Source organism: Cygnus olor, chromosome 10 (genome assembly GCF_009769625.2).
Source record: "Cygnus olor isolate bCygOlo1 chromosome 10, bCygOlo1.pri.v2, whole genome shotgun sequence".
Classification (NCBI taxonomy): domain Eukaryota; kingdom Metazoa; phylum Chordata; class Aves; order Anseriformes; family Anatidae; genus Cygnus; species Cygnus olor.
Window position 1 is genome coordinate 4619148 of NC_049178.1, and position 60948 is coordinate 4680095.

At 37.8% G+C, this 60948-nt stretch overlaps 1 protein-coding gene across 6 annotated transcripts; it reads left to right on the top strand.

Annotated features, from left to right (window-relative positions):
- The first annotated feature begins 33855 nt into the window (after positions 1 to 33855).
- Positions 33856 to 57988, top strand: TAMM41 (TAM41 mitochondrial translocator assembly and maintenance homolog). Of its 6 annotated transcripts, XR_005823057.1 has the most exons (10): positions 33856 to 34099; positions 35243 to 35422; positions 36466 to 36528; positions 37627 to 37719; positions 43082 to 43232; positions 45270 to 45415; positions 47630 to 47795; positions 48172 to 48280; positions 49730 to 49792; positions 57864 to 57988. XR_005823057.1 is itself a non-coding variant. In XM_040569046.1 (9 exons), the coding sequence occupies exons 1-9, from the start codon at positions 33962 to 33964 to the stop codon at positions 52005 to 52007; spliced, it is 1020 nt and encodes a 339-aa protein (XP_040424980.1). In that variant the 5' UTR covers positions 33856 to 33961; the 3' UTR covers positions 52008 to 57909. The 6 variants fall into 6 exon arrangements, 5 of the variants coding, with proteins under 5 accessions (XP_040424980.1, XP_040424979.1, XP_040424977.1 ...); XM_040569046.1 differs by lacking the exon at positions 48172 to 48280 and having other exon boundaries at positions 51988 to 57909; XM_040569045.1 differs by lacking the exon at positions 48172 to 48280 and having other exon boundaries at positions 52043 to 57909.
- The last annotated feature ends 2960 nt before the right edge of the window (positions 57989 to 60948 follow it).

Here is a 60948-nt window from a genome sequence, read left to right on the forward strand (position 1 = left end):
ATTAATGAATGAACTCAAGAAATCTGTATTAAAGTAACACTGAAAAATTTTCATCCTCCACAGTTGATAAAAACCCTTTCACCATTCACATCCCCTAACATGCCTGTAATTCAAAATCCAACCACCAAACGCTTGCTTGTGTTTCAATGACCATGGTGGTGCCACTGCTCTTGGGTGCTGGGGAGCTGCAGAAAGCCTGCAAGTCTGCCTGGCTGGTGGCGCCATCCATATATTTCTAAAATATGTCCTCTCATGTTAATTTCATCAACATAGGTAGAAACCCCACTTCACATTGTTCTTAATGTCATTTCAGCTCTGTGGAGTTTGCAATCCATCTCCACAAATACAGGTGCCTATTTTTACTCTTTCTCAGGAAGCCATATTCCAGACTTTGCTTCCTGCTACTTGGGGGGAGGAACCAAAAAAAAAACAAAAACCACAGCAGGCTGAGGTAATTGAATCTCAGACATTTTATATGGCCCCTTGAACACACAAAATAAATTAGTATCTTACCTAACAAGCACTGACTTGACCATGGCTGTGGATATGTCTCTTTCTTAATTCATTGAATTGAGATTCTCAGATAACACATGGATCCCTGAAAAAAAAAACAGTGCACTGGAGGTTCTGTTGAGTTTGATACAGACTAAAACATTCCCAAGCCCAGATGTTTCAAAACCCAATAACATATGTTCTTATACAAAATGTTGCTCAAAAAAGTGACATTCACCAAGAATATTCTTGTACTGAATTCTCAGAACAAAATAAGGTGATTTGGTGACTTGAAAACTTCAGACTATGAACTCAGACATGAGTATTCTTGCCTGCAAAGATACTTCTCCAAGTTTGTGTGATCTAATTGTATTACTAATATTTGTGTTTATAAATTATAAGATGCACAATTATTTCTATTGCATTAGGACCTAATGGCCTCAACCAAAAATGAAGGTCACATTGTGTTGGGTACAACACTGTGTACAAAGAGAGAGTGGGGATAAGCAGTAGCTTAAACATCTAATTTAGTTGAGCAAGTGTTAAAATGCTGTGTTAAAACTTCACATTAAGTTCTTAAATGCTAGCACTTCTATGTTATAGTAAAATCCGAATTAATGAAAAAAAATCTACTGAATCAGAGAATAAAGTGCCTTGATCCTGTATTCCAATCTACGCATGCAAATAAGCATACCAAGGCAGGATCCTGATGAAGAAAACTGCATTTTACTGAAGTCACGTGGGTTTGAGTACAGCACTGCACCATAGCTTCTCTCTACAAATAGGGGGTTTCAAAACATTTTGAGCATTACTAAAAAACATGTAAGAAGAATGAGAAGGCTAAAAGGCACTTATTCACACTGAAGCTTTCACTGTTCAATTCTTAAAAGCATTGGTGTTAGTATCCTAACCATGGGAAAGCAATTTCATTAAGGGCAAGAATGATTTTTGTTGCTTGGTTACCTTACTTTTTCCTCCAACAGAGAAACTTATTGCATTGTTATATAAGCAGCAGTATCACATCCATCCTGGGGGGGGAACACATTAAAAACTTGCCTTAGTGATAGGAGGGGCTCAGTGAATAAATTTACATAAAGAATATGAATTTTGTTATGACTTTCTTTTGCACACATCTTTGCTCCAGATGGTCTGAAAACGCTCTAGATGTAAATGGTACAACAAAACATGCTAGCAATAGAAAAGACTATGAAACCTCAGAAAATTCTTTGGTCCCTTCAGTAAACATAAAATAAATTAAAATGCAAAGTTAGGTGTATCTGATCCCAAAGGAACCAGGAGCAATTTCCTCTCAGAAACTTTGTTGGCTATTAAGAAAATAAAACAAGAAAAGCAAAACAAAAACACTGAGGTGTGTCATTAACAATCAAGTCTCCCACTTTGTCTTTCCTGGTAACCCAAGCCAATCATACTGAAAAATAAATGGCTGCTTAATTATAAATGTAGAAGTTCTGTACACAAACCAGATATCTCTGTTTTATATCTTTATCATTAAATGCAAGGAATCACATGAGTATTGAGGGAAGATAATGGCAAGGACCAATGAACTGATTTAGAACTTTGGTATTCTTCGTGCTAGATACCAATATAATTCCAGACCAACATAAAACCTGTTTGGAATACCTTCATAGTGTCATCTCGTTTACTTCTTCTCTTTTACCTTGAGCATTATCTCTGTAAAATTCCTGCCTTTGAAGAAGAAACAAAGGGCTAACAAGGACCAAAAAAGGTTGTTCTGGTATATCTAATATGGCCATGATGGAGTACCATAAAATACTTTTCATCCAAGTAGAATCTGTAGCTTTTAAGAACAAGAAGTGAAGGGGATTTTACTTGCCCACGTGACCTCTTGAGATTCATTACAATCCTAATTTTGGAGATACTGCATATTCCAAGTTGAACGTACCTTCAGCCTGAATAGTGGCATAAAATTACAGAGGGTATCATATTCCAGTTGGTAGCTTTCTTCTGAAGTCTGAGACATTGGTTCCTATATAAAGGAAGATTTACTGTATTTTGCTACAAGTAAAATAAAGTTCAATCAAAATAAAAGTAAAAATCCAGATAATTTTAGGAACTATAACAAATGAAATCTGTAAAACACAAACACCATATTTTTCTATTTGTTATAGTTATTTTAAATTGACAGCTTCTTCAGCTCATTAGTGAAATTTTCAGAAATTAGTAGCTTCTCAATGGAATACCATATGAGTGAGTCTTAACATAGACTTAGAGATTTTTATTTTATTTTTGTCTTGAAATGCTATATGACAGCAGATAAAGTGAAAGTTCAGATACAGCAGGGTAAGGAAAGCTCAGAGATGCAGAAATCATTTAAGAATCACTAAGGAAAGACTCTCTGTATCTCTTTATTACACCATTCTCTTTTATTTTTTACCTATGTAGGACATCTCTAAAATTGGATGTGTCATATATATATATGATGAATCTTCTCACTCAAAAGATGTCAAATTATCAGAAGTGAAACTTGCTTACTGGCTTTTGCTAAGATTCAACTTTCTGCCTAGGCATTCGGTTTACTAATCTGTGCACATTGTTTTCCAGATTTCCTTTTTGTTACTTTCCAACCTGCTTTATGTTTTCTATGGGAGCTTTAATTGTTTTTGCTATTGTTGTCATTTGTTGTTGTTTTAAACTTTACTATATTAAATATGTCATTATTAACACAAATGGAATTTGTGAAATCCAAAAGCAGATTAATTTTATTTTTAAAGATGAACTCTCTACCAGTGACTTCTAATTTTAACCTATTCTCGAATGGCAGATGAACCTCTTTAAGAGGCACATATTTACCTAGCTATAAATAAACGCTCCAAGTACTACTAACTAATGCTGCACAGTATCAGTATTATCAAAGGCTAACCACTTAAGAATCGCCCTTCTGGTCGATCTAGATTCTAAGAAGTGAATGCTATTTAGTTTCTAGGAAGAAAAAACAGACATTCTGTCTGATTCTGTGAGCCTTTCGCATATGGCTTCCTAGGATGGAAAAACAAGCACAGCATAGTAAAACAGCCCAAATCCAAGATGGCAAGATGATTACGGTATCTGAATGTTTACTCTTAGTTCTTAATATGCGTGTCAGACAGGAAGCAAATTTCTCAAAAGGAACAGCACACACCGTCCTAGCATTTCTTGAAGTCTAATAGTCATACTTGCATTTTCTGTAAACCAGGCGTAATTTGACTTTAGTAGATGGTGCACTAAGCAAAAAGCTCATTACTACTATTCTGTTTTCCCTTGTAGGCATGATCTGTGCCCACTGCTCATTGCCATTTGCTATGTCTCGTTCAGTTTAGTATTTCACTTTAACAATCACAGATTACGTTTATTAATTTGAATATTTCTCACATTCATTACTAAAAGATGACCAAGCACAATACTGCTTTGTATGGAATTAGAAAGACTGAGTCATAACAGGTTTTACAAAGAAGAAGAAGCCCTGAAGGGTGTAACAGCCATTAAACACTAGTATGAAGCATGTTGTGCAGGTGCACTTCTTTTACTCAGCAGGAAAAAAAAAAAAAAAAAAACAACAAAACTAGAATATCTGGAGTTTAGCCAGTGAAATTAGAGAATCAAAACTATTAACAATGCTGGTACCTTGGTAGCTGGCACCTTGTACTCTGAAGGTGAACCAATAAAATCAGATATGTTCAAAAACTATTCATACATTCGATTGCAGTAGTCATGAAACTGCCTCTGTTGCATGCTATCACCTTCATTTTTGCCCACAGTGCTTACTACCCTGTCATCCTGGGGTTCTCACTTAAGTCAGATTACATTGCAACAATAAGTCTCTAAAAAGATGAAGGTTATGCTAGTGTATCAGTGCTGGGTGAGAAAAAGCACTTTATCATTACAGGAAACTCTAAACAAGTAGGAGTAGGAAACAGAATAATCTTTAAACTTTGTTGTCAATGCTACAAAACTAGAAGATGGGCACTGTTTATATAATACCAGTGAGATTTATTCATCCAAACCCACCTCCTCATTGTTTTGCTTTATTTTCAATAGTTCAGTAAGGAAGGCAGGAAAATATATTTAAACACCCTCAAATGTCTGTATTAAACAGTGCAATTAACCTCTGTCATGCAGTTTGTTTCCTCTCTCATCTTCTATCCACAACCACGTAATATACAGTACAGCAGACTTAAAACTGCTGAATGATAACGCTGCTACGTGCTTATGTGAGGCGCATATACATGGAAGAGTTGTACCTCATACACGAAGCAGAAGGTTATAGTGTTCGTAATAACCTTTTTACAGGAATTCTTTCTGGTCTCCAAGTAGAACACTTAAATAATGGTGGAAAAGATACAATGTTTTGTAGGGAGATTTTCTGTTAAAAAAAAAAAAAAAAAAGTATCACAAATGGCAAATTTAACTTTCTATAGATTGATCCCAGTGGTCATCCAAACAGCCGATATAATCGAACTCATTTCAAAAAACACAAACTAAGAATCTCAGACTGAATATCCTAAATATTTGACCTTTTCTGTTTCAAGAAATTCCTCATAAATATTACTGATAATGTTATAGAGAAATATGTACTTAATTAAGTATATTAAAGTTTTTCTTTTCATTCTCCCCTATAATGTCAGAATAGATCTAAGTTGAATAACTCAGTGAAAAACTCCAGAATCCGATAAGCAAAAGATAAATAGCTTGATCTTAACAAGAGCAATGCTTCCCATGATAAAAACCAGTGAAAGACAAGTGACTTAGCAACACCAGGATTTAAAACAATGTAACACGAGTTATCTCAGAACATCTATTGCCGTGCAGAGTAGTGCTAAACTAGATACACCAAAACCTGAAAGCAAGGCAATAGACAGAGGACTATCACTTCCCATCCCTGGAGGTGATGAAGACCAGGTTAGATGAGGCCCTGAGCAACCTGATCTAGTGGGTGGCATCCCTGCCTATGGCAGGGGGTTGGAACTAAGGGATCTTTGAGGTCCCTTCCAACCCAAGCCGTTCTATGATTCTGCGATCTGTCAGCTGATGCCTCTAAATCAAAGAGCCATACTACACCTCCAGAATGTTTCTGGACATCTGTAATTTTTGTAGTTGAACAAGGAAGAAATTCTTTACTCTGAGGGTGGTGAGGCACTGGCCCAGGCTGCCCAGAGGAGCTGTGGCTGCCCCATCCCTGGCAGTGCACAAGGCCAGGCTGGATGGGGCTGGGGGCAGCCTGGGCTGGGGGCAGGGGTCCCTGCTCATGGCAGGGGGTTGGGACTGGGTGGGCCTTGGGGTCCCTTCCAACCCAAACCATTCTGTGATTCTATGAACAATAATGAAGTCCAACTTTACGCACTATGCTGTCTGCTCTCCCTACCACTGCAAGCCTGACAGCACTTACAACTCTAATCTTCTGCCCAAATTAGCAAAGGAAAGAGTCTCCAGATCCATATCAGTATGTCTGTTCCTAATGACAACTGCAAAAAGACTGTATATCAATTCCTGTCTCAAGAACTGCCAATTGAATAAGCAGGTCTTTTAAAATGGATTGCTTGTACTGTGTGTAGTGGGTTCAGCTGGAGCTGAGTACTAGGCATAGTCCAAAACAGAATTAAAAACAGAATTATGTTCTGACCTGCAATCAGATGGTTAAAAGGTAGAGAAAAAAGTCACTTTCCTTTACAAATAAGAAGGGAAAGAATAAGCAGCAAATGAATTTTGCAGGGGCAGTCATTATTGAACGGACTTTCAGAATTCCAGGTAGTTCGATAACTAGATTTCCCTTCCCCTCTAAGAAACTAGCAATGAAATATGTCCCTTTTTTTTTTTTTTTTCAAACTGATATAGAAAATTCTTTTAGCCTGATTCATGATCAGAAATGCTTTGCTACAGAAAGCATCTCCTACTGACTCGCAATGAATTAGTAGATTATTTAAAAAATCAAATGCTACATAAATAAATAGCTTTCAAAATTTATAGGCTGTCTTGAAAACAATACTTTAGCTCAAATCTATACTGTAAAAATATATTTGCATTTGCTTTTCTCTGAAACCCAAGCATACAAACACCGCTTGGGCATAAGACTGCATGGGTACCATGGTCACCACCAAATAGAAGACGACAGAATGAGGACTGGTTGTCCTCAGCTAGAGTGCTCTATACAGTTTGGGCTACAGGGATAATAACACACACATTGCATAAATATGTTGCAAGGAACTGTCTAAAAGAAAGAGGAACAAAGTTAATCACTTTTGATTTCGTACTCTGCATTACACAGGTTCCAAAAGCACTATAGGGCTACATTTTCAGTAATAATATCCTCAAAATTATGGTTGGAAATGAAATATTCAGTCCAGAGATCACACAGGAAGAACTTTCACAAATAACTAATCTAATTAACAAATTCTACAATAACAAATCTAATGAAATTTTTAAAATCTAGGAAAATATTTTGCATGTTTTCGTAAAAGTTTAGGGGCTACATTTGATAGTTTAACTCAACAGGTTAAGTCCTTAAACCATAGTTTATAGCTCTTGATGTCAGTGAAAACTGGAGAAAGATGACTGAAGTGATGCATTTAGTAACAGACCTTATAGAAGGATTTTATTTTTAATTTATTTTTGAAGAAAAGGGACATATAACATCATTTACTATAAAACATTTTACAAATTTACTTTTATGGCTGTAATTGAATATGAAATGAATTGCATAATTTGTGAAGGGCAGCAAAAGTGGGTGAGAAAAGCTGAAGTCCATGAGAAGTGTCATACATTTTCACTAAGGTTATTTTTAAGTAACTAGCTTACTTGTTTCCCACACCAAGAAAATGAGGCTATAGGATTCACATATCTAATAGTCCCTGAAACTGAGAGCATTTATCAGATTGTGCATTCAAGCCATGTATGACATTCCCTTGTGACCAGACTAAAGAAAAAGAAAGCAAAATAAAATAAAACAAAACAAAACAAAAAATAAAATAAAATTAAATAAAAGAGAAGCCCCATCCGATATTCATATGCTCCACATGCCCAGGGACATTTCACATGTACTTACTTACATGTAAGCCACATAGCAAAGGAGACTGTACCAACCATGCCTACTTGTACCAACCATTCCTCTAATTCTCTTCATGGTCTTCTGCTTACATATCATTAGCTAGATGGCACATTTTCTTGTTTATTTAACCACCATAATTGCAGACTGCCATCTAGATGCCAAACTGCATATTAGCCAAATTAATGTAGCATCTACTCAATGAGATCTTGTAAATTGATGCCAATACCAGGAGTGTGTGTAGAACAGTTTCTTCCCCAGCAAAACCTTAACTGAAAGACAGCTTGATTTGGAAAAGGCCAGACCTACCAATTTCTTTTCCACCTTCTCTGACACAAGATCACTGAAGACACACAAAAAAAAACTTAGTACCTAAAGCATTTTCAAACAAAAACAGTTTTGAACAAAGTAGTTTACTTTTGATGCAAAAGAAAATAGATCACATTAAAAATGAAGAGTGCTTCCTTTTTTTTTTTTTTTTTAAAGGAGAAATATATTCTTTCTTCCCAACTTTTTCCTGATACCACTGTCATCTTACTGAAATTAGGCACACAGCAAGATACAACAAAACTTGGATACTGATTCAGTTCTTATTAAAGCATCATGGAGCTACCGCTACTTATTTTACAGAGTTAGAGCTATTTCAGTACCACATACACAGAAATGCTAGCCAAGAGAAACCCAGTATTTAGCTAAATTCTATGGAAACACTTATTCTTCAATTAGGCTCATTTCAGAGATGGTAAACGTGGAAGAGATCAGCAGGTGTTTCAGCTGCTCTGTGTTTTGTCTGTAACCTGAGGTACAGAAGCCAGATCATGCAAGCAGTGTCTGGGTAATTTTAGACTACTGGGATTTGTTGTCTTTCGCATCCTGCTTCCTCTTTACAATGCACAAACACAGCAACAAAAACATCTGAGCTATTCTACATACGAATCTCAAGATGCAATTTTGTATTTTGGCCTGGATCTGACTTTAAAAAAAAGTATTTTTAACTTTCCCGGCTAGGTAAGGAAAGGCAGCAACCTGTGCTTTTGTTTAAACACTCTATTCAATTCCTCAGACAAAAACATAAAAAATTCACAAGATCTGAAGGACAATATTTATAATATTAAAGAGCCATAACAAGAGACAATTCACGTGGCAAGGGCCAACACATCTCCTTTTGCAATTTGCTGACCAGAAAGGTACAGGGATCTGCAGACCCGATACACCATTACAGCAACAATAAACCCAATACAGCATGGAAAAAAAAAAAAAAAGTGGGACATTTTCTGACAAGATGCACTGCACAGAGAAAAGCCAATATTTCCAGGATGTTGTGACCTGACTGGGCTCACATTATCACCTGTCTGTGTGAAGGACTGTCACTAATAAAACCCGTGAACTACCTCATTTTGCCTGTAAAACAAGGGTTTGCACTAAAAAATTGAGGCCTCAGGTGGGCCCAGTCACAGCACCTCCAACAGGAGGAGGAACCAGTGGAAGAGTTGTGGAACAGAAGGGTGGCAGGAAGACATCAGCAGGAGCATGGGCAAAAAGACAGCTAAAAATATACTTTATGTTCTTTATATTTAGGGGAAACTGCTCAGTCTTTTAAGAGGAGTTTTGGTTTGAAAAAAATGGCATTCAACCAAAATCAATACTCTATTCTATCATTTTCAGATTTATTCCAGTGACAAGTTCTGAATCTTCTATGGCTGTATCTATATCTATGACTCTATTAATTTTGGTTTGGGATATTTTCTCGCTTTTTTTTTTTTTAAAGTCAAACCTAAACTGCTCTTAAACCTTCCTAATAGAAATTGTATACCAACCTGCAAACCAATTTCATAGAATCACGGAATGGCTGAGGTAGGAAGAGACCTCCGGGGGTTACCTGCCCCGACCCCTTGCTCAAACAGGGCCACCCGGAACTGCCTGCCCAGGCCCATGTCCAGGCAGCTTCTGAGCATCTCCAACGAGGGAGACTCCACCACCTCTGGACAACTTGTGCCAGTGCTCTGTTGCCAATGGAGTGAAGAAGTGCTTCCTGACGTTTCAATGGAGCCTCCAGTTTGCGCCCACTGCCTCTTGCCCTGGCACTGGGCACCACTGATGAGAGCCTGGCTCCATCCTCTTTGCCCTCACTTCAGGTACTTATAGACACTGGTGAGACCCCCTAGAGCCTCCTCTTCCCCAGGCTGAACAGTCCCAGCTCTCAGCCTCCCTTCCTTTCCAGAGGAAACATGCTCCAGCCCTTTGATCATCTTCATGGCTGTCCATTGGCCTCTTTCCGGTATGTCCATGCCTTGTACATAACTGCTGTCATGTAGAGCACCTACATAACAGTATTGCATAGTTATTAATGGGAGACAGAGCCAACCTTGTAGACAGTTAAATTTTCATGCTGATTCTACAGGAAAATAACACACTAAAAAGAAAAAGAAAAAAAAAAAAAAAGAATCCACAGAACAAACCTATACTCTCTTGTGACTAAAACCAAACAGGAACAACTACAGTGGAACGGAAGCCATTTTGTTACCTGAGCAAGAGCATGCTAGCGTTCCTTAGGAGAAGTGGGTCCAGCAGATTAAGAGAAATTATTATTGCCAATACTCAGCACTGCTGAGGACACAGTGAGACTACCACGAGCTCTGTACCTTACTTGAGAGTCCTCTCAAGTAAGAGGATGTTGAGAGGTTGCTGCAGGGCAACCAACAGGCTGGGGACCCAGGGTACCTGGACAAGGGCTGGCTGAGAAGCCGAGTTCATTCAGCCTAGCAAAGATGAGACAAAGTCAGATTCTGCAATTCCTCCTAGAACAAGGGCTCTTTTCACATATCTGCCAAATACATACAAATACCCTCCAGGGCAGAGACTGAAAACTGGTACAGCACATCATTTTGCAGAGAGCTTTTCAGGTGTTGGAAGACTGACTTTTTAACCTCTGGTACAGCATCAGCAAGCCCTACATCTTCATGGAACTATAAGCTGGAATTGAATTCTATGGGATTGCTGGTATTCAAAGAAAGGAACAGACCCTGAATTTTAAAACAATTAAGAGATCAATGGCTATACCATGCTAGCAATGTAAATGATGAGTCACTTTGGCTAAGGTATAAATAACTGGGGAGAGGATTTACAGGTAGGGTAAAAGGGACGCTTACTTCAATCTGTGGAAAAAGCAGGTTAGCTAGAGGTTTAGTTATATTTTGAGATTAAAAGCTCCACATGTTCCAGTGTAATGCATCAACTCATTACTTTATACATACTGTCTATTTTTCAAAAAGTAACCTGTTGCCATGAAGACAGCCTTAGTTCCTTAGTTAACAGTGTTTTCATTTCTTTTTTTTTTTTTCTTTTTTTTTTTTTTTTTTAGTAACTTAAAGAATAGCATGTAGCTCTACTGCAAAAGCTGAGAACCATCATGGCAGAAATCCGAAATCTATAGGACTCCACTGATATTAATGTTTTTGGAATATTTTGCCATCAGTCACATTCTGATTCACATTACACTGCTAGCTTCCCTCCCACACTGCATGCCGCTTGAAGAGATGGTGATTTGTAAGAACAAAGCCTAGTAAAAACAATATTTAGGAACCTTTTATTTAGAGAGATTATGCATTAGAAGTGCTACCTATTTATAGGTCAGATTTCTGCTGCCTACATCTGTTAAATCCATCAGGGATTGCTAATTTAGAGACTGTTTATCCAAATCTTTTATTTAAAAATATGTATTTGAAAATAAAATTTAAAAAAAGTGATTATGTCCAGTCACAATTACAGCACCTATGTTTAGTGAAGAGGTTTTTCTTCGGTTTTAAAAACACTACACTGACTGGGATGTACAGTCCTGCATTACTGCTGGAAACAAACATCTGCTGCGCAGAACAACAGCTTGCCTCCCTATGTGCCTGGCTTACCAGCGTGAGTTCTCTCTTGCCCTTCATATCCACCATTTATTACATTTCTCCTTGTAATACACATTTCTACTGCACAGTATTTAATGTTTTTGGAGAAAAAAAAAAACAAAATCAGGGATTTTATATGTGAAATTGGACAGCAATGATATTTTTCTGTATTGGTCAGTGTTTTGAGAATTGTAATTGTTCATAAGTAAAAGTCAATGCTTAGCAGAAATGCCTACCTCCATGGCTGTGGTGATTTAAAATGGTCAGGCAAATGCTGGATTTGTCATGGGAAACCTGGTCCTCATCTCTCTGGTTTTGGGAAAAAACTAGGAGGTTAAAACTTGAAATAATGTCCTTCATTTTGTAGTTTCCACTCTCCTTCATATACAGGTATTTGTGTTTCCCCTCAACTCAGGGGTTCAGGTCTTTCCTCCTGGCAGCCCCTAAAGAGATATATTTTCATTTTCACAGCTCTGGCTGCAAACCTGCAGTCACGATTGTCCCTCCGACAAATGGCAAGGCAATACAGGCAATACCTTTGGGACAGCTGGCTGAGAATGCAATGCACTTGAAACAAGATGGGAACATTCTGCACAGTGACTGCCCTTTCATTGCCTTTGCACAAAAAAACCCATCCTTCCAGTGACAAACTTGATTATGTAACAATGTCTTCCAACAGTTAAAACTCAATCTGAGTAATAGCAAGCAGCTACAAGAGAACAGATGCAACTAGGAAAAATCACTACCACGTATGTAAGATTACATATGTACAGTGTATTGATGCATCCAGAGAACTTACTGATTCTATTCTGTGTTAGACCTAAAACAGACTTTCTGTTCCTTTCACCAGCACTTCACTTTCTGTATTAATTTAAGAACTGTTTGGGGAGCTTAAATTTTTAATTGATTTTTCTTCAAAAACTACAGTTACAGGTCTTACATTTCAACCATTTTGCTCATCCTGTGCATTCCCTATTTTATTCGTATAATCTAAGCCACACCAGTAGGTACACAAGACCCAAAGCAAGCAAAAAACAGGTAAGGACACACACCTAAGGAGAGCACAAAGCTCTCTGGAACACATTACTAAGTTAAAGCAGAATGCTCCTGAGTAATACAGTTGTTCAGGATGCAAAGAAATAGCTGGGGTACTTACACAAGTATTAACACAATTGGTAAATTTAAATATTCTCACACTCCTTTTATTTACTCAGGGAAGATGCAGTCATTGGAGAAAAGCGAAGTAAAATTTTCTAGAGTTCTTTAAAGAAATTGATCATCACCTTTCTTAAAGAAAATTAACAAAGCCTTTATATTACAAAGTGATATGGAGAGAGTTTCTCTTGGGAATATTTTACTTTAAAATATTTTTACTTATATACAGAAATCAATGGGATTTTTCAAACCTGTCATGCCTCACCTAGGTGCATTAAGAAAAAAATCAACAAAAAGAAGTCTTCTAATGAACTAACACAATAAATAAATAAAAAGTTAAGGGTTGGCAGACATTTTTCATAAAGAAGAAATATTAATAATGAGGTCACCAAGTATGCTTTGTGGGACTAGTACTGTTCAATGCTTGCAGAAACATTCTGGGATAGGATTGAAATCACTACAAATTTTTCAGTGTACTAAAGTCTCAAGCAGACCTCAAGAATCTCCTTGTGTGGCTGGAGAAGGAAATGGAAGACAATGTCAACAAGTGCAAAGCAATACATGCCCAGGAAAAAAGACTTTCCTGACCCAATTGCATCTTTAAAATTAGGTGTTACCTCTCAGGTAACACATGGAAGATATTCTGATAGTTCTCTAAGAATGCAAGGTCAACATGAAAAGGCAATGTGAATGTGTGGAAGTATTACAGAAAGAACAGGGAAGAAACTGTGAAGAGATTATAGCACAGCACATCATGAGTACTTTGTGGAACTGCAACTTCCCACTGTCTCACCACAAACTGGACTGGAAATGATAAAGGGAACGGCAAAAAAGGGGAATACAGAAAACTTGTGTGGGTCATACTGAGAAGGCAGAGATTCTTCAACCAGGACCAGCAGTGATGAGGGATGGGAAGTTTTAAAGAGTTTCATAAAGCAAGAAAAAAAGTTATATTCAAAACCAAAAAGGAACTACTTGTTGTGGAAGATAGAGTTTAAAATCTTTTTTTGTTGTTTTCAATTAGATGCCTTAAAAGAAGTTAAGCCACTGGAACACACTGATTTGCCTGGCAAGTGGCAGGCTAAGGTGGCATCTGATACAGGCTTACAACTACCTGTTGAGCCACGAAAACCACAAAGGGCCAAAACATGGAAGGAAATAAAACAAGGGGCAGTACCCACAACTTCAGGCTTGGGACCTCTATGTTGAATGTCAACAGAAATTCTTTCACTAGTGCAGCAGTGGAACAGGCACCCAGAAAGGTGACAGGCTCTCTGGGGTCTCCACCCCTGGTTCAGCTGCACAATATTACCAGCAATGCTCATGCTTTGCACTGATGGGTGATCTTCAGAAAACCCTTCCAACCAACATTTTGGGGAGGACTCACTCTAGAAATATCCTTTTCCTGCTGTAGCGAACGTCTAGGCAAAGACCAGGTCATTTTCTGAAACAGAGCATTTTTGAAAAGATTTGGTGAGTGTTCTCATGTTCTTTTTTAACCGGGGGGGTTGGGGAGGGGTGTAATAATAATGAAATCAAAATCTATCTACCTTTCATCAAATTAAGTTTGGTTTGAAATTCCTCGTGTCAGTCCCCTTCTCTAGGGAGAAGGTTGAGAGCCACCACACTGCTTTTAGTTCTGGTACTATATTTTATTTAACGCTAGTTTAGGGATCTGTACACTCTGCTGTGCCTAAAGTTTTTGTATTTACCCAAAGTTCATAAAAAAAAACACCACTTAGAATGGAGGCTGCAGACATTTAATCTCACAAATTACAGTTACTAGATAGCAAAAGCATTATAATGGAAACACCAAGAGGTCCCTTCCACTCTGAGATGCTGTGACTATGATAAACTGAAGGGATATGTAAAGAAATTCTTTTGGGAGTATTTTGCTTTAAAATATTTTACTTACATATAGAAATCTTTAACAAAACTGGACAGTTAACTTCATTTCAATTAGAATGACTATCCAGGTGTCAAATGAGCCCAATGTGAGAAAAATTCTGGTGTTTGCTCCTCCAAAATGTCTCACCATTCCTAGAGAACGTACAAGATCTGTCATTGTTTGCTCTGCCTTAGGATAAGAAGTAAACTGTGATGTTTTTCTGTCAAGTAATCTCATGTAAAGATTCCTATCCCTACCAGATAGTTATGAAATAGATTCTGTTCTCTGAGGTCTTGTGCAGGGGAAGTGGGAGAAGGCTCCAACTCACACACCATCACAAACTTCATCATCCCTCCTTCTGGAAAACAGTCAGATAAGTGGGTTTCTTCTCCTTTAATTAGAAAGTAAAGGGCAGAATTGAGAAACTGTGGCACATTTATCACTCCATATGCCGCCATAAAGGCATGCCAAAAAGACTCAAGCATTTTAAAGATAAACGTGTCATATACGTGTTTAGATTAAGCTAAACAAATATTTTCATCCCATTTTAAATTGAAACACCTATGATCTTAAAAAGGTGTTTTTCTCCCTGTCACTGTTCACTTCAGTCACTACATTTTAAACTAATTTTAGCCTGACTTTTTTTTCTATCCAAAGACAATTGTGTCTTAGTATTCTCATCTTTCTTACTTTTTTTTTAATTAATTGCCTGTATGACTCACCATTTTACTAATGTTTTTAATCAGGCTCTCCGGGCAGTCATTTTTGTAAGCTCTCAGTATTTTCCAGTAACTGGTCTAATATAACAGGCTAAGATCCTCTTGAAAACCATTTTCACAAATTCCAAAAGATGTCCGCTTGGACATAGGTGCTACCATTTTTATTTTCTTTCTTTACCTACCTTTTTTTTTTTTTTTTAAGCATAGGAAGGGGGAATTGAATAGTCTCTGTTTGTTTACTGAACAGCTCTGACTCATCCTGCCCAAGCTGTCTGTGCTGCCAGTGAGGTGGAGGCATCCTGGTGAAAGCAGGAGGAGGAGGAAAGGGGAAGAGCGTGAGCGCAAGGGAAAGCAAACGTGATCACTGCAGACTGCATTCCCGCGTATACACAACAGGGAGCTGAATTAAGATCTTAAATCCCCAGTGTTAAGTGCTGCTTTCTGTGTTCAAAGAGCAGAACCATGTGCTGACATTCTAATTGGGAAAGGAAATACACAAAGGAAAAAAAATTGTAGCACTTTGCAAGCAAAATACTCCTTCTGCATTTTCTCACAGCCCCGTCTCCAAGCACATTTCAAAACATGGCATACAGAGTCATAGCTGCTTATGCCACGCTAGTTTGTTTTGCTTGAAATTTTGATATCATTTAATTTGATTATATCCAGCGGGTGAAAAGTTAATTGTTTGCTTGATTCTAGTGTCTTAAATACCTTTGAATCCAAATACATGATTTCTCTGTATGCCTACAAACCTTGCAGAAAGTCAGTACATCTATATCAGAACTTGGCAAAAAAATTTGTAATACTTCTTTCAGGAGCATGGATGATTCCCTCAAATCAAAACCAACAGGGATTTGTCTTCTAAGGTTTAACAGTTGTGAACAATTCCGCAAAACTTGTGCAAACATCTCAGTCCCACGTACAGTATTGGCTTGGTCTTCAGAGTCGACTTTTGGAACTGTCCATCACACGGCTTGTCAGATGAAGGTGAGAATATTGTTTCTATCCCGTCTCATCCAGTCCATTGCAAAAGGCTGCCATTTAGCTTTCTGTCATATTCCTTAATAGAACAGTTCAGGAAAAAAAATAGTTACTTCTTGCGTCTGTAAATTGGAACTAAACTGTGCAAGTACTGCAGATGATTGATGGATAGAAGATTATTCAGATCACAGAACAGATGAGTGCTGAATATATACTATGAACAGAATCTTCCATATATTTCAGACAAATCATTACCTTGGTGAAGTCAGGCTAGTGACTCAGGTTCCAAGTAAGAATCTTCCTAATTTCAGAAATAAGTCATCAAGAAGTAGGGTTACAATTTACAAACCCAAGGTTTTTTGTTTGTTTGTTTTTTTAAGTGGAGTTACAGAAAAAAAAAAAAAACAGTTATGCCTAATGAATTAGTGTTAGCACTTCCATTGTAGAATTTCAATATTTAAAAGGAATTTTTAAATTTAACTGCTCTGATTTTAACTGCTGTGATAAGGATTTCTGGAAAATGTCATGCAGCCTTGTGATTCACTGTATTTATCCAGCACTTTCCAGAAGCACCCTGTGGGAACACTTCAGATTTTTTCACTGTTACAGATTTGGAGAAGAGCTGTGACTTAACACACCACTTTGTCGTTCCTGCGCTACTCATGGGCATTGTGGAGTAGGAAAGCCTGCCTTTCTGACTCCAGTTTAATCTTTTGCCCAAATATCTTAGCATTATGGCTAGGTGGTGACCTCTGTCTGCACTCAAGTTGGCAGAAGCTGTGAAATTGTGCTTTGCATCGGGCCAAGCCCAAGACAACAAGCTTTTCTAAACTCAGGTGAACAACAGCCTTGCCTTCTGCCAATCCAGAGGGGGTACCACAGCTACTGGGGGAATATTTCTTAGGCTTTGTGTGGGAAGGTTGGGCCAGTGTGAGTTAGCTCAATTAAATATATTCCTTAAAGCCTCTGATTACCATCTGGCCAGGCAGCAGCGCCCCTCAATCATTCTAAGATACATCCCCGAGCAGGGAAGAACATTTTAGGAATTGCCTTTTTTAAAGAGAGTCCCTCTTGTAAAGCAAGCTTGTTTTCCTCATTCTTGGTTGGAAAACATCAGCTTGTGGACTAAGGCTTAGGAAAAATGCTGCATTAATTCATCATAGAGCGGATCAAATTGTTTTTCATCTAAAGGGCCCATATACTTTTGCTGAAAAGGAGTATACTTCCTCTGGTTCAGCATGCGAGTGTGCACCTTTCACTGTTCCTGCTCCAGGTGCTAGCAGCCGATAAGCACACCCTTAAAAATCAGGTCCAGAAGAATAAAAAGGCTGGTAGCAAGTTCACATAACAAGCAGACCCAATGGAACCAGTTACAAGCTTGTTTGGAAGCATTTTTTTTATAGTTTTTTACAGTTTTCTCAGCTTTCTTGCTGCTATTCATTACGATACTCCCTGAGGTGACTGGACTAGTTGCCCCCAGGCAGGATACCTACAGAATGCAAACAACTTCCTGGGAAGCAGCCATGGGAATGCTGGCTTAGCACTGCACATCGCCTCTTTTTGCCATCCCTGGTATTACTGCCTACAACAGAGCTTTAACAAGTTATCCACCTCACACAACTGCATTTTCTTTCTTAGAATCTACAATATGGTTTCAAATCCTTTTATCTTATCAGAGCTAATACATGATTGATCCATGAATCTCAGAAGATCATTTTTAATCAGAATGAAATTTCTGTTGTAGCATCTTAGTGAAAAGAAACCCCTTCAGAAGTAACAATAAAACAGTAAAAACTGCTTTGTTATAAACCCTGCTATGTTAGCTGCACTAAATCCTTTATTCTTCCCCCTTACACACACATCCTCTTCTCTCTAAAATATATTTAGTTGTAGGAAAAGCAAGCAAGTACTGTAGGACTGCTGGAAATAAAAGTGATGTTCAGCTATCAAACAACAAAAGCTTTCCATGTATTTTGATATATGTTATCATTAATTATTTCCAAATCTAATGTCAGAATGAAGCAGCATGGTTTTAAAGTACCCTCCAAATGTGACCGAGTGTAAAATCAAAGATCCAACACCATTAGACCCATTTACTTTTTCACAGAGCACTAGAAAGACCCAGAGTTCTGTATTTTGCTCCTTCTGATGAGTCACTGCTTATGACACAAAGACATTGTGCAGACTTAGTGTCTTTATGAAGATTAAGTAGTCTCATGAAATGCAATTAGAATGAATGTGTACTTGTCAATTTGTAATTACATTCAGAACAAAATTTACATTAACAGCAAAATTAGAATAGAGAATTCGTCTGCCATATTATATCTGTCCAGCTCATTTCCGCACAGCAGTGGGCAGAGACTCAGAAGAGAACACTCCTTTCTGATTTCAGCAGTAATCAATTTATGTCCTGAAGCAAAAAAAAAAAAAAAAAAAATAGTAGCACGCAGTCAGGTATTAGGGCTGTCTCTGAAAACACAGGGATATTTGGGTCATATCTACTGAATCAGATGCTTCTCACTGGCTCCATGTTAATAGTGTCCCTGAATAGCCCTGTAAGTAAGCAAAAGAGATTTGTACAGGAGGGGATCTACTAAGAGCAAATGAAGCTCATGTTTACTGTTCATTGAATGAGTGCTGAGGTTTGGGTACTAACCTACAGAATATGCTGGTCAGGCAAAGATAGACAAGCAGTCCAGCCAGCCCTCCACCACTACTTTTCTGATAAATTGATCTTAAATATCTAGACCAAGATTTATTTATTTATTTATTTATTTATTTATTATGCTATTTAGTACTTCTATTTGTAGCCCAGTCAAATAACTCGTAGCATTATTCCTACCTCATTTTCTTTGGAAAGTGTAGCAAAAAAAAGCATAACTATTTATGATCATATTGATTGCCTCTTCCTCTACTTCTTGACCTGGTTATGTCCATCACTTGGGCATAAAGATACACTGATTTCTTTCGAATCTCCTTCAATGAAGAGCTCTTAGAAGAGAGCGCTAGTTTGGCTGTTCCGCAGCATGCTGTGTGTTGCTACAGGACATAGATACAGGACTGCAAATGCTTAAAGCCATGTCTCTAGCACAGATCCGTCATACAGGTAAAAGCCAATACTTCTTCAGTTCTCCAAATCAGGTGATTCAATACTAAAAGAAACATTCAAAATACTTAGCTTTGTCTTATATTTTTAAATATACAGAAAAAATGAGTGCTAGTTACTATGCCCAGCACACTGTGTTTTAAAATTAAACTGTTTAATTACAAGTTTTCCTCAGGAGCTCTACAACATGCTTTAATTCCTCAACAGTGAAATGCACACGCATGCAGTCAAGTACAAGACATTTTGCACATAAAAAAGTTCCAGCTATTTCACATAGAAATATTCAATCTCTCTGCACAGGTAAGCAAGATGTACAGGGTAACGGAGAAAATTTGAAACAAGAATAAGAGGTACTATAACAAATAGGATTTTGTACTTCTATCGTACTAAAGCACTTTACCCTCAACACTCATAAATGATAAGGAGAGTCAAAATAAAGTCAATGTTAGCATTAACCAGTTATTCAGCTACTGCAGGCAGTCTTAAATTATGGCCCTTATAAAATCATATATTACAAGCAAAGATTTTAACTGTCAAGACCATGTCAAAAGCAGTCAGGAACACGTACCAGAAATTCTGAGTTTCTATATGGCAAGTTAAAGACTTAAGACTATTACACAACCATGCAAGAGCTCAACAAAAAAAAATAGCACATTTTTACCTAGTTATACTAATTTATACATTTCCTTGTCAAAGTTATAAATAAGTTATCTATACATTTATTTATAAACCACCCATCAGCATCTTGTTAAAATCAAGATTGTTACAGACATAAATGAAATGCCAGACTGAGCTGAAATTCTCTTCTAGAGCAAGCCAAAAAACTGCTTGCTGCTGTGAAAGAGAAGGACCTTAATTTTCTCTTTGATCTCTGTTGCTTCTCTAACTCCCAAACACATTCAACCATTGCTTGCCTGAGGCCCATCTGGTGCTTGTCTGCTGATGGCAGACTTGACAGCTGAATTCAGCTGAATTCAGATCACAGTGTTTGCCAGGTGATTGAACCACCTCAGCCTACCTTGCCTGCAGGCAATGGCCAGCACCTTCTGTCCAGAGAGGACGAAGGGAGGCTCGGGATCATGGGGAGGAACGAACGGGAATGAGCAAAGTGCGAGACCTTCCTCCTTCAGTACCAGAAGAACTGTCAATCTAGTGCAAGTCCATGAAGTTACAACCTTGTGTAATATTAAAGTTCTACTTTTTCCACTTACAAACTGTTGAAACTCATATCATTTAATATATATCATATGTATCAAAATGGAGATTAAAAAATGCTAAAAGTCTTGTCTGTTCCCAGTTGTTGAAGAGTTAGCCACACATTATGTTTCTCATCTTAGACGTTCTGTACTTCTGAAGTCCTTAATACAGACTTTCAACACAAGCTAATGATTCCAGTAACTCTCAACTGTACTGCAGCATTTACATTAAAATTTAGAAGCAGTATAAATGAAGAAAGATTTTGTTTGTTTTTATCTCAAATGTCTGCTTTTCTAATTTTCTTATTTGTATTTGAAGTTCTGACTTTGTGCTCTTTTCAAATAAGAGCCCTTTCAACCCTTTGCCTTTTGGCTCCATCAGGTTCATTCTCCATTGTTGCTGTTCTACCACATTGCACATGAGAAAGAACCAAGATTTTCCTTCCATGGTTTGAACACTGTCAGACACGAAACTTTTTTTCTGTTTGCCAGAAAAGTCTACTACTTACTACTCTAGTAAGCACGCTAGAGTTCATCTTTCAACAAGGACTAGTTTTCTCTCTCATTAAAAAAAAAAAAAAGAAAAAAAAAAAAGCAGAGTATAAACAGAAATCTAAAAACAACCACCTTACTCTTCCTTTGGACTTCAAGGCTCAGTCTCCAGCAAATAAATGGAAAGGACAAATCTGACCTATTGGAAGAAAAGTAGTCTTTTTCTAATTCTCTGTAACAAGGTGCTAGCAGGAGGACGTATTTAGGTACGTGGTCCATCCCGCAGCCTTGCTGAGTCAGATGCACTGCCATAACCTCGGCTGCTTGGCAAACTCTGCAGCGAGGTGAGGCAGGTTCTGCAATTCCGGACTTTTGCCAAGAAAATCAAGCAAGGGCACTAACACCTAACAGGAGACGCATCCTCTTATCACTTATACATGAGCTGTCTGTCTTCACATCACTTAAAAAAAAACAACAAAGAGGTAAGTTTTGTGTGTGTGTGGGGGGGGTGTTCTTGTTTTTAATTTGTTCTGTTTGATTTTAAGGATACAACAATCTGTACACCATGAAAACTCTTCTAGACTGTACATGTTGCTATAGGAACAGCTTATTTCACTTACACAGCTCTCTCAAACAGAGAAATTGAGTAAATGCACAAATCAACAACTGCAAAACTGATTACTCTTTTCAAGTTCATTTTTGAGCAGACCAAGTTTTAAGAGAAATGAATCAGCCAGACATTTGGCAGCTGTCTGAGTACAAATTCAATGGGCATCTGAAATAATATCTTTAAATAAACTATGTAACACATTCACTGGCTATTGAAATCTCCGTTACTCAGTATACTACCATTTTTGAAGTGATTTCTCACTAGAAAAGAGCCTTACAGGGCAAGGTTCTATTTTGCACTTGAAGAAAAAGTCACAATATTTCAGTAATATACAATACATAAGCAGGAGAAGAAATAGCCCGTTTTCCTGTCAGCCAAGCTAGAGTAAAATGAATGTATGTATTTAAGTCATGAGGATGTCTTGCAGTGTAGGCACAGCACCACAGATCCCATCATTAACTCACACTGAACCCATAAAGCCACTTCAATACAGGTTACAAATATCAATGGAGAATATATTCAGAGGCAGGAAAAGAAAATTTTAATGAAGTTATACAATTTGCTTCTGAATAAATAATAATAAAAAAAAAGATTGAGAAAAACATCAGATTCTGAATTTGAACAGTTTTTTTTTTTTTTAAAAAAAAGGCTAAGACTTTTATAAATATAGGCCAATCGAATGTTCATTTCTTACAGTTTTTTAATGCTCAATGTTTGATCACCACAAATTTTCTGTTATTGTTCAAGTATAATAAAAAACACTCATTATTCCATGGCCAGAAAATTACAGCAATTTGGAATTCGATGGAAGACTTCACAGTCCACAAGCAAATCACTTTCTGAAGTTTTGTGATACTAAAGATTATAGACATTGTTTCATGTACAAGACCTACAAAATCAAGACTAAAACCTGTTACTGAAGAAAAAACAACACCTACAAATAAGAAAGCTGTGTTTCTATAACATAACACAGGCCTTCCCTTCTGCATTAACAAACTGATGAGTGAGGACAGGACCAAGAAAGCATGGGGTCGACAGACAGAGCAGTGATGCTTCTTCCTGGGGAAAGCCAGACTCACCCGTCCACATTCTCCATGGAATCTCTGGGTCACCTTCTGTGGTGCACAAGACCCCTGGGCAACTGGAGCAGCTCAAGGTGAACATTGCCAAAATCTACAGTGCAAGATGTGGGAGCTGGAGGTCAGGCTGGATTCATCAGAACTTGGAGAAAATGGAAAAAAAATATATTAATATGGGCTGTTATATTCTGAAGGGGAAAACAGAAGCATGCAATGAGTTGGAGAAATGAAGGGGGGTGGGTGAGCGTACACTGAAGGAAGTGGATGAGAAAGAAAGGGGGAAAAATGTAAAGTAAAGTGATGAAATAAATGCTGGCAAACTTACAGAATGAAAAGTACCCCCAAGAAAGATATATACATGAACAATTTTGGACATTTGATTGAATTAAAGATGGACATTCCTCTGTGGGTAAATTTTAGATGGGAGCGGTGTTTATGCCTGTCTGAATCTCAAATCAGTTTTTGCTACCTGCAGAATACACAAGACCTGAATTTTCGATGCCTGAATAGAAAGTGAGTCTGTGACTGCATTTTAAATTATGACTATGCTGCAGAAACTCAGGATCTTCTGCGGCATTTTCACTAACTCACCTTCACTTCAGGATAACACAATTATTCTTTCTTACACTTTATTTTAATATTCTTCATCCTAGAGCTGCATTAAGGATATGACTATGTTGAGAAGGAGACTTTGCTCACAGTATTACTGTAGCCAGCAGAAAAAAATTGGTTGTTTTGCATAGCCAGAGGCCACATAAACACCAATTCTTACACTCTGCTCCACAGCAGGTGTTACTACAGGCAAAACAAATTCATGGAACTGATGGCATGCATCTGCTCGGATTAGACCTCAGAAGAAGCTGTGCTGTAGGCCGGCAGAAAGTTTCATAACACAGTAAGAGTCTGCTGCTGAAGATGACTCCAATATATTTTCCTCTGTTTGTTCTGTGGAAAATATCTTTTGGTATTTTGCAGCTCTTCTTTTTTCCCCCAGTGCTCTTTGTAAATGAAAAAAAAAACAAACATGTGCTTCATGATTCATTTTTGTTTGAGATCTTTGCACATGTCACCATGTAAAAAAATGCACTCGGTGCCAAGCTGCAGAGTATCCCACATTGCCACTGACTTTTGTTATTTGATTACTTAAACTACATACCTGTTTTTTAAACCTGAAAATTATATGTCTGCAAGTTATAGACGGTTTTAAAGTCCAACCCGAAGATATTCATAAATATCGTGCTATGCCATTAGTGAAGGAAGTTTTTTTTTTTTTTTAAATATAGTTCCCAGGATGTCAATAGAAACACTTGACATTGATTCTAGCTCTGGAATGGAGCAGTCCTAAAGAAGCGAGATCTAAGCTAGCTTAATTGGCCTGAATTCTTCACAAATTTGGCTTAAAGTGGGTGAACTACTCAGTCAATACAGTATTTTGGGAGACTGTGCATTTTGTTCTGAAAACATGAATTTTGTGTGCTGGCATTTCAATTCTCTTGGAAGACAGCAGAAAGATAGATCTGAGAAGTGATCCTCCTACATGGCCAGAGACCAGCAGCAGAACGCACGAAGGAGCTGTACTGCTTCTGTACTTCTGCCAGCGAACATTTACCTTGAAAAACTCCTCATAAGATGCTTTGTTATCAGACAGTTAACTATTCAGACTGCCCTTAACAGTAAAAATGTACACATTTTATAGGAATGCCATTTCTGTGGAGATATATATATATATATATACACACACACATACAGACACACACACACACACACTAAAACCTAGTTATAAAGATGGATAGATTTCACATAGCCAAGCTTGGTCCAAACATACATGGACTTTAATCCGGTCTCCAAGCAATAATGATCCAGTATATATATCTATATGTACGGGATTCTACATTTAAATGTAGGGTACCTGTAAAGAGATTAAAGCCATCTTTCACTTGATACAGGAATATTTTTCTCCTTAGTAATACATAACTAAGTCTGCCTGTAGGTAGTCACTTTTGACCTGTTAGCAGCATATTCAAATGGAAACCTTAGAGTACTTACCCCATAAAAACCCTAAAATATATAAATATATACAAATGAATATAGTGCTGCCCAAATCTTTAAAAAAATACTCTCCAAAATTCAAGACTGTCATAGTAAGACATCAAATTTGGGCTTACACGGCCTATATCATCACTTACACTGAAAAAGGGTTAACAGCAACTTCCTGTACGAAGATCTCAAAACAACATATCAAAGATTTCTGGCCCATGTATCCATAGAATAATTAGTTCACACAGCGTTAATGAAGCCCCATACAATTGATTTCCTAGGTAAAGAGTTAGCAGAGCTGTACAACCCTGCCTAAGCCTCGGTTTCCTCAACAATCAATACACATCTAAATCCTGACATTATTAGTGTACAGAGTGACCCTTTCAAGAGCTGCCTCCACAAACCTTTTTAGCTTTACAAAAGTCTACTATGGAAATGAAATGCTTGAATTTTTCTACTTAGAAACATTTGTTATTCTCATTTACTATGAAGACATAAGATAAACAGCTAGTCCAGGAATCATCTGAATTTTAACTGTGTTTTAAGATGCTGCTAATTAGAACCTAAGAAAGGCACTAAAAATACCCAGACATGCAGCTGACATCTTCCTGATCCAACTTCAGAACCTTCTGTGCTAACTTAGAAGCAGTGACTAACACAAGTGCTTTCAATGTGTGCTTTGCCATGAACAGTCACGTACAAGAACTATTTTTTCCAAAATAAGATGGATAACTGAGTTAAAAAAATTTCCTCTCCTGAAAACAAATAATTGCTGAGGTCATTCAAGAATTCAGTGAACAGAACAAGTGTCCAAAAGTTAATATACCCAGAAATCAGTAATTTTTAGTAGCTGGGAAACAATTATTCTGATCTGTATTCAAGGTTTATCAATGCAAAGGATTTTTATTTATTTAATCAAAATCTTTCCTGTTTTTTTCAGGCTTCTGGTGAAAGACTTTCCTTCAGCTTTGACAAAACAGGAAATGAAAAACAATAGTTCAAGAAGTAAATCTAAAAGGTACAGAAATTTTCAGGAACACTACTAAGTCAGAAAGAACAGAACTTTTTGGTCTGTGCATCATACAACACTTCAATATTGTTGTTACTTCAGATTAAGCTGAAATACGATCTCAACATTTACAAGGTTTTTCCTGGACACAAGATTCATATGCCCGTATTAAGTTACTCTTCCGATTTCTCTTGTTTTACATCTACCTACACTCTTAGGCAACAGCTAAAAATCTCTAACAAGAAGAAAATTTTGGAGGAATCTGAATATATTACAAGTAAGCTATCCTTTCTCATTGCTGAAAGCAAGTGAGTTTGGTAGGAGAGTATCATACTTTTTGTACATTTTTTATTAGTGAATAAAAGAAGGGAATGAGAAGAACATACCAACTTGCTGAATAGTTTTCAGGTACTCAGATATGTAGTTAAAACAGAGATCCATTAGAAGTAGAGAATTAAATATTTTTTCCCAGTAACTTGTAAAATGAAGCAAGGTACCTCTTCAGTAGGAAAAAGTGCCTAAAAGTCTTGGGAACAATTTGCTTCTAAATTATTATTTGTCAGCTAACATCAGTCATCACAATCAGAAGAAAAACAGAGTACAAACAAAGTATAACCCAGTATATTTAGGACATAAAAAAGCCTAGGTAATCCGCTCTATTCTTTTTAAAAAATGTAACTTTTTCTGTAATACTTACTTATACACAGGGTTATTAAAAATGTTAGAAAGTGGTTTTCTTTGCATCTAAATAGAGCTGAGTAATATGCATCCTGACCCTCCACACGTAGTTTTCAATTTTTGATCCTTTGATGACAAGTAGAAATATAGTCTCCTGCTAATCCTAAGCACCAGGGCAAGTAGGTCAGCATGTCCAAATGCAAAGGGTTCTCAAATTCAAATGATCAAGCTCAAAAGCTAAGAAAAAAATTTAAGAATAACCTTTTATTTAGCATTTGAAATTAATCACTTATCCACAATTCACTGCTTTTTTACTACCTTTCATCATGTAGTTGTCAGCCCTTAGAGCACAGTATTTTAGCAATACGGAATGGAGGTTTAAGAACTAAAAGTAAATTAAATTTCTCTTCGGGGGCTTTAGGTCCTGTCCAACCCAAACTATGTTATGATTCTATAATACAAGTGAGTGTTCTCAGAAACAAGGAACTAAAACCTAGAGTCTCATTTGGATTAGTACCCAGAAAGGAAAAAGTGCTGTAATCAAGATTATGAAGGACAAAAGAATCCTCCTGATTAAGGCAAAACTATTTGTAAAAAATGAAATAAGTTGCTTTAAAATGACATTTTGAAAATCATTAATTGTGTGGCAGTCATTGTCTAGGTCTACACTTTCACTCATCTTTATCCCATTTTGCACATCTGGCACTTTGCTTTCTTTCTTCCCTCATTGCTACAGGACATAAACGGTCTTAACTTGCCTGGCCAGGTAAAGGAAAGCAGCAGTAAACTACTTGTTTAGTGGCAGAATTGCAAAAAGGATTGTAGGAGATGAGCTCGTTGTGCTTTCACGCAGCCCACACAAGCATTAGCTTAAAATATCACTGTAATGTATTTTTCAGTGTCACTTGCTGTTTATTCAGCTTAATGATCCTTTCAACTTTTTCTAGTGCACAGAATTTCAATGCTGCTTTAGCAATAGATGATTATGAGAATGTGCAACTTGGACCGGCTACAGTTATTAGGCTAATAAATAATCTACTGTATTGAAGCTAGAACGGCCTTGCTTATGAACAGATTCAAAATATTAGTATACTAGTAATAATAAGTTAGTTAAATACACTTGAATTCAAATTGGTACAAAGTGTGTCGGAGGAACTTTACTGTACAACAGCAAACTACAAAATCTTACTCTTTCACAAACTGTTATGTAAGGAAATGCATCTATGCTAGTCAACTCCTGATCAACCCAAATTCAGAGAAATATCAAGGAACCATTGCAGAATACACAGTAGGCATTCGAAACTTCAAATTGTTACACCCTCAGAGTAATACACTAGCCATCTACACACGTCATAGGAAAAACAAGTCCTTAATAAGCGTTATGGTTAATTACGCAACGTACTGTTTCAGTTAGAATTACTGATGAAAGATTAAAAATGAAGATGTAGGGAAACATCCTATTACAGCCAATGTCCCTGGAAGCATTACCACTTTTATTTGTTACTGCTGTCACCTTCAGGAGGTGTTTCATCACTTACTTTACTACTTCCATGAGTACAAGTCAGCATCTGGTATTGCTCTAGGTTATTGTCACTACAAATACAGCTAGAGTTCCGTTACCTTTCTAGAGCCGGGGTTGTTAATAATTCAAGAGTTTTAAGATATTTACCCTTTCTTACACCAGAGCTGCTGCCAAGGTGATTACAAAACCGGGAATTGCTTAAAAACAGTTAAAGTTGCTAAGTGACATGTGGCTTTTCATCACACTATTTCAGCTGGCAATATGTGATGTTTGGGCTTATGTGGAGGTCAGTTCCCCACAGCTTAAATATTGCTGGAATTAAAGTAATGAATTGGCCTGGAGTAAAATAGCAATACAGCACCTGCAAGAAAACAGCAGTTTGTCTCTCAGTGTTTCAGTGCATCCCACAAGTGTTAGTGTTCATGTGTAAAATTGAGTTTTCCATACAATGCCAGCCTGCCACAGAAATCCCTTCCTGCCTAGAACCGGGAAGCAGACAGAACCAGAGCCAGGGGGAGAGCCAGATTTTCAATACTGAACTGGTTTTGGTACTAACCACATTTTTTTTTATTTCATTATGTTTACTATAATCATTGTTAGGTAATAATCAACTTGTTTATTGCAACTGGTAACGAACTCTCAGCAAGAGAAGAGTAATTCTTTGTATGGTGGTAATGGAGCTGCTTACAGCAACAGGTCTGGAAGAGGCACCTGGAAGTACCCAGCTATTTCTCTGTTCTTGTCAGAAGGTAGTCCCTTGGATACTGAGTCACAAGGTCACAAATAAGCTTGTGGGGGGTAAAGGGAAAGCTTTACTAACAAAATGGAACAAGCCACGAGAGTTCCCTAAACACTTCTAAGTGGCCTTGTACCTTAACCTCTTCAAACCTAAGGAAAAAGATTTTGACCTCCCCCACTCTCTTGTTTAAAATCGATATTTTCAGTTAAAATCCCCAGGAGGTAATTACCAGGAGGTAACTCAGGTGTGAGACAGAAACAGAGGACATCTGGTGGCATTTGGTGTTACCGTCTACAAACAGCAAGCCAATTCACACCTACGTGCAGCTGCACCAACAAGAGTTAATATATATAATGCATGCTTTTAGACAAAATATATAGTTTTAATGGAGGGAAAATCTAAAATAAATACAGAAACAGTTTTAAAACAAACAATATGATATGAGTTTCTGGTTCCAGATGCTGCCACTACTATAAAAAATTACTCTTTATACATTATAATGGTTACAGACACAAGTACTAACTGTGCTCATAGGAGGCTGCCATCTCCAGCAGACATGTGCTATGGAAAAGCAGGACAGATTCCCCACTACTATAAAGAACACAAAATTGTCACTTTCATTGGAGGGATATCCATGGAGACGAAACCAGAGGAAAAACAGAAAGAGCTTTTTCTTAGGAAGCAGCACCACCACATCTGAGGTACTTACACCACCTAAAATGCAGCTCTGCTTACACTGTGGAGACCAACTGCTGACCAGATATCTCAGAAATCTGAGCCCAGTTCCAAACTATCAGATCAACTCGTGTATTGACAGACTGTATGTATTAAGAATTCTGCATTGAGTTCATGAGAACAGTTATTTCTGAACTAGAAATGAAGATTTTGGTATTAAGATAACTCTGTGAAGATCTGACACTGAAACCTTCTACAGCATGGAGCTTAGTTTATGTGTTGAGCAGCATCTACCAACCACTTGGAATTCAGACACTGAACAGTCAACATCTGGGAGATTCCTTGACTCTGAGGAACTAGAGAACACCATGGAGGGTAGAAACAGAAATGACACATACAAATAAGCTTTCTAGTTATGTGAAAAGCTACATGCATTTCATTGCCTGTGGCAAAGAATGAAAAAAAAAAAGGCTCAAGTTTAGACTTCTGTCATGCTCTCTCATGAGAAATATGCTACAGTAATAGAATTTGCTTGACTGAAAAAGAAAGAATAAAAGCAAAAGAAGACTGTGACATACAGAATATTGTACTTTTACTACACAGTTTTAATACATGGAATCAATCACAGCAAGATTTAAAGGGAGAAATTTTAGGGGGGGGTGGAGGGGGGAAAAGTACTTGCATCTTTCAAAGTAGCACTGTCAATAAATGAAGAAATCTTACTGTCTCTCTTGCTTCCACCAGCACAAACATGTGTGGTAAAGCACATTGGTGACCTGGTTAAAACTAGACTGTTTAAAAAAAAAAAAGTTGGTTTTAACCCACAGCAATTCTCCAATCTGTTGCGATATGCAGCCACACAAACACCTACACTGGTAAAAATGGGTAGAAGAAAACTGCTCCCTGCAACAGCAGTGCTGGCTGACAGTGTAAATGAGACTTAAGACCTTCTGGTGTTTGCAGATTTTCTTACCAAAGTTAGCAAAGTAAAAGTTAAACTGAAGAACAGATTAGAAGCCAAGTTCAAAGTTGGTATAAGACATAAAATAACTTCATAAACTTCATATAGACTCTTCATAGGATTCAAGTCACAAACTATTAGTCTCAAAGCTACTTGTGCTAATGGAAACAAAACAAATTTAGAAGTCAGTAATGTACGCAAGAAACATATCTCAGATTTAATCTAAAATACATAAAAGCCAGTTAAGGAAATACACAGAAGAATACAGTGCCAGGAAAGCTATAAATCAAGATCTTTAAGTTATATATAAAAAATAAAAAATAAAAAATAAATAAAAATCCACGTTGGGTGTCTCAAATAGAAATTCTGAGCTGGTAAAATCAAGATTTGCATAGAAAATTCTAGAATACTTTGACAACATCATTGCCCACATTTTCTTTAAAAACACAACTACTCAAACAAAAATATTTCAAAGGCCTTTTTCCTTCTAGAGACTGCTTTGTTAACTTAGTTTTAAATATTAGTAAACACCATAATAATTGCCCTTTGAAATGTTACTAGTTTGTTCACTTGCAAACCAGTTTTTCATTTTTTATTATTTATTAGAATAAGGTCATTCTGGGTCATTACTATCCATCCACCCACACCCTACATAAAAATATATTTCAAGATCTTCTACTTTTATTTTGATTTCATAAAGTTAGACTTACCCAAGGAAGATAAAATAAAAGCTACCTATCTTTCAGAGCTAGGGACTAGAGATTTGCAAACAAAAAGGTATCATAAACTCAGTGTAGCAACTAGATGGAAACATAACACCGCGGGAATGGTGTGAAGCTGAGGCAGGGAAAGTTTAGGCTGGACATCAGGAAGAGGTTCTTCACCGAGAGGGTGGTTGCACACTGGAACAGGCTCCCCAGTGAAGTAGTCACTGCACCAAGCCTGTCTGAATTTAAGAAGAGATTGGACTGTGCACTTAGTCACATGGTCTAAACTTTTGGGTAGATCTGTGCAGTGCCAGGAGTTGGACTTGATGATCCTTATGGGTCCCTTCCAACTCAGGATATTCTATGATTCTGTGATTCCATGATAACATCCCTTCCCTTGTTTTTGAGCTGCTTCAACTTTAGTTAAGTTCCCGAATGCAATCTAAAGACTGCTTTGGACGTGTGTGTGGGGGGGTCTTCCTTATTATCTAATAATTTTCATTCCTAACACCTTACCGCAATTAAACATTTTTTACCTTCTCGTTCCTTATGCTTTCCTCCAAGTAATCTTAATGGTTAGCCAAAGTTAGGTCCTCCTTTCAAAAGTAATGCAACATCTTTTGCTAATTGAAGTAGTACGAAAGACTTTTGAATGAGAGCTCAACAAAAACTAATATTCTTAATAGTGTGTGCTATGAAGTATTTCAGTCATAAATAAATATTAGCTGATACTGTTAAGACTTTTCCTAAGGAAAGAACAAGATCTATGATCTGACTTACGACGAGTTAAATGCAAAGACAATAATGGGCACTGAATTGGAATCTTAGTTGAAAAGAAAAGTATTCAAACCCCAGCCACAGGGGTTCCTCTCTTGCCTGAAGTGCTCCCTTCCAATGGTCCTAGTGGCCAACTTCACACACATGCTAATTTATCATCACAATTGTATTGACAGGGACTTAAATACGTCTAACATACACACACAGCATTCCCACAGCATCCTCACAACTAAACTGAGGAAGTGTGGTCTGGACAATCAGGTAGTGAGGTGAACTGTGAACTGCCTGAAGGGAAGAAGCCAGAGGGCTGTGGTCAATGGGATGGAGTTGAGTTGGAGACCTGTATCTAGTGGAGTCCCTTAAGGATCGTTACTGGGACCAGTATTGTTCAATACATTCATCAATGACTTGGATGAGGGAATAGAGTACACTGTCAGCAAGTTTGCTCCAGGCACCAGTAAAAGTTGGGGACTGACCTGTTGGAGAGCAGCGTAGGGAAAAGGGACCTGGGGGTCCTGGTGGGTGGCGGGATGACCACGAGGCAGCACTGTGCTCCTGTGACCAAGAAGGCCAATGGCATCCTGGGGTGTATCAGAAGGGGTGTGGTTAGTAGGTCGGCAGAGGTTGTCCTCCCCCTCTACTCTGCCCTGGTGACACCGCATCTGGAATATTGCGTCCAGTTCTGGGCCCCTCAGTTCAAGAAGGACAGGGAACTGCTTGAGAGAGTCCAGCACAGAGCCACAAGGATGATTAAGGGAGTGGAGCATCTCCCTTATGAGGAGAGGCTGAGGGAGCTGTGTCTCTTTAGCTTGGAGGAGACTGAGGGGTGACCTCATTAATGTTTATAAATGTGTAAAGGGCAAGCGTCAGGAGGACGGAGCCAGGCTCTTCTCAGTGACATCTAATGATAAGACAAGGGGCAGTGGCTGCAGGCTGGAACATACGAGGTTCCACTTAAACATGAGAAGAAGCTTCTTCATGGTGAGGGTGACAGAACACTGGAACAGGCTGCCCAGAGGGGTTGTGGAATCTTCTTCTCTGGAGACATTCAAAACCTGCCTGGATGTGTTCCTGTGTGACCTGATCTAGGTGTTCCTGCTCCAGCAGGGGGATTGAACTAGATGATCTTTCAAGGTCCCTTCCAATCCCTAACATCCTGTGATTCTGTGATAGTGTATTTTCTGTAATAATTACAGATGGTCTCATATATAACATTGCTTTTAAGCAGATGTATAATTCCAGTCGTGTAAAGATCTAATCACCTGTTTGAAGCTTATCAGAAGGATGAAATTTTGCTTGCCAATGCCTCAGACTGGATGTTTAATGCCCCCCTTTTCTCAGAACAGCATACAGCCTAAATGGGATGATTTGAAAGCCATAAAAACAAGGAAGATAACGTGATCCTAAAGAAGACGGATGGAAGAAAGAATAAAACGTTGAGGAAACAAGATAGGCTTCCATCTCATAAACGATTTTTATATATTTAATACTGAGCTACATTTATTATATAGGCCTTGAAAATTAAAGCCAACAGGCTCAGCAAAGTACTTCATACACGAGGAGAGTGTGAGACGGTCGTGAGCACAAATGTGATGATTAAACGTTGTGGGCTTTCTGTTTTCACAGCATGGGAGAAGTGTGAAGGAGCATAAAGCTGACAAGAATTCCTAAGGGAAGCCTCGAATCAGCAGGAAACATGGAAAAAAAAGGACAAGGGGAAAAGGAAAACAACCAAAGAAGGGGCGCAGAATTGCGATTACTGAACAAAACCAACCAAAAATAAATAAATAAAAAACAGCAGTTGAAACAAAAGGGGGGAAAAGAAACTAAAAGGAGTCGAAAGTTAAGCCCATCGTGTGGGTGCTGCGACCCCCCTGCCAGCGGCGGGGCAGGCACCCAGGTGCCGCTCGCTCCCTTCCCGCCCGCAGGCAGGGCCGGGGCGGCGCGGCGCTGAGGGGAGCTCAGCCCCAAAGCACCGGAGGCGGCTGTGGGGGTCCCTGACACCTCCGTGGGTGCCGTCCCGGGGCTCTGAGGCACTAAACCAAGCTTGGGCGGGACGGCGGCGGCGCCAGGCGGCAGAGGGCGCTGTGTGACGGTGTCGCTGCCCCTTCCCGGCGCGGCCTCTTCTCCCTGCGCCACAGCCGCCGCCGCAGCCGGCGGGCGCAGGAAGGCGGCCGAGGCGATCGCCATGGCGCTGCCGGTGCTGTCGAGCTCGGGGGTGAAATTCCGGCGGGTCCTGGCGCACTTCCCCCAGGAGCTCAGCCTGGCCTTCGCCTACGGCTCTGGCGTCTTTCGGCAGGCGGGGCCCTCGGCCGGGCACAGCGAGGTGAGCGCAGCAGCCGCCCTGCCGCTCGTAGCGCCCCCGGGGGTGGCCGGGGGCTGCTAGGGCCGCTGCGGCTCGGGCACGGGGAGAGGCGGGGGAGCGGAGCCGGCCCGCACCCATCGGGAGTTGGCGGGCAGGTGGCGGAGCCAAGGGGGGGCGTCAGGGTCCGCAGGTAGCCGTGGGCCTCTGGCTGAGAGTCCTCGTGTGCAGTTAGGTGGTGTTCAGCTGCCCTTTTATCGTGCACCTGGGAACCCTGCTTCACAATTTAGCTTTGCATTTTTTTAGCTTTTACATTTTGGTTTTAAGGAAGTGCCCAGGCTTGTTCACGCTGTCCGCAGTACGCAGGTACCTGAGGCAAAGCGTGTTGTTACCCAGAATTTCTGGGTGCCCCCACGTTGGGGGGTCAAGCCACTTGGGAACAGCTTGGGCTCTCCTTGTGCCTGCATTTGACTTCTTAAAGCGGTTCACGGGCTGTATTGTGCATTCACACTGGCCTGTTAAGCATGCTCCACAATTGTGGCCTTAAGTGTTTCTTACTTCCAGAGCAGTAAGTCTAAGGAATTTGAAGCACTGTTACTCCAAATATTAGTTTATGGTAGGGATGAGTTGTAATTTTGCAACTCCTCCGTGCAAAGGGGATGTGTGGACTGTTTTCTTTGGAAGAACAGCGCAGCGCTGAATGTTACAAGTCTTTAGCGTGTGGATTGCTTTGCTGATAAAAGCAAGTGAGTATAGTAGAAGTGCAGTTTCTTGACTTTTATCTGCCCTCATCTCCCAGTTTGTGGCCTTGTGTATTAGCAAAAATTCTCTTCATTAGCAGTTTAAGCTATTAGGCCGAGCTGGGAACTAGGGCTACCGAGACCTTGTCATGCGTTCCCCTGTGTTACGGAAGGCTGAAGGTTGACAGTGCAACTGGGAGGGCAAGGAAAATTTTGGACCATCACTGGTAGAGTGACCTGAAAAACATACAGCTCCATTGTAACCTTCAAGTTGTATCCAACATTAAGCCTTGTGTGTTCAATCTTGTTTTTAATTATCTGACCAATTATTAGTTGGTCGCTAGCTTATTATGCAGGTATTGGATTAATGTGATTAACATTGTTTGCTTCGTGATATGAAAACCAGTACTTTTCTCTGTATCCATAGAACAATATGCTGGACTTCGTATTTGCAGTTGATGATTCTGTGACCTGGCATATGATGAACTTATTAAAGAACAAGAGTCATTATTCCTTCCTAAAAGTTTTTGGGCCAAAACAGATAAGTAATATACAGAGCTATGGAGCAGGGATTTACTACAATACTTTAGTGCCATGTAATGGTAGGGTAAGTATGAGTTTTAATAAGTTAAATGTTTGTGCGTGGAATATTGAAATGATTAGCTTAAAGCAGATTTCCATGCAGTAAGCGCATCTGATAGATTGCAACTGATGCTTAACTGGTGGTATTTTCAATATTTAGGTCTCAAACTGTTTCACAAATATCATACTAATTAAAAAGCAAGCAGAGCAGCTGTTGTAGCACTTGACAAACATGGGTAATGTTTGAAATTCACAACTAAAGCACTTCAGAACCTGAATTTACATTCCTTATCACTTGCAGTTTTGCCAGTGGCCATATAGTAGTACATCACTGTTCTGTGTTGGGGGGTGGGGTGGGGACACAGACTTCAATTCAGCAGTTGACCACATAGTAATAGCAAACTAGAGCCTTTCTGTTTGTTTGACATAAAACAAAAAAACACAGATGTTTAACATAGCAAGTTGTAATTGACATCTGTGTTGTTTAATGGCAAACATCTTTACCTGTGGTGTTTGGGTATAATTAATAATTCTAGACAAGTAGTACTTGTCCAGCAAGTCCCACACCACAATTATGTGTAGACTGTATTTGGAAGGAGGAGTGCAGATAGGAGGCAGGGGAAGGAAGTGTGTATCTGTGTTTATTGGTGCTGATTTAGAGTAATTTTTGCCATGTGGTAATAAACTGGACATAACAGAAGCAAGTTCTGTTAAGAAAATTGGAAATTACATGAAGAACAGTTGTGGGAAAAATGCTGTTTGTACAAACTGAAGTTTCTCAGAGCACAAAATAGCAGTAACACTGGGTACGTGTCAGAACTCTTCATATGAGGCTGGGGAGCTAGTTTAAAAAAATTACTGTATACTTGCTATTTTGTTTAAAGGTATCTGGATGAGGCAAGAATTTGGAGTTTAAACTTTGTTCTCTTTATGTTAAAAGGGGTTTTGGATTTTATTTTAGGGATCAGTTACCTTTGTGATGAAATTTGGTCCTTTCTGGCTCTTTATATGCCTGTCTAATGTTGTAATGACTAGTTATATCACAGTCTGTGGTCCTTTGTTATCCAGAATTTCTGGAGTTGGCTGCCTTGCTTTGGTGATAATCTTTGGAAACTCAGGATGTGCAAACTGGTAACTGTTAAGAGTTCATCTTTCTTCTTCCGTAATGTAAACTAAAAAATCACAAATTGTTTTCTAGCATCAAAGAGTTTCTAAAAAAAAAAAATAATAATAAAAGCTTCCTGATACTTCTCCCCTTCCCTCAATAACGGTATCCATAAATGTTTTTATAATTTATTTCAAATCGCTGACAAATTCTTTTTTTTTTTCTTCATTATGTGTCTTGAAAAATACTGTGGAGTATTCTAACTATTGCATCATTTTGCTGGTGCAAAACTAATTGTAACTTCAAAAAAAATCTTTTAAAGAACAGATGCATTTTAATGTTCAAATTTCTTCAGGTCGATCTCTATCTAGACTAGGTTACTGTGGGATTTGAAGAACATTTTCCTTCAGGGATTGATCCGGGAATGATTTTATTGTAACTTCCTTTCCAGACAGGATTTTAGAGGGTCCTGTGTGTCTTTCATTACACTTTTTTTTTTTCCAGAAGACTGCATGCAAATGTGACTTTTTTTTTTTACTGCCTGTGTTTGGTAGATGTCCATGTGTTGATTTTCTTTAAAACTTATTTTACTTAAAAATTCTAGTTTGCTTTTGGAACTCCTTTATCTTTCTTGTTTTAGGCAATACTGCTATCAGTGTTGCTGTTTGACTTTTTTTTTTCCTAGTAAGTAGTTGCATTGCTCCTCCTTCTTGTATTGTGTTCTTGCTTTCTTCCAATTATCCTTTCCTTTTTTTTTTTTTTTTCAACCAAAAAAATACAAAAAAAGTCCCAAACCAAGCTTACTGTGGAGCTATGCCACTTAAGTGGCTCTTCTTTGTATGATGCTATTATCTAAGAGCAGTTCTCTAAGTGTTATCAAAGAGATGCTTTTATGGTAAATGTGTATTAGAGAAAAATTTGCGAATACTTGGGAGCAAAAGCTGACTAAGAAACAAGATGTAGACAGTAAAATGTTTTTAATTTTATGCGTGCAATATTTTATTGGAGGTGTATGTTCCTTAGAATTAATGACAGTTATAGAAAATAGTAAGTTTCCTGTAATGAAAACAGTACAGCTATATGATTGTTCAAAAACCTTTATTTTGCCTTTTTTTTTTTTCCAGATGATAAAATATGGTGTAATTAGCACCGATGCCCTGATTGATGATTTACTTCACTGGAGAACCCTCTATGTTGCTGGACGCCTACAAAAGCCGGTAACTATTAGTTATCTCTCTTGAAATGCAGGAAATTACAGGGATGCAAAATTATCAGTTGTAGTTTTAACTTTAACTGTTCGTGATCTATGAGTCAATACTGAAGAAATTGTCTGCCCTGATTTAGGGGTCTAGTCGTACTAGATGGATAATCTCTCAGAAAGGAAGTGAAATATAGACCTTACTAATACTCTGTGTTACAAGGAAAAAAATGAAGTTAGATATATTAACAATAGTTTTCTGCCTGTAGTAAATCTTGAGGAACTGGACTATGCTAACTCAGAGTCCCTTAAAAATTTAAATATTACATTTAACAATAATAAAAAAATAACAGGAGTCACCAAAATTTAATGCAGTTCATAGGATCGTAGAATATCCTGATTTGGAAGGGACCACAAGGATCATTGAGTCCAACTCCTGGCTCTGCACAGGACCACCCCAAAATCGGACCATGTGTCTGAGAGCGTTGTCCAAACACTGCTTGAACTCCAGCAGGCTTGAGGCCATGACTGCTGCCCTGCGGAGCCTGTGCCAGTGCCTGACCACCCTCTGGGTGCAGAACCTTTCCCTGTCGCCCAGCCTGACCCTCCCCTGTCCCAGCTCCATGCTGTTCCCTCGGGTCCTGTCACTGTCCCCAGAGAGCAGAGCTCAGCGCCTGCCCCTCCTCTCCCCTCGTGAGGGGGCTGCAGGCTGCCATGAGGCCTCCCCTTGGCCTGCTTTGCTCCGCTCATGAGAAGACTCCCTCTAGAGCCTTCACCATCTTTGCTGCCCTCCTTTGGACACCGAATAATACTTTCATGCCCTTTCTTATACTGTGGTGCCCCAAGAGTGATTGCCCAGCTCTCTAATTTGTCAAGGTCTCTCTGCAAGGCACCACTATCCTTGATGTAGTCAGGAGCTCCTCCCAGGTTAGCGTCATCTGGAAACTTAGAGTTGAGTTAAATAATAGAAGTATTGAAAGGTGAAAGCTGCTTTGCTGTGCAGCTACCATCTAGATCGTTCTCTTGTTAAATATCTATAGTTAACCAAAACATGTAAAGAACATTGTTGTCTTTGCCGAGGGTGTCTGATTCAGTGTGCTTTCAGCAGATGGCAGCAGTGCCAAGTTAAATTTTCTTGGGGGGGGGGGAGGGGTGGGAAATGGGGGATGACACGACTCTGTGCAAGTCATAGAGCAGAAGTTAATTATGCTCTTAATGAATAACTTAGGATGCAACTTTAAATAGGTTGTCAGAGCGCAACTGACTTTTCCTTATCTCCAGTGACTTATTGTGGCATTGTGCAGATTAGAACAGCTGTTATCTTTATATGGAATAAAACTAAATACATTGAACAGCTGTTACATTTATAAAGAATAAAATTAAACACATTGAGGAAAAATAACTGAAGGAGTTTCACTTCAACTATGAATACTGATTGTTTATTTTCAGCGTAACTACACTTGCTGCTGCTTTGATTTATTTTGGGGTTTCTCATCTCAGTACATATAAAATGGGCTTTATATCTTCTGATTAAATTCAGTAGGAGTACATACTTGCACAATAAGTATAATTTGGTATTTTGCTTGGTTGCTAACAAGAGACAGATATATCTTCATGCATATGTGTTTAATAGATAAAATAAGAAATTGGTGCAAGTTATTTTCATAAAGCTCATAGGAATTTGCACTGAATAAAGGCTGTAGGATTTAAAATAGAATTTGATTGAAAGATTACATGGTGGGTGTTTAAACCGTCTCTTCCTGTAGGATCTGTAATATCACTAAATAGGATTTTACAATGTTATAGTGTGTTTGCAGACATTCCCCAAAAAATTATTTAAATCTGTTTTACAGGTTTCAAATGTCTGATCTTTCTGTTTTTGCATCTGATCGTTTATCGTTTTGATAAACATGTTGTAAGTGATAGTGGTAGAAAGCTTTTTTTCCTCCTTAAAAATGTACAATAAGCCTCTTCGGGAGAGGAGATAGGGTTGGGTTTGTTTTTGTGTATGCTATAATCTCTTACATGCCATTTGTGCTAGTTCTGGACACACTTGACTGAGGCCAGATTAATTTTGTTTAACAGTTTGGGAATTTTCTTCTCAGTCATGTAGACGAGAAAGAGCTCAGTGCCTTTCTGGTGTTCCATTACAAATCTGTCGCTCTGCGAGTAAAAGCTAGCCAAGCTGTTCTACCACATGAGATAAAACATTTTCTCTGTCTTAGAAATCTTGGTGTCATTTTTACTGGAGGTTTTGTTTCTGTTGTAGACTGATTGCCTTGACCAAGTGATCTTTGCAGAATGTTTGGCTGAATAGATGGAGTTTGGAGTTGCCATTTAGAAATGCTAACTTTTCTTCCCAAGCTTCTTTGTTTGTGTTAAAAGTTTGTTGGCTTTTCGTGCTAAATTAAATTTATGACACTGATATACTAAATTCCCATTTAACTGTATTGAAAATTTGAATAAACTTGCTTGTAATTTCTTCATAACTGACAAGTTTCCTGAAAAAAATGCTGATGTAACTAAAAAGTAAAACAAACAAGCACAAGTGAAACATAACTGTGTTTTCAGAGGAAGATTTTTAAAAGCACCTGAAGTGTTACTGAATTTTTGTTAAACATAGTGATTAAGCAGTTGTATTTTACTGTTATCCTTCTGAAGCTATTAAGAGAAGTGTTTAATAAATTGAAGTGAGGTGAGGGCAGAGTATGGATAGTATATAGAAGTATTTTGTACTACTTAGAGGGGTGTTGGGAGATTTTAAGTTTTTTGTGTTGCAAAAATTCCCACAAAGGAGTAACAGAGCAGTTGTTTGCAGAATTTCCCCATTGTTCAAATACTTTAAAACATTCTTCGAAAAACAATGGAAAAAATCCTCTTACTGTGATGTTTAGCAGAGTGTAGGTGTGGCTAAATGGCAAATTGGAATAGTACTTTTGAAACCTTTCATTCTATGATGAGATTTTCTTTTTGTATTTTGTTTGTATGTATCTTTCTGTGCAAATGCTCACAGTTTCTTAGGTATGAATTTCCTAGCAGTGAAAATAGAACACTTCTTTCTTAAAGCTGTTGTGTTGGTGAAGTGGGGATAATGCTTATCTATCAAATTGAATATATCCCTCACTGAAAATATTTAATAATTTAAAAGTCTTAATTGTAGTGTTAGGTAAGTGAATTTCATGTGTAGTGTAAAACCAGAATAAATGGGGCTCTTTCCCTCTCATGTGGCGTGAATAGTTCTGATCTTAATTTCTCTGTATCGTGAAACAGTTTTCCTTAACTTTGGGGTTCTTACATATTTACCCCCAAGAATCATCATCCATTCTGGCTGATAATTGCACTGTATTTTCCTGGGTGTTTTCTAGCTCTCTGGTCTGTTTGAAATTTGTTCCTAAATAGTATTGCTATGGCAGTGTTTTATGCATTTAAATATCGAAGCCTTGCATATTGTTTCCCGTAGGAAAAAAAAAAAAAATATCTGATATATGTTAAGGAGTATTTTTAGCAAAGGAGATTACTCTTTTCACTAAAGCCAGCCTGTGGTCTTCCACAAGGAGGACTAGCACCACGGGCTTCCCTTTTCTGCCTGTCTTTATTGCTTTGTTATAGCAATGATCTGTGAAAGTGGATATAAGTGAATTAGTTGGAGATTTTAAATATTAGTTTGTCCTTGTGACCAGCCAATCTCATGACCAGATCCAATTGTTTATTGGATCGTATCTGAAAAAGTCAGTATGCATTCAGTAAACTTCCCTGTTTCTCAAGGAAATCAAATTTATTCAAGGCTCCCTAGGAGATGAATTTACAGTAGTTTAATGTGTTTTATCATTGTCCTTCATTTTAATGCTAGAAAATACAAAGCAATTAGGAGGAATTCTTAAATGTTTGTTTGTACAATGAACTCTTTAAAATGAAAACCAAAGAAGAGAAAACATCTTTTAAAAATCACCCCGGACCAATTCCAGACTACTGTATAGACTTAATGTTAGGCAAAACCATGCATTAGTTCAGAAGGGTTGAGATGAGCAACCTCTATACTGTTGAATTCACCACCATAGCGAAGTGAGATACTGTTCTAGTTTTACACTTTCAAAGACTTTGCCATAGGGAGAAATAAAGTTCTGAACATACTACCAGCCATCCCAGGCGTTGCTTTGTTGATGTCCATTCAATAAGAAGAATTTTGTGTGGCAGCTGTATCAGATTCCTTTTTTTTCTTTTTTCTTATTGAATCTGGATTCATTTTTTTTTAAATCTGTTAATATTTACACTTCCAAAGGAAAATATTTACTTGAAATGATACCTTAGCCTTTTCAGGTTATATTTTGTGGGCAGAATTTCAAGGATTACTGCAAATCATTTGCATGTGGGCTTCCGGAGGAGAAAAAACGAGTTGGGTACATTTGTTCATAACTGCCAGTGGATTTGCATTTTCATATATTCTAGAGTAAACAAATATTAATAAGCTGCCCTTTATAACAAAGACAGTATTGCCCAACCAGAACCCTTAAAAATGACAGAAACTTACAACAGGAAGATATTCTTGGGGGAGTCATTTTTCGAAGGGCACAGTCAGTCACCTTATAAACTGGGCTGACTTTATCTGTCTAATGTTCTATAGTAATATTTTTCTATGCTGACTTCTGACTGAAGATCTGCTTCTTATTACAGTATATTTCCATATCCTAGATTACTGGATTCTGTAGTTGGTCTTGAACAGTTTGAATGTTTCCTAAAGATAAACATGTCTTTGTGGCACTTGGAATCAAGCAACTTCAGTGATCCTTTCACGTGTATGTGAAGTTCCCATTGCATTGACGTTCTCCTCATACAAAGTGCAAAATAAAACCCTACGTCTCCTAGGAGGAGAGCTAATGTCTAAGAAGCTGCTTCAACCATATGGTAGAGCACCAGCAAGGAGTCCTCTATTGGAAAAAAAGGTATAGGGAAGGTGAATAGGAAAACTTTGCTGTTTTTCTGGTATACCATTCCCTTTCAGTGTGACTGGTCTTTTTTCCTATTGCATAATACGATGTGAAATATTTTTGATTCATTTACACTTACAGTTTTGATTAATCCTAAATTCATGAGTATGAAAAAGGTGAATAGCTCTTCAGAGAATAGTTGATGGCTGTTGCTTATAACAGTTCTTAAAGTGTTTGTAAAAACAGCCTTTTGTAGCAGGCTGTTAGAAAGATCCTCTGTCCCGCTGTGTAAACAGAAGATGACAGTCTGACACAGATGATAGATCTTTTCTATACAATAATAATAGGATCTAATTCAAATTTATTATTTTTCATGTTGGATTGAGTAACATTTCTAGCTCCGTCTTCAGTAGCACTTTCCTGAAGTCTTGCTTCCAATTACTCTGATTTTTTCAGGTGAAAATACTGACACAGAATGAGAATGGCAAGCTGCAAGCTGCTCTTGTTAGCAATCTGAAGAGTGCAGTCACAGCAGCCTTTCTCATGTTACCAGAAAGTTTCTCTGAAGAAGACCTCTATATGCAGATTGCAGGACTCTCCTATTCTGGTTAGTATATGGTGTCTAAAGTCTCTGAGGAGAAAAGCTGTAGTTGGAGCTGTAGTACCACATGTACGGTGTGCAAGTAGTAGTGAGTCTAATATGTAGTAAGTCAGATGTTCTTTTGCTTTGGACCTACACTTTTGCATGCTTCAATAGCTATATTTTACTGCTGGGTACATAATAGTTTGGAAAGGCTGTGCGTATTCATTGAGGAGTAGGTAGAGGTACGTAAGCAAAACTGTTCTTGATTTACAAGCACCTAGGTATGGATGATTGGTTATGGTGAAATGAAGTGATATATAAAAAACAAACCAAAACCCTTGTTCCAAATGAGTCTTCAATACCGCAATTAATTGTATGAAAATTATCATTAAAATAAAACTGAAAGTTAAGTATTACTCTTTAAACATTGACATCTTTATTGAAATCATTATGAACAAGTTTGCTTGGAATTGTATTTTACACAGCACTTTTTTTGCTCATATAGAAATGCAAGCTTGGCCTTGCATTCCTTTTTTTCAACCAACCAACCAACCAACCAAAAACATGCATTGCATTTATAAACTGCAGGTTAGTTCCACTGAGGAGTGTTACTATTCTTTACATAGTATTTCCCTTGTTGGTTTAGATTGCAATTTGCTCAGATTTTTCATAGCATTTTTTTCTGAAGCATTGTCTGTTTGAGTGACAGTGAAGGGTTGCTCACCCCATGAGTTTGCTACCTGCCTCACCTGAAACCTGTCCAGGAATGTCATTAGATTCTTAGTGGGCACCAGTGACCATGATATTTTATGGATATGCTTTGAAACAATGCTATTAACCAGAAAATTGGGAGATCGGTTAGCATGCTATGAGATGTTGAAATTGATTCTGCTGGGTGAATACAGCTAAAGCAGTAACACTCCCAGGCAGGTATGCTCAAGAAAAGAGCTGTCAAAAACATGTTTATAGATATTTTATTCTGCTGCCATTTTGCTAAGTCTTAAACTTTTCAGGCGGGATTCTAGTAGACAACACTGATTTTTGAGTTACTCTAATCAGTCTCCTTGCAGTACATAACTGCTGAAAAGAGTTGTTCGTGCTTTAATTTGGGAAATATTTTTTTTGTGCATTTTGAAAGCGGTGAGACAGTGCCTGGAAGTACTCTGGGAAGTTTTTGTTAGTTTTGCTGGTTGGCATAAATTGAAATTAAGTCATGCTAGCAAGTTGCCACCTTGCAACAACATTTATCTCCTAACTGTGGGAAGTGTGAAAATGAATTGATTCATGATTTTGTTTGTTGATTTGGACAGCACTGAGCTTCTAACTCCTAGTTTGTAATTTTAGAAGCTACCAGGGTATAATACATAGCAGAGGTAGGTAAACACTCATACAGGTTGTCTTTTCACTGACATTGGAACTTCTTATTAGAAAGTGTCACAAAGTATATCTTAAAAGGAAGTGTAAAGGTGAGTAGAGTAGCAGTGGTGTTGAAAGGAGTTGCTTTTCCAATCTGCTAACAAAGCAGTTGGCTAAGAGGAAAAGGGACGTTGTAATCTGACCATGACTGCTACTAGCTGTATTTCAAGTGTTGCCCTTGAAATGCAGAGGTAATGCAGATTATTTTCTTTCAGAATTGGAAAAATGAAGGTTATTTGGTTTTGGATACCAAGTGTTGGGGCTGGTTACTCTAATACCATTTAGTAACCCATTAAAAGTGATGAATGATTGGAAAGGATGTAATTGTGTTTCTGCTGCTTTTGAGGCTAAACTTGGAAGTTGGAATTTTTTGTTACGTAAGTGCAAATGTGGACGCGTGGGTTGATGATGGTATAGCATATCAGAGGCCACATCACAGTTCTGAAGCTTCTTTTCTGTGCTTGAAGTTAGTTGGATAGTATTTTTTGGCTGTTAGAAGATGAACCTTATGGATTAGGTAGGCACTGGTAGGCTGAAGAATAAAGAGTTTTAGATGACAGCTTTGTACTGTGTTCGTTTCTGTTGTATTTTCCTTATTTGGGTTTTCAGTTTTGCCCTAATTAATGTCTTTCTTTTCTTGACTAGGTGACTTCAGAATGATCATAGGAGAAGACAGGTCGAAAGTGCAGAACATTGTGAAACCTAATGTTCCCTATTTTCAGAAGCTGTACAGTAACATATTGCAGGACTGCCCTCAAGTGGTGTATAAGCACCATCTGGGAAGGCTAGAGGCAAGTGGTTTTCTTAAAAACATTTTAAAAAACAAACAAACAACGGGAAATGCTTTATCACATTGACAGAAGGCAAGAATTATGCCACACTAAGGCAGGCAGTTGTAGTCACTATACCTGCTATTATGTTTCTATTGTTGAGCTAATTCTGCAGTCGGGAAACTTGTAAATACTAGTCTCTGCATATGTAGTAACTACGGTTCATTTTCTCTGAGCATAGCCACAGGACTAAAGCACTAGCAAGGGAACAAGAGAAGAGCAGTTGAAAATGTGTGGTCTAATGATTACCATATGGAGACAGCAGTCTAGGAAGTGATGAATAAACATATGGTTTGTGTTAAAAAGATCAGACCGTAACTTAGAGGTGCAACTTTCTGCAGTCAAAAAGTGTATTTAAAAAAACAAACAAACAAAAAAAACCCTCTTGTGCTAGTTATGAATATCAGTTGAATAAAACGAACTGAAATTCTGGCATTATCTTTAAATACCCATACTCAAAAAAATCTCTTCCTAATAGTCAGAAAACAGGCATCCAGAATGACCACTGTCTTGAATTCCATCCTTGTGGCTTAAGGTATAAGTGAAACATGGCAATTAGGGGTGGGATGCCACAGCTGGGCGGGCTGTTAGCAATTTTTCTCACGTAGTATGCACATCTCTGTGCTACTATTCAACTGTGGTATACTCTTCAACATTAATTTACAAATAGCATGACTTGTCTCATGGACATGAGTTCTCTGTCGTCAGGGTCACCTTGGTAAGTATCTCACTAGTGCCTCCTTTTAGGATGTGTCTGTTAGAAACTGAAGGAAGCTGTTAGAGATACAAGCAAGTTTGAGTACAGTAAACATTTTTACTGCAGCTCTTTGGAGTACTGCAGAGGCAAATCCATATTATGCTGCAGCTGTCTCCATGTTTTCTTAACAATGTACTTTTGAACACTTTAACAGAAATATTTAAATGAATTTTGAAAAGAACCAATGCTGCTTCCTCCAAGAAAATGGCTAGTTAGAGTACCATTCCCTGTTACATTAGCTTGGAACAAAATCTTGTATCATACTAGAAATATATTGTTAGATAATAAATCTGTTTGGAATTCCATACTAGTCATTGAGGCTGTGGATTAAATGCATCATCCTTGTACTGTTGTATTGAGATTAATACTTTATTCTTCATGTTTTGTGGTGGTTATTTGCCATTATTCCCCATACTGAAACGGATAACTTCTATCTGGAATGCTGCTTAACAGAAAATAGAAACCACCCTCTCCAAGGACACATCTTCAGAATTACAGAGAAAAATCTTTTTTGGAAGATTCTTTAGAAACAATTGAAGTCAGACACTAGTTCTTATAGTTCTGTTTCAGGCATGGATTCCTCCCACATAATGTTAAAAGCCTGCGCATTGTTGACTCCCTCTGTAGTCAGTGGGTGATTCATCTGGATATCATTTTCTTCCCATTGACTAGAGGGAGTACAGGACAACTAAACTCCTGACCAATGCCTCCAAGAAATGTGTAAAAAGATGTGTGGGAGTACTCAGATTCTTATGTTTTCCCCCCATTTTGGAGAGCCCTTTTCTGTTAAACATTTTTCAATATTTGTGCTTACGTTTTGTATCAACGTGTACAGGCCTGCATGTTGGTATCATTGTATTCAAAAAAAGGGTCATTGAATTTCTGATTTAGATAGGAAAATGTGAAATGAATGTTTCCTTCAAATTATTCAAACAAGATGTGGTTTGTGTTTAAAGAAGAGAAAATGTTTTTCAAAGTAAACTCTGTGTGTGTGTTTGGTTTGATTATATTCAGCAGAAGAAACAGAGCTAAGTGGTCTTTTGGGAACATTTTCTCTCATTTTCATGTTCTTGTGTTCCAGAGGAAATTGGATAGAGCAGAAATGGTACAGTTTCAATGAGAAGTTCCTTGCGGGGCAGTAAGATTCTGTTTATACTTTAGGCTTCCCTTGGATAGAAGTTAACATCTTTCCATTGAGTTGTTCTTCAGGTTTAGAACTGGGACACTGCGTTTGCCAGCACATGGAGAGTTTTCATTAGCATTGTCAATAACTTTTACATGTGAAATTCATACAGTTCTCTGAGGTATTTATCACAGGCCAAAGATAGCCAGAAGACTTTCATGACTTCTTTGAATAGAAATTGCTTTGGTAATGCTGAATTTTTGTTTTTACTGTCTTATTTTTTAATAACATTCAGATTGATAAAAGCCCGGAAGGTCAATTCACACAACTCATGGCTTTGCCAAAGAATCTGCAACAAAAGGTAACTTCTCTGGTAGACCCTCCTGGAAAAAACAGAGACGTGGAAGAAATTTTACTGCAAGTTGCCCATGACCCTGATTGTGGATTAGTGGTGCATCAAGGTAGGCCTTAGATCGCTGTCTGTAATCCCCTTTAAGACATGATAAATATAAAGATTTATGGTATATGTTCTTCTAGTTCAGAAGGATGTTTTAGTGAGAAGGAATAAGACAACAAGAGGTTAATCTTGTAATAAGTTTATAAAAGCGTGTTCTACTGTTTGATTGCAAGCAAGGTCCCTGAAATAATGGAAAATATCTTTCTATGTCAGTAGAAATGCTAAGAGTTTTATTTTGGGTCTTGAAAGAAATAGTCTCTGACCTCCTTAGATAATCTAACTATGTGGGATGCTTCAGGATTTCATTGGCTGGCATAGCTTCATTTAAATATTAAGCTGTATATTCTCCCAGTCATACAATGTGGTGCTGTATTTTCTAGCTTGCTGGCATTACCCTTTCCAATTATCATAGTTCGTCCAGATATGTGGTGCTCTGGCAGAGAACTGAAGCTTTGAGGAAAAAGATTGAGGTGCTTCTCATCATCACAGGTAGCTTCTCTGAGACAAGGTTGTTGTACAAGCAAGTTAAAGCTTATGCTGCAGACATCACTGTTCTGTTATTCTGCAGATAAATGAAAATGTTTAGTACTTGAACAGTCCTTCGTACTTTGATACATCTTAGACCCAGGCAGCGATTTTGCAAGCTCTTTGAGCATAGCAAAAGATGCGTAGATGCCTGAGAGCCACAAGACAGGAGCCAACTGCAGAGGGAGCTCTTGCACTGATTTCTCTTTTGGGGGGGGCGGGGGGCGGTGGGAGGGAGAGGGGGAGGTGAAAGACTCTCAGCTCTCTTCTCCATTGACAGTCTAGGATGCATTGCACCCGGCCATCTAGGATGTCCAGCTTCTTTTATGTCAGTCTCTCAGCTTTTGTGCTACTGTGGACGTACTGCAACAGTAGTGTGATAATAGCTGAATCTGGGAGCAGGTTGTGAGTTTTACAACTGTTGTCCACCCTGAGCTACTTACTCTGCTAGTTGTACTTATGTAGGATATTACAGGCATGGCTGATACTATGGTTTGTGGAGAGGAATGCAGCACTTCGATGTCAAAACATTAGATAGATCTAGTCTTCTCAAGCCAAGCAGTTTATACTCAGAAGGACAAATCAAAACCTCTCTTTCAGTTTTGTTGCCAAAGGAATTTTCTCATTCAGGAATTTGGATAAAGAGCAGAGAAAACCATTTGGTAATCCTACAAGACTAAGCTGAGTACTCAAGTTGAATTACGTTTTCCCTAGATGTTTTACTAGCTCAGCATGACTTGTTCCCCCGTCCCAAAAATAAATAAATAAAATTTATGCATGTGGAATATTGTATTCCTCTTACTTGTTCATGGGTATCCCTAGGTTTTGCTCTTTACAGAAGTGCATTTGAAAGAAGGTTTTAGAAATAATATTGTATTCTATGTTCTGGTTAATGCAGAAAAATAACTTTCAGTTTGGAAGACTAACTTTGGGACTGCTAACTTCCTTCATTTTTAAGTGTTTAGTAATATACAGTACTTTTGTTCTGCACATATCAGTAGGCTTTTATGCATTAGTGCAAATATAAATTCTTAAAGCTTTTGTTTATTTTTTTGCAAGTATCATTTTATGCACTATTCCATTTACACCTAAAGACCTCTGGACAATGGAAACAGAATGTGCTGCAGTGTGAAGTGGCAAACGAGTGTTGTCTACAAAAGTCAATCGTTTAAAAAGCTAGTCAGATGCTGTACAATATAAACATATCTACTTGACAATTTCATACTGACGTAAACAATGAGTGTAATTTGTTCTGATCCAGGCAGTGCTTAGATGGAACATAATTCTGGAACGTAATTATGAATCCTTTGTGACTGATCATTTTAGAGAAATAGTGTGAATGGTAGATGAATGAATTGCATCATACACAGAACTTCTAAGATGGATAACATCTGTATGCTTTTCTATCTGCAGGCATTTCAGGAATTGTGAGATCTTCCAGTATAGTGCAAAGTGCTAAAACCATACTAACAGCCGGTAAGTATGTGTGTGACTTCTGTCCATGTAGGCTTTCTGATTTTACAAAGTAAAATTTTTGGGGCCCCAAGCTTACCTTGCTAGAGAGTTTAAAGCATAAACTTTTTGGGTGTCTAATGACAATATTGGAAGTTTATGGAAATAAGAAATAGACATTTCTGCTTTATATAACTATTGAGAAATTGTAAAATGTCAAAAGGAATTGGAGTCTACATGACTTCAACGACAATAAAAAATAATTAAAAAAGCACAAACCAAAACAACAAAAACCTTTGACTTCATTTTCCTTTTATATTTAGCTGATGTGCACTGCTTCTGCTCTACTTGTATTTAAAAAAAAAAAAAAAAAATTTCATAATTCCCTCTGGCTTTCTACATGTGGTTGGATCCCTAAATGATCAATACATTGTACTGATGTTATGTAGACTATCAGGTTAGCTCATTATAAAATAAAGGAGGGGATGAGTTTACAGTGAGAAAACTTTGACAGAATCTGAAGCTTCTGTCCGAGCTCAGAAGATGTGCGTGTTCAGATACCCTCTGTATTCCAAACTAAACATATATACTTAGTGAGTATTGGATATTACTGTAACTCTCATAGTTCAGAATGAATTACTTTAGAAGGAGAGTTGAGTGTTAAAAGTCAGTGTGAGAGAAGATGTAGAAGGCAAAAAAGGACTTGCTTTGTAGAAGCATGGGAAAATGAGGGATGTTTTTTAGCTACGAAAATCCTCCTAACTGAACAAAAGTTACTGCCAATTACATAGCTGAAGCTTCATCCTGTCTTTCTGAGTTCTGGAATAAATCTAGTTTTAAGATGCTCTGTTTTTTACATTTAAGAAGCCAAATGAACTGCACCTCAATTTAAAAGAAAAGACTTAGGACCTGAGTCTTCATTACCTTAAAAACAGACAAACTCATGATCTCCTTTTAATTCCTGCAAAATGAAAAAATCTTGTTGCTTGCATGAAGTTGCTCATATCCTAGTCTGAACTCATTCATACCTGTCCTATATTTTCCACAAAGCAATTATATACAAGCAATGTCATTACTAGTTTTAAAAGCATCTTTTATACATTCCTACTAAGTGATCTTTATCCAGATTTCTACAGCTGCTGTTCACTTCCAAAGTTGGTTGCACTCGATATCTCCTTGTAAGAAAACACAGGTTGCAGTGTTCAGGACCATTAGTGGTTTGCTGAGTAAAGTAAGCAGGAACAGTTGTACTTCTTATATGCATCTGTTAATAGTCCAGTTCTATTACAGAAAAGAAGTATAACAAAATTATTGCCCAGCTTTGTTTAGTAGTTGGAGGAGCAGAAGGACATAACTCCATTTGCAAAAGCAAACTTTTGTTGTATGAGCTAGACATACCGCATGTACGACTTTAATGCAAGTTTTCCAACCAAATAAGTGAAGCATTATTTTTAGGATTTGTTGTCAAAATTACCTGCTAACGGTTAAGACTTGTGTTGCAACATGCCACTTTTAGAAATATCAGCTTGTAACCAGTCTGTTTCTGAATCCATGGAGATTAGATTTTGTAGAGCAAAATAATTGGAGGGGAGGGGCATGAAAGATGGTGTCACCATGTGTGAATTCAGTGCTTGTGAAAGCCAGCAGCCTGGCTGAGCCATGGAGCAGAGCTGTTCATATGTAACTGCAAGAATGTGAATACAAGTGGTTAAGATTTGTCAAATTGTTTATGCTCTTCATCTGTGTAAATCTTGATAGACAGAAAATCACCTCTGGGAACTGTTAGCTCCTTTTGTGTGTCATTCAGTAAATCACTTGCAGCCTTTATTGTTACTAGGACTTCTGGGAGGTCCTGATGTATGTTTTTAAGAGGATTTGTCATTTTTTTACCATATTTTCTGTTTTGTGCACCTGAAACGCTTCCTCTTCACTTTTGTCTTAACTGCTTTTTGCTTTATGTAGTGGCGTGTTTTTTTTTTCGCTTCAGAATAAAATTTAGTTGTCTTCTAACCAGCTAGTTACATAGAATAAATGTAAATAAAAAACATGTGTTTTCTGCCAGTGCTTTTATTGCTTAAAATGCATCTTTGCAGTTTGATTCAGGTCAAGCAAAGCTTGATCCTTTGCTTTGAACACAAGACAAATTTGAAAGAGGTTTGGTGGAGCTTTATTTTATTACTCTTAGCATGATTTTGTTTGTTTTAACTGTATTTATGCAGTTCTGCCAGAACCTGGCTGAAACTGAGGAACTGAATTCAGGATTGATCTCTTCAGGTTACTTGAAGACTATATGCTGAGGGAGACAAGTTAGCACTGGTCCTTCTTCAAATCTGGCATTTCCTAGCTCCTGAACATTGTTTAATGAATGTAGAGGTAGCCTTCCTGAGCACTGCTGTGCAGACCACCCTGGCTGGAGAAGGGGTGTCCTGCTCCCCTGGTTAGCATCAATCAGAAGCGTCTGTAATGGGTGCAGCTGCACCCGAAACGGGTATTTCTTCCTTTGCTAATCTGGACACTGCTACTTTCCCGAGCAGCCTGCAGGGCGGCCTTACCAGAACCTCATCAGTTTCATATACTGAAGATGGACAGAATCACAGAAGTAGTAGTTATGTAAATAAAACTCTAAATTTTAGTGCATGTTAATGAAGAAATAAAATGTAACTGACCAAGTTCGTGGTGTCATTTTTTCATACTGAAGGTTTTTATCATCTTCAGTGATTTATCCCAGGAATTCAGGTTTCCATTTGTTTGGGCTTAGTTAGCCTAGAGGTAGAAGCCTTTTGCTTTGGGGTGTTTTTTTTTTTTTAATATTTCTCTCCAGACTTTCATGATTGAGTCTGTCTGAAGTCTTGCTGTATCTTCAAATGAAGATCTCTCAGTCGCGGTTTCTTAATTTAAAACACTTGTCGCTAGGGGGCAGGCGTTAATGCTGTTCACGTTGCTTCGCCCTTTGTTGGGGCTTTTATCAGCTACCACTCATGTAGGTACACACTGTACACAGACAAAACAGTGTGGCTTCTATGTAGAAAGTATTTCTTTGACTCATGGAAGAAGTGTGTTTCATAGGAAGGTGTTCAGCTATTAAATTTAATCTCTAGGGATGCTGCATTTCTTTCTTCATTCTTTAACCAAATCTTGTCTAATGTTCTGTTCCCCTGAGAACTATTTTTACACTGCCTCATAGAGACTTCATGAGAAGTAATGTGGTTCTTCATTTTTTTATTCATCTGCTCTGTTCTTTTGTAATGCTTATGTTAAGAATACTAGCTAAGATGCAAGAGAATTATGAAAGGATCGTGAAATCAGTGCTTCCATTAAATAAGCTCTGCCTATTTTTTTCTTTGTTCCTGGTAACTATATAAGTACTTTTGTCCTATGTATGCATGTGAAAGAACTAATTTTCAATCTGTGGCCATCATTTTTTTTTTTGAAATGTTTAGAGGGACACAAAATTATCTCCTTAACTGATTCTTTTATCTTAAAAACAGCAAAAAATGTGAAATGCCTACTTCCTGGTCTGTAACGTAGTAGTCCAATGTAAAGCATGTGCCTAAATTAAATGTTAAATTGGGAATAGTTGTTGCTGAGATGGCATGCCGTGTATTAATGTTGTTGGCAAAGAGCACAGGCAAAATAAAGAATTTCAACCCATTTAGGAGAACTTTTTTCATCTTTCTCTGCCAATTTGGTTTTAAAGTTGAGCTCAAGCTCTGTGTTTTTGTTTGTTGTTAAATGCCCTATTTAGTTTTTGAAAGTGTGCCTGTATATTTCTTTTTTGAGTCTGTGGTAAGCATGCCTCTCTGTTTCCTATTAGAGATGGCACAATCGTTTGATTTATTTTCCCACATACCCAGAGTCTGCACGGTCTTTGGGAACCGACTCTGAAGTTCTTCTGTTTTGCTCTGAAGGAGATGTTGATACTTTAGCTTAAATTTCTTATATCTTACTAGAGGAACATTGTAAGCCTTGAAAGTGTCTGAAAAACAAAATATTAGGAATGTGTCGTCAGTTGAAGCAATTGTTCATCTTTTAAATTAATACAAATGCTTTTAGCTGCTCTGAATAACATTTGTTTCCTTACAGTTGGGATGTTAGTATACTGTGTCTTCATGGAAGTATTTTCTTTAAATTGTAAGGAGCAGTCTTATATAAAATACTCCATAGATTTGTAGTAATTTCTATCTTCTTCAGCTGCCTGAACAAAACAAATACTGCATTAAACTGTAATTCACTGTAAATGTGTAAAGCATTTGCACGTCTGTGCATTATATACTAACAATATATAAATATTTGCGTCCACTGTATAGCATGACAGCTCTTCAGCAGTAAAGGAAATAAAGAATACTGCATCCAGATATATCTAGGGGGAAACTTTGGGGGACCTGTAAGATAGCGTTATATTATAGCCAAATTACTAACACTTCCAATGAAAGGAACATGGGACTTTTAAGCAAAAACAGATACAACTGATGTTTACACTGAAGTTTTGTGGTCTTGATTCCATGTGCATTGGGTCTTTGTTCTCTATCATATAGTGGAAAAATCTAAAGGGGAGTTGGAACCACCAAGCCATAGATTCATAGCTAAAGTAGAAAGACATTTTCATGTGGTCCAACTGCTTCGGATTCTGAGACTGAGCCATAATTACAACCATTAACTTTTACTACAGATGTGACTCATCACCCTGAGGGCTGCTTTAAGAAACCAGCTGTATGTATAAACCTGTATTTTGCTTTGTAGCATGATGTGCTGGGGCAGAAATGTAAGCATCTTATTACATAAGATGCTAGGTTCAAGGCTGTAGTGGGTGGAGTTAGACAGAGTTCTCCCTGCAGGGGGAAAATATGGAGAAAAATCTCTTAATGTTGAGGTGCTGCAAGAGGCAGAGTAGGTTGGCAAGCTGATAGAACAAGCTGACTCGCAGGCTGCAGTGCCAGCGCAGTTAATTACAGTCCTGCAGGGCTGTAGCAGCTGTGTTACTGTTGCTTTGCCACATGCTATATATATTGTGCTTCCACAAGTACACTGACTTCATTGGAATGGCAGAACATTGATTCTGGCACTGCAACTGCAGTATTCGAGGGGCTGTATCCTAGAAGTACAGTACCTAGGAGATTGGACAGTAACTGTCAAAGCTATGCAGTTACATAGTTTTAACTTTTGAGATGGGAACCATTTACTTCATTTATGTGCTATGCCTAAGTTTGGTCTGGCCTTGTTCTGCGGCTGGAATTTGTATACTGCATGTAATTTGAATGCAGATGTGAGAGGTGCTCTGGAACTTACACGATTATTTACTTGTTATTTGAGATGCTGCAAAAGGATAACATCGTGACTTCATTAGTGTGCTTGTTTTTAGTTAAAAAAAAAAAAAAAAAACTATTAAATACAGGAAAGTTTAACCTTACATATGGGATGCACATGATTCTGTAAGTTGAAAATATATCTATGAAGGATGCCCTGCAAAAACTAAAGTTGAGTTTATTTAAATTGCAACTAGATACACAAGTACAAATGATTAAATACAACATATATGTTATGATTTGTTATGAAAGGTTTTTTAAACAGTTGTTCATAAGTATAGCATGTGCTTTTCCACATTACTGCATGCTTATTTGATTTTTGTGACTCTAGACTACTAATAATGAAAGCATCTTTCACTTAAGATTGTTTATCTTTATTTGGTTTACTTTCTAAGGTCTCTTTAAATTCAAACATTGTCATATCAATTATTCCCTCAACAGTGCAATGCGATAGCTAAACCTGAGTCTAATTTGTTCCAGAAGATCTTTCCTTGTGTTCTGGTGTGTCATACTGTGGGATTTTTGCTACACTACTTCTGTGGGCTTTAGTCAATCTTTTCAGGTAACCGGTGTGCTGCTTAATAGTAAGAAAAACTAGTAAGTAGAGTGTACTGGGAATGGGCTTTCCATCTGTGCATATAAGCATCAAGGCCAAAGTGCAGCATTTAAAAACTTCCATTTTCAGTTTTGAATTTTTAAGGGTGTGATTACACTTGGTTGTAATCTGGAAAGTCACTGTATGGTGGTGGGGGTTTTTGGAGGGTATTTTTAAATTTAAAAAAGGATGGCAAAATCTGGAAGGAGGAAAGATAAGTAACTCCACTGGCTAGGATCTCAGAACCCTGCTGAAATGCCAAGATGAACAATATCTTAAGTTTCCAAATACCAGATGACTAAACCTAGCAAAATTTTGTCTTTTTTTTTTTTGTTTACAGTAGGTCTGTAGGAGAAGGCTCATATCTGATAGAAATTCAGGAACTGTCTAACTAAGGATGTGCTTTACAAATTGTGTGGGAGTCATCCTCAATCCCTTCTGTCTAAAACTTGTAAAAGCTTGGAGGCAATGGCTGCTGCAAAATCCTTCTGTATCTCTGTGAAAATGGAGAAATGCCTGCCTGCATTGTAGGCCTGGTGTAATGGTAATGGCAGGGTATTTACCACAGTGCTCTACTTGTGGGCTGCTGCGGGATGATGCCAGAATATCACAGCTACTCCAGCTTAACATGAGGTTTATTATAAGCCAGCACTAGGCAGGTAACTCTGAAGCAAAATTATTCCAGATAACATCCCCGTGAGAAGGTATTCATACTGGTGTCTATAGTGTACTTCTGACACTGGCAGTGTTGCCAAATCGTGGCCATCTGTCATCATCTCAATGTTATTTTTGCTTCTTTCATTTTACCAGACTTCAGTTCACCTGGGTACGGTACATGCCTTATTAACCCGGTTTTCCATACCCATCATCATTTCAGTGTTACTTCTTTTTACCTAAGGGCACAGATGTCATCTCATTGTGCAAGTTGAGAAGTTTTGATCTCTTGCAGACGCACTTGTTCCCTAAGTTATGAAATGGTAGCTGCCATTAGTTAGGGTGAGGCAATAACAAAATACTCAAGGAGGTTATAATGTACTTTACAACCTGTTGAAACCAGAATAGATTTCTACCCTAAGAGTCAGCGGCATGTTTCCTATGAAAAACTGATACTCTTTTTCACTTCTAATTTGCAAGCTTTTCAATAGCAATGCTGTGGGTCTGTTTCTCCTTAGGGGTTGAAACTGCCTTGGGGAAACTTCTGGTAGCGTGCAGTGTTAGATTACGTTAAATCAAAATGGGCATCACTGTGATGCTTCAAAATTCCTACAGTGCAGTTACACTTCACAACTTTACAACAAGGCAACCAAGTGCCTCTTAAGCTTGGAGCACAGCATCAGGCAAGGCTAACTAAAATCTGCTTAGAAGAAGTTGGGATTTGGAAGCATAAAACTTGTTGTCTACAAGTTGTGTATAGTTTGCTTGTCTTGCTTGAGCAAACTCTTCTTTTGTCCTGGCTATATTCTGGTCTACCTCTCTTTCTCTTCTTCCCCTTTGTCCCTCCAGTAAAACTTTGGCTGCGCAGGTTTGGGTAATCTGCACGACCTGGTGGGCTTCAGCCTCTGGAGCGGACTTGCTTCAGTGACTAAATTCGTCATACAGATGTGGCCTGCTCATTAACCTGAATGCATAACAGCCTGGAGTCCTCTAAAGAGTTCTGGTTGTGTGTCCTGCTGCATAATTCAGGCTACCAGGTTGCTGGGGTCCATTGCCAGGCCAGAATATGTTCCTATGCAGCTGGGCATGCCAGTAGTAGATTAGGAAGGGCTTGAAAAGGACATTGTATTGGTTTGGTGAGCATCTACAGCAGACACAGGTGGTGTAAAAGGTTTTGTATATGTAGCGTTTTAAGAACAGTGATGTATGTTACAAGTTTCCATCTGTACTAGTTAGGAGTTGCATCATGCATTCCTACAGATGCTATACATTTGCTGTTCTCTGTAGGTGTTTGTGTGCAGTGTTGTCAGGTCTTCAGAATTATCCTATTCTCTTTTGCTCGCTTTGATGCTATTTAAAGTGGTTTTGTGTCATTATTTACTGTGTTATGACCGTGACAAGGTTATTGCATGTCTACATGACATATTAGGTTATTGTCATTCTTCCAGGAAAACACTTTACTTCACGTAGAAGCAATCTATTATTTGAGTTGGTCTTCCAAAATTTTGACGATTTCTGGTAATTGTGTTTTTTTTTCTTCTAGGGGCAAAAAAATCTGTAACTTACAGTGTGAAGAAATTGTATAAAATGACAAAGGGATGGTTAAAGAAGACATCTTGAGTCTTGACACACTGTGTGTGGGTAAATAAATGGTACTTTTTCTCCAAATATTTTTCTGGTGTTGCTTTGCCTACTTAAGAAGGTAAAAGTGCATTTAAGAAGTCAGTTCTAATAATTCCATGTCCATTTTTACTACTGCCATAGAAATTTTTGTTACTGGGGAAGGTTTGATGGAAGTAGGGCAAAGGAATTACTATGTAAATACTGAAATGAGTTTTTCTGTACGTGTAAATCAGATTTTCAAAGAATTTTCAGAAACCTTGAATTTAAAGGATCTATTGTACGTATGAATTAAAGACCAAAGTCACTTATTTTCTATGTAATGCTAGCTTTATTTTTGAAAATACCCCCAAGGCTCTTTCAAAATATTCTCTTCCCCAATTTTAGTTTTCTTAGAGACTTACAGAACTGGAGAGTCCATAGAATTTTAATTAGATATTAAACTGTTCTCTTGAAATACGTTATTTATTTCTCCACTGGCAAGTTCATCCTTAGAATTCTTCTGAAGATGCTAAGTGGGTGCATCTGCAAGTTAGACTTCATGACAAGTAAATTTTTCTCAAATCTGAGACATTCTGAATCAAAAAAAAAATTGACAGTGATTTTCAGTCTGGGAAAGTGTGTTTGAAATGAGAAACTTGTCAGGTATCAGTTCATTTTGTAAAATTTTTATGTTCCTTTCGTGAGACTCAAATGATAACTGCCTAAGTCGTAGCTAAGTGTTGTCCAAGGTGTCACAGTTGTAAGGAAAGTCATACTGTCATTGACGTTCAGCATTTACTTGTACAGATTTATGAAATGGATTGTTAGACAGAAGGTTTTATCCAAGTGCTTTAAGAACTGGAATTTTAGAAACAAAAACGTTTGATTCATTGATATTTTTTTCCTGAAAATAATGTCTATAAAGATAAAACTCGTTCACCCTTTCTTAATTAAATAAGCTATGCTAAAGAAGTTGGACTATCCCATAATGTGTTACATGATGCCATTAAAGAATGGAAATTTATGACAGTATTCATTTGTGATGAAATAAATTGGAGCATCTGTTGAAAGTAGAATGCTTTTGGCACTGGCTCAGGTGGATTTGCTGATTTTAGATGTTTTGCTTAATGGAACTTGAGAGAACATTTCATTTCACTTGTGAAAGTATCAACAATTTAAAAAACAAAAACAAAACAAAAAAGGGGTTAAAAATGGAAATATATCTTTCCTGACTAGCATGTGCTTTTTCTTGTGTATCATGTGGTCTGTAGGGCCATTTCCCAAACTACACTTAGATTTAATGATCTCACTTTAAAAAACATTATTGGAATGAAATTGGCTGCAGTTTCCAGGGATCAGTTCAAAGCATAATTTTAAGAAAGAAGATAGAAAAAAAAAATACAATATTTTATTTAATGTGACTCACTAAGGCTTACTTCAATCACAGGGGAACTTTTAAATATCGATTATTTTCAAATGGCAAAAGTTGAATATAGTCAGGTAATAAATTTGTCTGATTTTATTTTCTTGGAAAAGAATACTGATGTTAAATAGTAACTTTCTAAAGTCATAGACCGATTTGTAACGTTTCACTGCTTGTTAGTTGATGGTGGATCTAGAATTTGTTAGACAAATCCCCTCACATGTCCATTTTCTGATATTAGGAGTCTGACTGTCCTGATGGTGCTCTGTTCTCCAGAAGTGACTTAAACTAGAAAATGTATATATGGTACTAGAATTCTATGTTCTTGTTAGTAAGAAGCCGAAGTACTAGATTTGAAAAAGAATTACATGAAATGGATCTTTGGAATTTAAGCCACTGCTTATATTAAATTAACCTTGGGTTTTGGCTAGATTTTTTTGTTTGCACGATGAGGTTCCTTTTTGGACCATCTAGAAACGTTTTATACAAAATATACCATATCCACCTTAAAATTAAATTAACATGCAGGGACAACGTGAAATAGTCATATGTTTTCATACATTTCAGCTCTAGTAAAAGGAAACCTGAAATCAGATATTGACTTACTTAGGTGTATGTTCAGTGGAAAATTCGTAAGAACAGAGAGTGCTGATCCCAGTGTTAGAAACACACCCTGACAGATACAAGGCTTTTGAACAGAGGAACAGCATGAGAGAGAATTCAGGAGGGAGTCAAGGCTTTCTGAATCAAGTAGCTACCAGGTAAGAAGTGCAATGCCGTCAGAACTGCTGGATAGAGACATCTAATGAGGTAACAACTTTTATTTTTTGTCCCAAATGAAGTACTCTGTGGAGTAAGTTGCATATGGGCAGAAGCATGAACAAAAGGCCAATTCTATTTATTTATTTTGAGGAGGAGTGGGGGGGCATAATCTACTGGAAGTCTTAGGATACAAAAAAATAAATAAATTGAAAACTGAAATTGACAGCATATAATGTGTCAACTCCTGCTTAGCCTCTAAAAAGGATTTGTTTTTGACAAACTCCATGAGAACTTTTTAGTGAAATTTATGTTTTTCGGTGTGTGTGTGTGAATTCTGTTCTTGTAGTCGACCTTTGGAAAATAAATATTGAAAGTAGAAAAACACAAGTTGATTTTGTTTTTAAAAGTGCTTGTTGCTGCACACTGGATTGTTAGGAAAATTATTCCATGTACTGGATACCTGACCAGATAATAAAGGCTAAAAACTAAAACGGTGTTCAAAATTTTGTCTCATTTATCTCCTCTTTGTCTGTAACTGCAAATGTAACTACTGTGTTTTTGTAATTCTCGTTCCATCAAGGATCCGAGCTTTCCTAGGTGCAGTGAAGAAATGTACAAAGTGAAAGAAAAAACAAAGGCGCATCTGTAATGCACAATTAAAGCAGAAACTGGCCCACAGAATGAATAGGCAATATGACCAAATTCAAAAGCTGTCAGTGACAAAACTAGATGCTTTTACCTTTAACATGCTCATTCCTTCTTTCTGTAATGGTACAATTTCATGAAGTTTTACATCACGGGCCATATTGGGAAGTATTATCGTTGGACAAAACCTTCCTAA

Excerpts from the sequence above, each read along its gene's own strand:
- TAMM41 (XM_040569043.1), top strand. The coding sequence starts at position 33,962 with ATGGCGCTGCCGGTGCTGTCGAGCTCGGGGGTGAAATTCCGGCGGGTC. Across the intron at positions 47,796-49,729 it reads TGGATTAGTGGTGCATCAAG|GCATTTCAGGAATTGTGAGA; the intron begins GTAGGCCTTAGA and ends TTCTATCTGCAG. Across the intron at positions 49,793-57,863 it reads TAAAACCATACTAACAGCCG|GGGCAAAAAAATCTGTAACT; the intron begins GTAAGTATGTGT and ends TTTTTCTTCTAG.